The sequence below is a fragment of the Bos grunniens genome, chromosome 20, assembly GCF_055505025.1.
Source record: "Bos grunniens cultivar Pamir isolate PY7600 chromosome 20, Bosgru_T2T1.0, whole genome shotgun sequence".
Taxonomy (NCBI): domain Eukaryota; kingdom Metazoa; phylum Chordata; class Mammalia; order Artiodactyla; family Bovidae; genus Bos; species Bos grunniens.
In genome coordinates, this window is record NC_141184.1 from 39,253,700 (window position 1) to 39,325,788 (window position 72,089).

General features: G+C 38.0%; 1 protein-coding gene and 1 long non-coding RNA gene across 7 annotated transcripts; both read left to right on the plus strand.

Moving 5' to 3' along the window:
• Positions 1-2,900: 2,900 nt before the first annotated feature.
• Positions 2,901-16,138, plus strand: FBXO4 (F-box protein 4). 6 transcript variants are annotated; one of them, XM_086361576.1, is made up of 7 exons: positions 2,901-3,168; positions 4,715-4,950; positions 6,874-7,094; positions 11,061-11,136; positions 11,248-11,423; positions 15,172-15,347; positions 15,760-16,138. In XM_086361576.1, the coding sequence occupies exons 1-7, from the start codon at positions 3,019-3,021 to the stop codon at positions 15,847-15,849; spliced, it is 1,125 nt and encodes a 374-aa protein (XP_086217702.1). In that variant the 5' UTR covers positions 2,901-3,018; the 3' UTR covers positions 15,850-16,138. The 6 variants fall into 6 exon arrangements, 3 of the variants coding, with proteins under 3 accessions (XP_086217702.1, XP_086217701.1, XP_086217703.1); XM_086361575.1 differs by having other exon boundaries at positions 2,930-3,487; XR_015148690.1 differs by having other exon boundaries at positions 3,057-3,487; positions 6,874-7,282.
• A 38,125-nt stretch (positions 16,139-54,263) lies between these two features.
• On the plus strand, positions 54,264-55,798 carry LOC147350280 (uncharacterized). The gene is made up of 2 exons (XR_015148692.1): positions 54,264-54,398; positions 55,399-55,798. It is a non-coding gene; the product is annotated as an uncharacterized LOC147350280 (long non-coding RNA).
• The last annotated feature ends 16,291 nt before the right edge of the window (positions 55,799-72,089 follow it).

The following is a 72,089-nucleotide window of genomic DNA, read 5'->3' on the forward strand; positions in this document are numbered from 1 at the left end:
CACTAAATAATGTCCAAATACCATTTCCCATTAAAATGAAGTAGGGCTCCTTGGAGATAAAGCCAATTCCAGTCTTGGGGAGGGTATTCAAATGGGTTGATGAGGGATAATTTTTCTTTAATTACCTAATAAAAGGAATTATAAAATTGGAATAGCAACATTTTTCAACTGTAAACAAATAACATTATAACTGCTAAATCCTTTGAAGTGAGAAGTTTATGGAGCATTCAGTTACAAATGGGTCAGACTTTTGAAACCATTAATCAGTTTGATATCAGAAAAGAAGAATGACTTACTTTGAGGCTTCCCTGGGAAGTCATTTTGTAAGAGTTGAGAACCATCTTAGTACTTCATACTTAAACTGATTTATTCGTGTTATTCCTAGAGAGGTAAGAGAAGTGCCAATTAATTTATGGTTCTTTTTCTTGTCTGGAATCCCTTGCAGAACTAAGCCTGAAATTGGATTGGTTATTGGCTTCTAGCAATAGCATGCAAGATAAATGATGAAACTTAATATTCAGATCTCACAGAACCTCTGGGGCTTTATTGGATTTCTGTTATTTGACATTTAGATCCCCAGATAATTTACTTTTGAAGTGTAAATACAAGCTCGTAAGCACTGTGTCCATTATTAAGCATTATCGCACTCTGCTATGTAGAATATAAATACGGATATAGAGAGAGATAGAGATGAATATTATGTTAAACATATTATATATTTAATTATTTGTATAAATACACACAACTTATCTATGTTTCCTGTAGCTTGTCATGATCCTTACAGGCTTAAATGTTTTTGTGAAGTTGCTAATCCTCTTCTATTTTTGAAGGTTATTTAAAAAATGGGATTAATTTCCCACTCTTGGGCACATATCTGGACAAAACTATAATTCAAAAAATACATGTACCCCATGTTCATAGCAGCAGTATTCACACTAGCCATGACATGGAAGCAACTGAATGTCCATGGACAGATGAATGGAGAAAGATGTGGTATATACACATACAATGGAATATTACTGAATCATAAAAAAGAAAATAATGCCATTTGCAGCAACATGACTGGACATAGAGTAAACATAGTGAAGTCAGAGAAAGACAAATACCATATCACTTATGTGTGGAAACTAAAACATGACACAAGTGAACATATCTTCAAAAGGGACTCACAGAGATAGACCACAGACTAAACAGGTAGGAAGGGGAAGGGAGTGGGGGAGGGATGAAGGGGGAGTTCTGGCTTAGCAGAAGCAAACTATTATATATAGAATGGATAAACAACAAGATCCTACTGAATAGCACAGGGAACTATATTCAATAGCCTGTGTTAAACTGTAGCAGAAAAGAATATAAAAAAGTATCAGTTCAGTTCAGTTGCTCAGTCCTGTCGGACTCTTTGCGACCCCATGAATCGCAGCACGCCAGGTCTCCCTGTCCATCACCAGCTCCCGGAGTTCACTCAGACTTACGACCATCGAGTCAGTGATACCATCCAGCCATCTCATCCTCTGTCGTCCCCTTCTCCTCCTGCCCCCAATCCCTCCCAGCATCAGAGTCTTTTCCAGTGAGTCAACTCTTGGCATGAGGTGGCCAAAGTACTGGAGTTTCAGCCTTAGCATCATTCCCTCCAAAGAAATCCCAGGGCTGATCTCCTTCAGAATGGACTGGTTGGATCTCCTTGCAGTCCAAGGGACTCTCAAGAGTCTTCTCCAACACCACAGTTCAAAAGCATCAATTCTTCGGCGCTCAGCCTTCTTCACAGTCCAACTCTCACATCCATACATGACCACTGGAAAAACCATAGCCTTGACTAGACGGACCTTTGTTGGCAAAGTAATGTCTCTGCTTTTGAATATGCTATCTAGGTTGGTCATAACTTTCCTTCCAAGGAGTAAGCGTCTTTTAATTTCATGGCTGCAGTCACCATCTGCAGTGATTTTGTAGCCCCCCAAAATAAAGTCTGACGGTGTTTCCACTGTTTCCCCATCTATTTCCCATGAAGTGATGGGACCAGATGCCATGATCTTCGTTTTCTGAATGTTAAGCTTTAAGCCAACTTTTTCACTCTCCACTTTAGCTTTCATCAAGAGGCTTTTGAGTTCCTCTTCACTTTCTGCCATAAGAGTGGTGTCATCTGCATATCTGAGGTTATTGATATTTCTCCCAGCAATCTTGATTCCAGCTTGTGTTTCTTCCAGTCCAGCATTTCTCATGATGTACTCTGCATTTAAGTTAAATAAGCAGGGTGACAGTATACAGCCTTGATGTACTCCTTTCCCTGTTTGGAACCAGTCTGTTGTTCCATGTCCAGTTCTAACTGTTGCTTCCTGACCTGCATACAGATTTCTCAAGAGGCAGGTCAGGTGGTCTGGTATTTCCATCTCTTTCAGAATTTCCCACAGTTTATTGTATATACATATAACTGAATCACTTTGCTGCACACCAGAAATTAACACATTATAAATCAATACTTTAAAAAGTTTGCAACAAAAAAGGATTTTTTTATATGGGTGATTTGGGTAATACATGAGAATGTTTTAACAACTGAGATAAGAGAATGGTGGGCAGAGGCTGATTCTGAAATTTATAAATCTCCATAGTTGATTATTTTCACGAAGAGAATGGGTAGCTGCATGTCCTGGAAACTGCGGGTTGACAGTGAGTTAAACCAGGTTTCTGTTTCAGTTCAGTGGCTCAGCCCTGTCCGACTCTTTGTGATCCAATGGACTACTGTACACTAGGCTTCCCTGTCCATCACCAACTCCAGGAGCTTGGTCAAACTCATGTCCATCAGTTGGTGATGCCATCCAACCATCTCATCCTCTGTCTTCTCCTCCTGCCTTCACTCTTTCCCAGCATCAGGCATTAAGCACCAAATAGTGGAAGAGGGCCATCCATTGCATAAGAGTCGCCCAGACCCAGGCAAAGAGGAAAAGAAATGAGTTCCACACAGAGAGGGACGGCCTTGGGTGAAGTAACGCAGTTATAGAGGGGCAAAGGGCGAGAGCTCTTAAATCAATGGGTGAGGTCAGCGCGCCTGAGGTTGAGGCCTTAAATGAGGGGCGCAGTGATTTCTGGTGGGAGCTTCAAACTCCGCTGCAAACCACGCTCAATTGGGCCATCTCTCTCCCCGGCTCTGAAGGTTTCTTCGTCTGCGGTGGGACCGGGGTAGGAGGGCTGGGGGTTGGGGGGAACGCAGGGAGCGGGGCGGGGAGGAGGAAGGGAAGGGAAGGGGGAGGAGGCGGGGCGCGGCTGTGTCGCGTCACCGTGCGGCGCGTCCGGAGAGGCGTAGGCAGCCATGGCGGGAAGCGACCCTGGCAGCCGAGGGAGCTCTCCTCAGCCTCCTCACAGCGACTGGGGCCGCCTGGAGGCGGCCTTCCTCAGCGGCTGGAGGAACTTCTGGCAGTCGGTTGGCAAGGAGAGGGCGGCTCCGAGGGCCTCCGCAGAGGAGGTGGACGAGGAGGCCAGTTCTCTGACGCGGCTGCCGGTGAGCATCAGTCGCCGCCCGCGAGGAACCGAGGGAGGGGCGCTCGCTGGGGCGGCCTCTTGGGGGGCCGGGGAGAGGGTAGCCCGCTGGGCCCAGCCTATGTCTGGCCCGGTCCGTGCAGCTTTACGGGCACTGTCGCCACCTGTGGGGCAGCAGTTGAAAAGAGACGCCTTAGCGTTGACGCTTGGTGCCTGGCAGCCGGACCCAAGGTTGCTGCGAAACTCACCTGCAAGGAGCGCCCTGGTAACCTGCCAGGTCATCCTCAGGTTTTCTCCCCCCAAAACGAGTCTGGGGACTGGGACACCCTGAACATCCTGTTGAGGAAATGCTGAGACCATTCCAGACATTCTTGGAAACATGGACAGCATTCAACGTCTGTGTTCTCAGCATCTTTCATCCTAGGCTTCACGTATCAAAACACACTCTGAGGGTTTTGCGGCTGTTTTCTTACCGTGTATTTCAAGTAACAAAACCGACAAGTGAAATCAAATAACTAAGTTACAAGGGCCTCAAGTTACAGCAGGCCTTGAGAATTACACATCTCATTCCTTGTTAAACTGTTTAGGAAGATGGGAACACGGCGAGAGAAGAATATCTTAGAAATTAAAATTCTGTATCTTAGCTGGACTGTTGTTACTTCCCTCTGAGGTACATAAGAAATTGAAAACTGCAGGCTTAAATTTCATCCATGGTTCTCCTTGCAGAGATGACAGATTTTTACAGAAAAACACAGGTGACAGATATACTCTTTGATTTGATCTAATGATAAAATCAGAAGTTTGTTCACTTGAAAAGATTTTATTTTGAAGAATAAATTATTTCATTAAGTAATTTAATGCAAATAATGTGGTAGAATATTCATTAGGAGAAATTAAATAAACTGATTATTTTGTTTGAAAAATACCAGAACAATGGGTGGTTTTTCAGGAATGTTTCAGTGTGTCAAAATGAAGTGTTCATTATGATTCTGCCCTGAGGCAGGAAATTAACTTCAGCATGGTAAATTTCATTAGTAAAGATAATGACTGTTAAGTTGATCTTTTGCTATTTAGTATAAAAATTGTTAATTTTGTAATTTATTGTGATAGATTTAATTATTAAAACGATATTGTTCAGTTGACCTTTCCCAGTATAATTGTTAATTTGTAATTTATTTTTCAAAAAAACCTATCTGCCAAGGTAAATTATTCATCCCCTTTACCTACCTGCTGCTTCCCTCTGTTTCAGATTGATGTACAGCTATATATTTTGTCATTTCTTTCACCTCATGATCTATGTCAGTTGGGAAGTACAAGTCGTTATTGGAATGAAACTGTCCGAGATCCAATTCTGTGGAGATATTTTCTGTTGCGGGATCTTCCTTCTTGGTCTTCTGTTGACTGGAAGTCTCTTCCAGATCTAGAAATCTTAAAAAAGCCTATATCTGAGGTCACCAATGGTGCATTTTTTGACTACATGGCAGTGTAAGTATCTAGTTTTATGAATTAAAAAGAAGATATTAATTTGATTATAGCAAGTCAGTAGCCTAAGTTAGTCTTGGTCCTACAAATTTGTAGCATGAATTTTAGGTCTAAGGGTCCTTTTGTAAGAATTGGGGGTTAGGTTAAATAACATCATTCAGGACCTACTGTAAAGCCAAAAAAAAAAAAAATGTCTGTGACAGAAGATAGCACCTTAAAAAAAAAGAATATTTGTGCTTTAGGTGAGGATTGTTTTCCTGTGCTAGACTTAATACATATGGTTTTTTTTCCCCCCATAGTTTAAGTTATTTAGAATCCTTATTCCAATACAGATGCCATTACATCAAGTCTTGTGAGACTCGTTGACTAAAATGTGCATGTGTATAATTTTAACTAGTGATGGCTCAGTGGTTAAGAATCCTGCAGTGCGGGAGATGTGGGTTCAATTCCTGGGTCAGCAAGATGCCCTGGAGGAGAAAATGGCAACCCACTCCAGTATTCTTGCCTGGAAAATCCCATGGACAGAGAAGCCTGGAAGGCTATAGTCCACGGGTACTCAAAAGTCAGACATGACTTAGTGACTAAACAGCATAGCACTGTAGTCTCACTTGCTGGTTACTTCCACATTGTCCCACAGCCAGCCGAGACATCAGGTGTATCTGTGGTGCTGTGGAAGCATGTTTTCATAGGGATAGTAATAATCATAGTAATGAACATTTGTGATCTGACTCAATGGATATGAATCTGAGCAAACTCTGGGAGATAGTCAAGGACAGGGGAGCCTGGCGTGCTGCAGTCCATGGGGTTGGAGAGAAACGATTTAGTAGCAAACAACATGACCATTTGTGAGCATATAAATTATTTCTGATTCCTGTTATCTAGAGTTGATTGTTATTGCTCAAATAATGCAAATTTAAAAAACTGAAGTTCAGACTATAAGTGGCTTATATGACTAATTAAAGTGGTGAGGTTTGGCCAAATCTACCTAGCTGCAACGTTGACTTTTTTTTTTTTCCTTCTTAAATTACAAGATTCCTAAGTAAAGATGATTTTCTTATAAAGTTAGTGATTGTTTTAAAGGGCTTGATTTAAAGCCAGCTTGATTTAAAGGGCTTTAGGTTTTATTTAGATATGAGCAACTCTGTTTTAATTTTTGATGACATGTTGAATCACTTGTTTAGAAATTTATGGCTATTGAAAAAGCTGTTTCTTTCACATGATTCTTAGTTTGCTGGGTAACCTGTAATAAGTACTTATTGAACTGCTAGTGTTAATGGAAGTACTCTAAGAAATTCAGTTATATTGGTAGCTTTTAGTAATTTTTTTCTTTTTTACCTCTAAGGACATTTTTATGCTATCTATGTAGTTTAGTGCAGGGTTTCTCAGTCTTGGCACTATTGACATTTTGCACCGGGTGTTATGGGAACTGTCTTGTGTGTGCATTGTAGCATGTTTAATAGCATCCCAGGATCTGCTAGATGTTAGTAGCACTGCCCTACTCCCCCTGTAGTTGTAATAACAAAAATGTCTCCAGACATCAGCAGATATTCCCAGGGGGTGCAAAATCTCCCCAGGTTGAGAATCACTGCTCAATGTAATGAATTTTAACCATTAAAACACATGTTAGACCAAGTGTTTCATGAGAGAATCTAAATGAAAAAATAGAAAGTAACCACTTCCTGGAGAAGACTTCCTCAGTTACTTAACCACTACTACTACCATAGCACCTTGTGCTTTTTCTGTCATAGCACTTGACATATGTATTATTAATATAATAGTATCTGTCCTTCACTGCCCTCCGTGAGGATTAGGACGGTAACCATTGTATCCCTTTTGTCTAGCAAGTTTTCGATGCATTATATATTGTTGAGTGAATAAATGGCTAAGTATTTGTGTTAATTATCTAATTGTGACAATTTTATACAGCTATAAAATGTGCTGTCCACATACAAGAAGATCCTCAAAATCTAGCCGTCCTATGTATGGAGCTGTCACCTCATTTTTACACTCATTGATCATTCAGAATGAACCACGATTTGCCATGTTTGGACCAGGTTTGGAAGAACTAAATACATCTTTGGTGTTGAGTTTGATGTCTTCTGAGGAACTTTGCCCAACAGCTGGTTTGCCTCAGAGGCAGATTGATGGTAATTTTCATGTTAATGTACAATTCATAATAAGTCAAACACTTTGAGCTTGACTCTAGTAATTACATAGAAAAAAATTAGTTTTTTAAATTATTTAACTCTTTGATGTAATGAAATGTACTAATTTGATGGATGGGAGCCCTCACGTCTCTATGGACGGAAAGAATTAATTTACTTTTTTATAAGAGGTAAGCTTTCTCTTACTTAGTCTAAAATATGAGATTATGTGAAAGCAAATTGTATGTTGTTAAAATGTTGTACCATATTTTAAAAGAATGTTACAGTAAAAACCGTTCAGCATCTACTATATTCAAAGTATTTTGATATGTCTTGGAATTTCCAAAAAGAGCTAAATTGTCACCTTACCTTTATTTCTATGAAAAACAACAGGAACAACAACCATGTAGTTAATTTGGTAAGTAGGATTTATAATAAACATGTGTAATAGTGGTCTAGCTTCTGCTTTACTTTTTCATTTGTTGAGGGTACCTATTAGATACTAAAGATGCAGTGATTTAAAACAAACAACATCAAAAATCTCCTCTTTGCCCTGAAAGGTGGTTAGTCTAGGTGAGGGCAGAGACATGTATACAGATGATTAGAATATGGTGTAATGAGCTTCTTTGTAGAAAGTTAAGGGTCATAGAAGGCTCTGCATTGAACATGATGCCTTATATGAGTCATTTTGATAAGCAGGGGTAAGCCATCAAAAAAAGGGTAAAATATTCTAAGCAGTGAGAACTGCGTCTCTAAATTCTCAAAGTTTTGGGTGTGCATGACACACTTGAAGTAGCTCTGTGTGTCTAGAGTGGGGCCAAGTGAGAAGATGCTTATATGTCAGACTTAAGCATTATATTGAAGGATTTGAAGCAGAAAAGTAAGATGATCAAGATGGCATTTTAGATAGATCACTCTGGCTCCTGAGTGGAGAACTGATTAGAATGGGCTCCAAAGGCGTGAGTACCCATTAAGAAACCACTATAATATTGTGATAAAATATGAAGGACATGGAATTGACTCAATGTGTATCAGCAGTAATAAGAATAATTCCTAGTTTCTGGGTCTTATTTTCATATTGGATGATGGTGTCATTCTCTAGGTTAAAGAAACACAGGAGTAGGAAGATAAACTTTTTATACAAGCAGAGATCAGAGATGCCTGCTATAAGCTAGCCATTTGAATGTGAGTCCCATTAGACGAGACATCTCAGCCTTTTTTTTTAAGAGGTTTTTTTGTTTTTGTTTTTTAAACTGTTTTTGGCTGCACTGGGTCTTTGCTGCTGCATGTGGGCTTTTTCTAGTTGTGGCGAGCTGGGGCTACTCTTCATTACAGTGCTCAGTTTCTCATTTTGGTGGCTTCTCTTGTTGCAGAACATGGGCTTTAGGTATGCAGGCATCAATAGTTGCAGCATTCAAGCTCAGTCGTTGCGGCTTGCAGGCTCAGTAGTTATGGTGCACAGACTTAGTTGCTCTGCGACATGTGCGATCATTCCGGACCGTATCCCTTGCATTGGCAGATGGATTCTCAACCACTGGACCACCAGGGAAGTCTCTCTTGTCAGCTTTATTCTTAGTTGTATCTGTAGTGCTAGGCACATAGTAGACGTTCAATATGTATTTGATGAATAAATGAATGATTTTATGGAATACTTTATGCATTCATGTATCAAAAGAAAGACCTGGGCTAGAAGTGAAGATTTGGGAATCATATGAAGTCCATGTGAACTTGGAAGTTTCTGAAAATAAAGAAAATTGTGAGCCAGGTGATATAGTCTTCAGTGAATGTTTGGAGAAAGGGATTATCAAAAGTAGATTCATAAGTGACCAGGTTAAGGATGGGAAGATGGTATTAGAGCTAAATGGTGTGTGTGTCTCAAAGAGGTGGAGTTTTTTCAAGAGGGTTGGTGAGTAATGGTTTAAGACGTGGCGTTGAGAAGTAAAGAGAACACTTATCTCTGTACCCTGAGATGTGATAGAATAAGCAGTTTAGTTACTGGAAGCCCACTGCAAGAGAAGCAGCACCTAGGCACAGGCCAGTTTCTGGTCGGGTCATGAGGTGGAAGGATCCCATTTCAATTAGAGGTTGGGGAAATTGGCTGATTATGAAATAGCCATTTCATTCTGCAGAGTAATTGTGATTGTTTGAAATTGCCAGTCTAACTGCTTCAGATCCTGCAAGGTCAGGGAAGGGTAAAGGGATGAGTCATTGGCAAGGTGGGGCAAAACAGCATACAAATCTTATTGGACTGAGGTTAGATGCGTTGAGAAGGTAGTTTCTGGAAGTTAAACTGATGAAAACAAAGATCAGAGACATGGTGGTTGTTCAGTTACTCAGTTGTGTCCAATTCTTTGTGATCCCATGGACTATAGCATGCCAGGCTTCCTTCACCATCTGCTGGAGCTTGCTCAAAATGCATATCCATTGAGTCAGTGACACCATCCAACCATCTCGTCCTCTGTTGTCCCCTTCTCCTCCTGACTTCCATCTTTCCCAACATGGTAGAATGTTGTTATGATATCTTTGGGAAGTCCCCTGGTGGTGGAAGACTAGGGCCGCTTTACCTGAAATGCTTACAGACCCCGCTAGGATCTCTATATAATGTGTTGCCTGAAATGGTGATGTAAGATAGTATGGCATGGCTTCTTTAAATGTCTAGATTGGTTATAATGCAGGGATTAAGGATATGAAAGATGGAGTTGTTCTTGGGCTTCCCTGGTGGCTCAGATGGCAAAGAATCACCTGCAATGCAGGAGACCTGGGTTCAATCCCTGGGTCTGGAAGATCCCCTGGAGAAGGGCATGGCAACCCACTCAAGTATTCTTGCCTGGAGAATCCCCATGGACTGAGGAGCCTGGTGGGCTACAGTCCATGGGGTCGCAAAGAGTTGGACACGACTGAGCGACTAAGCACAACACAATGAGGTAAGTAGAGGCCATATTATGTTGAAGTTTTATTTATCTGAAGAGCAGCAGCTTTGAAGAGACATAATTAAAGACATTTTAAAGCAATCTCTCCAGCTGCTGTCAGAAGATTGGATAGTAGGGAACAGAAGTGGATTAGGAGCATAGTTAGAAATGATTACAGAAGTTCAAGTGAGAGATGATGATATCTAAATTAAAGCTGTGGGGTGGGAATGGAGAGGAGTAGACAGATCTAAAAGGATGTTTATTAATATATAGCAAAAAGACACAAAGCCAAAAAGGAGTAGAAGGATCTTTGCAGGAGGCAAGAGGAGAATCAACCCCTAAGTGTTAACACAAAGGAGGGAAGGAGTTAAGAAAGAAGGACAAATAATAGTGTTGAATGATTTAGATATAAAATATAATAAGAAGTAATATTTAGCACCTGTTACTTACCAGTTATGTATGTGATCTTATTTAATGCTTACAATAACCCTAAAAAATGTGTATTATTTCTGTATTTCAGTGTCAAAACCAAGGCTCACAGAAACATGAGTATATGTGACAAATTCTAGCTCAAATCTAATTCCAAATTTCAGTGTTTTCCGTATTTCTTCAATTTTCTAAGACACCATGAATTTAAAAATGCCTTTTCAGAGTGCAGGGGAAAAACCCATTTGGTTGAATGTATACATGGAGTGTGAGACTAATGAGAAACAAAAAAAAAGTGAAACTAAGTCAGACTTGAGGATAAGTAGAAGTAGTTGTTATTATGCAGCTGCTACTGATAGGTTGATAATAAAGTTAATAATGATAGTGATGATGGTAAAAAAAAAAAAAAAAGCAATGTTAAAGCCTAAGAGTTTTTTATTCTGTATCCATGATTTACTATTTTGTGAATGAAAATTGCATATAGCATCTTTTCTTTAACATAAACATTTTATTCCAAAGCTATATATAACTTGTCATAGTTTTTTGTTTGTTCTTTTTATACTAAGTAATTTTTGCATTGTCATCTTTTGCTATCTTTATTTTTTGTTTTGATAACTGTAATTTTCTCCTTTAGGTATTGGATCAGGAGTTAGTTTTCAGTTGAACAATCAACATAAATTCAACATCCTAATACTATATTCAACTACAAGGTAAGGCTACCTATTTAGCAGCCTACCTGAGACATCAGTAATAGAATATTTTAGAGGGGGTGAAGCCTGTTTAGTGTCTGTTTGTGTTTTATATTTACATTTTTCTTATAGAAAGGAAAGAGATAGAGCAAGAGAAGAACATACAAGTGCAGTTAACAAGATGTTCAGTGTACAAAATGAAGGGGACGATCAACAAGGGAGCCGGTACAGTGTAATTCCACAAATTCAGAAGGTGTGTGAAGTTGTTGATGGGTTCATCTATGTTGCAAATGCTGAAGCTCATAAAAGTAAGCATTATCTTATTTTCTTTTTAAAAGCGCTTTCTTTGCAGAGCAAATAAGAAAGTATTTTTATAGGCTTTATTGTGGCTTGTTAAGAATATCATGGCTAATTTTAATCAGTGTGATTCTGTTAATATTACTATCAATATTGGATTCTCCAACCTTGATGTGTGTTAGGATCACCTGTGGATCTTGTTAAAAACATGGCAGCCTGATTCCTATCCTGATGGATTATGACTCATAGATGTGGGTTGTGTCTTGGCTCTGTTTTTTTAAACAAACTTTACAGAATTCTGATGCACACTGAAGTTTGCTACTATAACTACATAGTATTTTTTTTGTTGTTTCATGCTTCTGTACTTTTAGTTATTGATATTTTGTTTGCTTTTGGCCTTATTCAAATAATTTATGCAGGTAAATGAAAAATTTTAGGTTATTTTAATCATCCAGATAGTAGAGTGTGAGTTAGTAGAGTTGGTGGAGTGTTCAGTAAAGTGGATTAGTTAAGAACACTCTCCATATATTCTGAATAATTGCCATTCACATTGATAAATAGCATGAAAATAGAATACTATTGGGCCATAAGCCAATATTGTAATTTCTTTCCCAAATCCATTGTGAACAAGGTAGGGCATAAATATGCACTATATTATTCTCACTTGGAAAAAGGTAGAAGCAGTCCACTTCTGAAAGAATTTACAGTTTATAGTGCACTGAAATTATAACAACAGAAGCCAAATGCAGCTCAACTACTGACTAATTGGACTTGTCTCACTGCATAAATGGCCTAACAGGAGAAGAAGCATACCCATTTGTAGAAGTAAATCCTTTTTACCTCAGTCTCTTCTGTTCTTCCACATAAAAATCTAGCATTAAATTAAAAAGTATGATACCAAAAAAAAAAAAAAAAAATGAAATGACCCGTTCTTAAGAGATAAAGCAGTCAATGGAACTACACCCAGAAATGGCCTCAATATTGGCACCCTCAGAAAAGGACATAAAAAGAACTATGATTAATATGTTGAAGAATCTAGTAAAAAAAAAAGTGACCAATATATGTGAACAAATAGAGATTTTCAGCGGAGGGAAAGAAGCTATGAAAAAGTAAAATGGGTGTGCTAAATACCAAAAATACAACAGGTGAATAATTCCTTCAATGGACATATCAACGAAGGAAACCTTTTGTGAATGTGAAGATAGATCAATTGCAATTACTCAAATTAAAGAGATGGGTTTCCCTGGTGGCTCAGTGGTCAAGAATCCGCCTGTCAATGCAGGAGACATGGGTTTGATCCCTATTCCAGGAAGATCCCACATGCTACAGAGTAACTGAACCTTTGTCATAGAGCCTGGGAATCACAACTACTGAGCCTGTGTGCTGCAGTTATTGAAGCCCATGCACCCTAGAGTCTGTGCTCTGCAGCAAGAGAAGGCACTGCAGTGATAAGCCTGTGCACTGCAATTAGAGAGTAGCCCCCACTTGCCACAACTAGAGAAAGCCCACATAGCAACGAAGACCCAGCACAGCCAGAAATTAATTAAAAAATAAAAAATTTTAAAAAGGAAAAAATTGGTAGTGGAGGGCAGAGCAAGAGCTGGGGAAAACCAATGAAGTGATCTAACTCAGGGTTGACATTTTCTTCAAGGTCTAGGTAGTACATATTTTAGGCATGTGAGCCATATAATCTCTTACAGTTACTCAGCTCTGATACTATAGTGCAAAAGTAGCCATAGACAGTTTGCGAATGAATGGGCTTGGCGGTTTTTACCAAAATAATTACTTATAAAAATATCTATAGTGTGTGGTATGTGGACCCCTGATTCAATTTATATGTGATTGGAGTCCCAAAATATGAAGAGAGTAAGAACAGGGAAAAAGAAATTTCTGAACAAATAATGACCAAAGCTATTTCAAAATTGCTGAAAGACAATAAACCACAGATCCAAGATTCTCAAAGAACTCCAGACGTGATAAATAAAAAATACAGATACATTGTAGCCAAACTGGTGAAAACAAAAGATAAAGAGAATATCTTGAAGGCAGCCAGGGCAAAACAAAACATACATATAGAGGACCAAAGATAAGGACGGAGACTTTCTGATAGAATTTTGCTGTAAGCTAGATAGTAGCAAAGGGAAATCTTTATAGTATTGCAAAGGGTGGGGTGGGGGGGATAAAATCCAGCAGAGATATCTTTCAAAATGAAGGCAAAATCAAGACATTTTTTGGACAAACAAAATCTGAGAAAGTTCAGTCAGCAAATTTTTATTACAATAAATATTAAAGGAAACTTCAGGGAAAATAGTATACCAGGTGGAAAACTACATTTACAGAAAGGAAGAAAAAGCCTTGGGATAGAAACAGTATAGCTATACATAAAATGTTTTTTTCTAAGTTTAATTTCTTTATCATTATTTAAAGGAAAACATGATATTTTTTAAAATAAAATATATTGTAACAATATTACACAGCATGGAAAGACAGAAATGGAAATGTTGTAAGGTTCTATATGTGAAGTTATATAATACTTTTTAAAGGTAGACTGTTGTAAGTTTAAAATATACTTTGTAAATCTTTGAGCAACCAACCACCAAAAAAGTATAACAGAGATATAATTAAATAAGCCAGTAGTGAAGATAAAATGTAATCATTAAAGAAGTCAGTTCAAAAGAGCACAGGAAAAGAGGGCAAAAGGAACAAAGAATAGATGGGACAAGTCAAAATTCAATAAATATGTGATAGACTTAAATGTACTGTGTTGATAATTACATTCAATGTTTGTTTTCTATTAATATGTAACAAATTACTGCCAACCTAGTGGCTTAAAAATGCATCTATTTATTAGCTCAGAGTTCTTTATGTCAGCAGTCTGAGTACAGTATGGCTGGGTTGTCAGCCAAGTGACTCACAGGCTGAAATTAGGGTGAGAGATGGGTTACGTCCCTTTCTGGAGGTTCTGGGGGAAAATCTGCTACCTAGCTCACTCAGATTATTGACTGAATTCAGCTTACTTTTGTAGATCTGAGGTCCCTGTTTCCTTTCTGGCTGTCAGCTAGGGGCTGCTCTCAGCTTCACAAGCCATCTTCATTTCTTGCCATGTGACCCCTCTGTCTTCAAATCCAGCAATGGAGGATCTCTGTGACTAGGAAGAATCTAATCTGTTTTAAGGGCTTACCTGACTAGACTAGGCTCACTGATTGTAGTCTCCCTTTCTTGAAGTCAGCTGTGTCTTGTAATATAGCCTAACCATGTTGGTGATATCCCATGTGTTCACAGATTCTTCCCACACTCAGAGGAGGGAATAGAAAAGAATTTGAGTTATTAGGGTTATTTTAGAATTCTGCCCGCCACCAAATGTCAATGACTTACACTCCACTGAAAGGCAAAGATTTTCGATTTCAATAAAAAAGCTAGACTCAATCATATGTTTAAATTTTAGAAACTCTGGCCTTTGAAAGAAAGGGTAGTGACGGCTACAGAATTTGTGAGAAGAAAATACTTTTATCAGAGTAGTTTTGCTTTTAAACCATAGAAACATGTAAGTGGTACTGTTTTGTTCTCTCTGATTTCATCTAAATCCTGATCCTTGCAAGGCTGATTAATGTAGTTTTATGAAAGATCAGTAAATGAACACAGCGATAGAGGGATAGATGCAGTTTGTTATGTTTGGATCCTGGTAATTTTTATAGTTTTCAATTTTGTATTATTATTTTTTAAATAATGAAAATTAAGAACTTTAACTACATTCCTTAGGACATGAATGGCAAGATGAATTTTCTCGTATTATGGCAATGACTGATCCAGCTTTTGGATCTTCCGGGAGACCAATGCTGGTTTTATCTTGTATTTCTCAAGCTAACGTAAAAAGAATGCCCTGTTTTTATTTGGCCCATGAGCTGCGCCTGAATCATCTAAACCACCCATGGATGGTAAGGTTCTATTTTCTCTAGTGAGAAAAATCTCATTTTATTTTTCACTCTGATTTCTAATTTATTTTATTTTTCTTTATTCTTTACTATTCATTCTTTTTGAAAGAATAGCATTCTAAAAGTCAGTTTTAATAGCTTAATCAGTGGGAGATATTTGATATCAAAGCTGAGTTCCAAAATAAGTAATAAACCTCATATTGATAGTAATTATAAGACAGAAGAGAAGATGGTATTTTTAATCTAAACTCTCTAGAAGACAAAACTTGGTTATTTACCCACAGTTTACTGGGATTTTTTTAGTCCTATTCATTTTTGAGTGTCCAGAAAAATGTCCCACATAATTATAAGTGTTTGTGCTTAGTTTCTTAGTAAGTTTCTTAGTAACAAATGGTCTCTTTTTATTTGCTTATAGGTCCAGGACACTGAGGCTGAAACTTTAACTGGTTTTTTGAATGGTATTCAGTGGATTCTTGAAGAAGTAGAATCTAAGCATGCAAGATGATCCTCCTCGTCAACCTTGGCAACTGAAAGCATTTGAAACTTGTTACTAAGGTCATGATGTGGATATTTGCTCAAGTCAGCTCATTCTGCCCTGCCTTTTTGCAGGTAGGCTTTATGTTGGACAGCTGTCACCACTCTAATTTTTATATAACTTTTACTTTTTACCTTAGATCAATTACAAGAAAAAAGTTTCAGTGGTAGCATTTGGCCCCAAAATGAACCTTTTAAGATTTTTTAATAACTTTCATATATATATATTTTAATATTAAATTCTGAAAAGAAAAAAAAAACAAGTTTGTGCCTCTCTCATTCTTCGTGATTTCTCTTCTGTTCAGTTCAAAGATTGCCATCGTGGGGAATAGCAACTTTGCTAAGCTTTAAATAGATTCTTTTCAAGGGTCCTTAACTGGTTATCAGAAAATAAGTTTTATCTATTTTTAATAAATATCCTGCTTAAAGATTTGAATATTCACTGAAATTTCATTTACTGGTATGGCCATACAACTTCTTTTTCTTTTCTGAAATAGTCGGAATTAACTTTTTGTCTTATTCAATACTAATTCAGTGAAAATAACTGGAAATTCTTGCTGTTTTCAAATAACCTGAAAGCTCATGAAGTGCTAAAGCCAGATTTTTTTCCTTGCTCATGAAGAAAATATTCCAGAGACATTCATGATCATATGACCTCCTACTCACTAATTGCTTCCACTTTGCAGAGGAAACAATCCTCCTATCTCAGTGGAATTGAGGGATTTAAAAATTACAGTTAAAAAGAGCATTATATTCTCAGTGGTGCTGCACCCAAGAAACAGCCTCCGTCCTACAAGTGGGTGCCATTCTGAAGAAAGGAGCTCTCACATCTTGGGTGCACTTACTCATCCCTTAACTTGAGCATTTGTAGTTGGGGGAAGAGTGAGAAATGCTGACATCCTGCTTTTCCTAGAAAGGAAGCCCTCTGACTTGGGGAGAGAGTGCTGTTTCCTTGACTGCCTTGATCTAGAATGGAGTTTCTGTCTTTCTGAGCTGGAGGAGGGATGTCTTGGTTCAAATCCCACATACTCTTACTGTTCTTACTGGGTTGTTGTTGTTTTTTTGTGTGTGCTGTGTACCCTTAGATTTTAATGATTTTTTAAAATTAATTTTCTCCAGTTTTTCTGGGGAACCATCACATGATATTCTTCATGCTATTATGCCAAAAATACATCCTCTCCACTTTTAATTATGTGTAGTTAGGTGGCTCAGATGGTAAAGAATCTGCCTGCAATGCAGGAGACCTGGATTCAATCCCTGTGTTGGGAAGATCCCCTAGAGGAGGGCATGGCAACCCACTCAGTTATTCTTGCGTGGAGAATCCCCATAGACAAAGGAGCCTGGCAGGCTACAGTCCATGGGTCGCAGAGAGTTGGGCATGACTGAGTGACTAAGCACATGTTACCTCATTCTTTGCTGATGTTGGTAATGTATTTTCTTTTTTTCTTCGTGATCAATCTGGCTAGAGTTTTATTGATTTTATTATTCTCAAAGAGCCAGCTTTTGGTCTTACTAATTTATTCTATATTCTGTTTCATTGATTTATGCTCTAATCTCTATTTTTCTGCTTTTTAAATTATAAAACTTCAATTTTTTTTTTATATTATTAAGGTACAAATTTAGGTCATTGTATGCTTGAGGCACAGTAGTAAAGAAACCTTCTGCCAGTGCAGGAGGTGCAAGAGACAGGTTCCATCCCTAGGTCGGGAAGACCCCCGGGAAAAGGAAATGATAACCCACTGAAGTGTTCTTGCCCAGAAAATTCCATAGAGGAGCCTGACGGGCTACAGTCCATGCGGTTGTGAAGAGTCAGACACTACTGAGTGACTGAGCACGCACATACACATGGGGTTGCAAAGAGTTGAAGATGACTGAGCAGTTCTTTGAGTATGCATGCATTGAAGTATTGCACTTACATATATTGTAAATTCCAGAAGACAGTGTTATCAATTTTTGATGAAACAGTCATATGTATTAAAAAAATTAAAAGAAGAAAAAAATTTTTAAATAATAAAAGTAATCTTTTATTCTTTTCAAGATATAGGCATACCTCATTTTATTGTACTTTGCTTTATTACATTTCATAGATAACTGTGTATTTTACAAATTGAAGTTTTGTGGCAACCCTGCACTGAACATGTCTATCAGCACCATTTTTCCAGCAACATTTGCTCACTTAATATCGCTGTCACATTTTGATAATTCTTACAATATTTCAAGCTTTTTCTTTTTACTGTATTTGTTATGGTGATCTATGATCAGTGGTCTTTGATGTTACCACTCTGACTTGCTGATAGCTCAGATGATGATCTGGAGAAGGCAGTGGCACCCGACTCCAGTACTCTTGGCCTGGAAAATCCCATGGACGGAGGAGCCTGGTGGGCTGCAGTCCATGGGGTCTCTAAGATTGGGCACGACTCAGCGACTTCACTTTCACTTTTCACTTTCATGCATTGGAGAATGAAATGGCAACCCACTCCAGTGTTCTTGCCTGGAGAATCCCAGGGACGGGGGAGCCTGGTGGGCTGCCGTCTCTGGAGTCGCACAGAGTTGGACACGACTGAAGCGACTTAGCAGCAGCAGCAGATGATGATCAGCATTTTTTAGCAGTTAAGTATTTGTTATGATATTTACATTTTATTTTTAAAATTAATTAATTTATTTTAATTGGAGGCTAATTACCTCACAATACTATGGTGTTTTTTTGCCATACATTGACATGAATCAGCCAGGGATGTACATGTGTCCCCTATCTCAAACTGCCCTCCCACCTCCCACTGCATCCCATCCCTCTGGGCCATCCCAGTGTACCAGCTTTGAGTACCCTGTTTCATGCATCAAACTTGGACTGGTGATCTCTTTCACATATGGTAATATATATGTTTCAATGCCATTCTCTCAAATCATCCCACCCTTACCTTCCCCCCCAGAGTCCAAAAGTCTGTTATTTATATCTGTGTCTCTTTTGCTGTCTAGCATATAGGGTTGTCATTACCATCTTTCTAAATTCCATATGCTAATGCTGTGCTAAGTCACTTCAGTCGTGTCCGACTCTGTGTGACCCCAGAGACGGCAGCCCACCGGGCTCCCCCGTCCCTGGGATTCTCCAGGCAAGAACACTGGAGTGGGTTGCCATTTCCTTCTCCAATGCATGAAAGTGAAAAGTGAAAGTGAAGTCGCTCAGTCGTGTCCGATTCTTCGCGACCCCATGGACTGCAGCCTACCAGGCTCCTCCGTCCATGGGATTCTCCAGGCAAGAGTACTGGAGTGGGGTACCACTGCCTTCTCCCAAATTCCATATATATGTGTTAATATACTGTATTGGTGTTTTTCTTTCTGACTTACTTCACTCTGTATAACAGGCTCCAGTTTCATCCACCTCTTTAGAACTGATTCAAATGTGTTCTTTTTAATATATGAGTAATAGTCCATTGTGTATATGTATCACAACTTTCTTCTCCATTCATCTGGCAATGGACATCTAGGTTGCTTCCATGTCCTAGCTATTGTAAACAGTGCTTCAGTGAACACTGGGGTACACATGTCTCTTTCAATTCTGGTTTCCTTGGTGTGTATGCCCAGCATTAAGATTGCTGGGTCATAAGGCAGTTCTATTTTCAGTTTTTTAAGGAACCTCCACACTGTTCTCCATAGTTGCTGTACTTGTTTGCATTCCCACCAACAGTAAGAGGGTTCCCTTTTTTCTGCATCCTCTCCAGCATTTATTGTTTCTGGACTTTTTGATAGCAGCCATTCTGATCAGTATGAGATGGTACCTCATCATGGTTTTGATTTGCCTTTCTCTGATAATGAGTGATGTTAAGCATCTTTTCATGTGTTTGTTAGCCATCTGTATGTCTTCTTTGGAGAAATGTCTGTTTAGTTCTTTGGCCCATTTTTTGATTGGGTCGTTTATTTTTCTGGTATTGAGCCACATGAGCTGTTTATATATTTTTGAGATTAATTCTTTGTCAGTTGCTTCATTTGCTATTATTTTCTCCCACTCTGAAGGCTGTCTTTTCACCTTGCTTATAGTTTCCTTTGTTGTGCAAAAGCTTTTAATTAGGTCCCATTTATTTTTTTTGCTTTTATTTGCATTACTCTGGGAGGTGGGTCTTGCTGTGAAGATCCTCTGGAAGAGATCTTGCTGTGGTTTATGTCAGAGAGAGTTTTGCCTATGTTTTTCTCTAGGAGTTATATAGTTTCTGGTCTTACATTTAGATCTTTAATCCATTTTGAGTTTATTTTTGTGTATGGTGTTAAAAAGTGTTCTAGTTTCATTCTTTTACAGGTGGTTGACCAGTTTTCGCAGCACCACCTGTTAGAGAGATTGTCTTTTCTCCATTGTATGTTTTTGCCTCCTTTGTCAAAGATAAGGTGTCCATAGGTTTGTGGACTTATCTCTGGGCTTTCTGTTTTGTCTACTGCTCTGTATTTCTGTCTTTTTGCCAATACCATACTGTCATATAGCTTTGTAGTGTAGTCTGAAGTCAGGCAGGTTGATTCCTCTAGTTCCATTCTTCTTTCTCAAAATTGCTTTGGCTTTTCGAGGTTTTTTTGTATTTCCATACAAATTGTGAAATTATTTGTTCTAGTTCTCTGAAAAATACTGTTGGTAGCTTGATAGGGATTGCATTGAATCTATAGATTGCCCTGGGTAATATACTCATTTTCACTATATTGATTCTTCTAATCCGTGAACATAGTATATTTCTCCATGTATTTGTGTCATCTTTGATTTCTTTCATCAGTGTTTTATAGTTTTCTATATATAGGTCTTTTGTTTCTTTAGGTAGATTTATTCCTAAGTATTTTATTCTTTTTGTCACAATGGTGAATGAGATTGTTTCCTTAATTTCTCTTTCTGTTTTCTCATTGTTAGTATATAGGAATGCAAGGGATTTCTGAATATTATTTTATATCCTGCAACTTTACTATATTCATTGATTAGCTCTAGTAATTTTCTGATGGTGTCTTTAGGGTTTTCTATGTAGAGAATCATGTCATGTGCAAACAATGAGAGTTTTACTTCTTTTCTAATCTGGATTCCTTTTATTTCTTTTTCTTCTCTAATTGCTGTGACTAAAACTTCCAAAACTATGTTGAATAGTAGTGGTGAGAGTGGGCACCCTTGTCTTGTTCCTGAGTTTAGGGGAAATGCTTTCAATTTTTCACCATTGAGGATAATGTTTGCTGTGGGTTTATCATATATGGCTTTTATTATGTTGAGGTATATTCCTTCTATGCCTGATTTCTGGAGAGTTTTTATAATAAATGGATGTTGAATTTTGTCCAAGGCTTTCTCTGCATCTATTGAGATAATCATATGGTTTTTATCCTTCAATTTGTTAATGTGGTGTATCACATTGATTGGTTTGCAAATATTGAAGAATCCTTGCATCCCTGTGATAAAGCCCACTTGCTCATGATGTATGATCTTTTCAATATGTTGTTGGATTCTGTTTACTAGAATTTTGTTGAGGATTTTTGCATCTGTGTTCATCGTGATGTTGGCTTGTAGTTTTCTTGTAGCATCTTTATCTGGTTTTGGTATTAGGATGATGCTGGCCTCATAGATGAGTTTGGGAGTTTACCTTCCTCTGCAACTTTCTGAAAGAGTTTGAGCAGGATAGGTGTTAGCTCTTCTCTAAAGTTTTGGTAGAATTCACCTGTGAAGCCATCTGGTCCTGGGCTTTTGTTTGTTGGAAGATTTTTTATTACATTTTCTATTTCTGTGCTTGGGATGGATCTGTTAAGATTTTCTGTTTCTTCCTGGTTCAGTTTTAGAAGGTTATGGTTTTCTAAGAATTCATCTGTTTCTTCCAAGTTATCCATTTTATTGGCATATAATTGCTGATAGTAGTCTCTTATGATGCTTTGTATTTCTGTGTGTCTGTTGTGATTTCTCCATTTTCATTTCTAATTTTGTTGATTTGATTCTTCTCCCTTTTTTTCTTGATAAGTCTGGCTAATGGTTTGTGTATTTTATTTATCTTCCCAAAGAACCAGCTTTTAGTTATGTTGATTTTTGCTATAGTCTCCTTTGTTTCTCTTTCATTTATTTCTGCCCTAATTTTAATGATTTCTTTCCTTCTACTAACCCTGGGGTTCTTCATTTCTTCTTTTTCCAGTTGCTTTAGGTGTAAAGTTAGGTTATTTATCTGATTTTTCTCTTGTTTCTTGAGGTAGGCTTGTATTGCTATGAACCTTCCCCTTAGCACTGCTTTTACTGAATCCCATAGGTTTTGGGTTGTCATGTTTTCATTTTCATTCATTTCTATGCATATTTTATTTCCTTTTTTATTTCTTTCATGATTTGTTGGTTATTCAGAAGCATGTTATTTAGCCTCCATATGTTTGTATTTTTAATAGTTTTTTTTCCTGTAGTTGACATCTAATCTTACCACATTGTGATCAGAAAAGATGCTTGAAATGATTTCAGTTTTTTTGAATTTACTAAGGCTATATTTATGGCCCAGAATGTGATCTATCCTGGAGAATGTTCTGTGTGCACTTGAGGAAAAGGTGAAATTCATTGTTATGGGGTGAAATGTCCTATTGATATCAATTAGGTCTAGCTGGTCCATTGTATCATTTAAAGTTTGTGTTCCCTTGCTAATTTTCTGTTTGGTTGATCTATCCATAGGTGTGAGTGGGATATTAAAGTCTCTCACTATTCTTGTTAATTTCCCCTTTCATACTTGTTAGCATTTGCCTTGTGTATTGAGGTGCTCCTATGTTGGGTGCATATATATTTATAATTGTTACAGCCTCTTCCTGGATTGATCCTTTGATATTATGTAGTATCCTTTGTCTCTTTTCATGGCCTTTATTTCAAAATCTATTTTATCTGATATGAATACCGCTACTCCTGCTTTCTTTTGGTCTCTATTTGCATAAAATATCTTTTTCCAGCCCTTCACTTTCAGTCCCTTGGTTTGAGGTGGGTCTCTTGTAAACAGCATATATAGGGGTCTTGTTTTTGTATCCATTCAGCTAGTCTTTATCTTTTGGTTGCTGTATTCAACCCATTTACATTTAAGGTAATTAATGATAGGTATGATCCTGTTGCCATTTACTTTATTATTTTGGGTTTGAATTTATAAACCTTTTCATGTTTCCTGTCTAGAGAAGATCCTTTAGCATTTGTTGAAGAGCTGGTTTGGAGGTGCTGAATTCTTTTGCTTGTCTGTAAAGCTTTTGCTTTCTCCTTTATATTTGAATGAAATCCTTCCTGGGTGTAGTAATCTGGGTTGTAGGTTTTTCTTTCATCACTTTAAGTATGTCCTGCCATCCCTTTCTAGCCTGAAGAGTTCTATTGAAAGATCAGCTGTTGTCCTTATGGGGATACCCTTGTGTGTTATTTGTTGCTTTTCCCTTGCTGCTTTTAATATTTGTTCTTTGTATTTGATCTTTGTTAATTTGATTAATGTGTGTCTTCGCCTTGGGTTTATCCTGTTTGGGACTCTCTGAGTTTCTTGGACTTTGTTGGCTATTTCCTTACCCATTTTAGGGAAGTTTTCAACTATTATCTCTTGAAGTATTTTCTCATGCACTTTCTTTTTTATTTCTTTTTCTGGGACTCCTATAGTTCAGATGTTGGGGCATTTAACATTGTCTCAGAGCTCTCTGAGGTTGTCCTCATTTCTTTTAATTCTTTTTTCCTCTCTGCTTCATTTATTTCTACCATTCTGTCTTCCATCTCACTTTTCCTGTCTTCTGCCTCAGTTATTCTACTGTTGTTTCCCTCCAGAGTGCTTTTGGTCTCAGTTATTGCATTATTCATTGTTGATTGACTCTTCTTTATTTATTCTAAGTCCTTGTTGAATGTTTCTTGCATCTTCTCAATCCTTGTCTCTAATCTATTTATCTGTAACTCCATTTTGTTTTCAAGATTTTGGATCATCTTTATTATCATTCTGAATTCTTTTTCAGGTAGACTCCCTATCTCCTACTCTTTTTGTTTGGTGGGCATTTATCATGTTCCTTTACCTGCTGAATATTTCTCTGCCTTTTCATTTTGTTTAGATTGCTGTGTTTGGGGGTGCCCTTTCTGTTGGCTGGAAGTTTGTGGTTCCTCTTTATTGTGGAGCCTGCTCCCTACGGATGGGGTTGGACTAGTGGCTTGTCAAGGTTTCCTGGTTAGGGGAGCTTGTGTCCATGTTCTGGTGGGTGGAGCTGGATCTCTTCTCTCTGGAGTGCAATGAAGTGTCCAGTAGTGAGTTCTGGGGTGTCTATGGTTTTGGTATGGCTTTGGGCAGCCTGTCTTTTAATGCTCAGGGCTGTGTTCCTGCTTTGCTGGTGAATTAGCCTGGTATGTCTTGTTATGGAACTTGTTGGCTCTTAGGTGGAGCTTGGTTTCAGTGTAGATATGGAGGCTTTTGGATGAGCTCTTGTCTATTAATGTTCCCTGGAATCAGGAGTTCTCTGATGTTCTCAAGTTTTGGAGTTAAGCCTCCTGCCTCTGGCTTTCAGTCTTAGTCTTAGAGTAGCCTCAAGACTTCTCCATCCATACAGCACAGATGATAAAACATCTAAGTTAATGGTGAAACAATTCTCCACAGCAAGGGACACCAAAAAGGTTCACAGAGTTACATGGAAGAGAAGAGGAGGAGGGAGATAGAGGTCACCAGGAGGAGAAGAGGGAGAGTCAAAGGGGAGAGAGCAATCTAGCCAGTAATCAATGCCCTATGTGCTTTCCACAGTCTGTAACACCCAGAGAGATTCACAGAGTTACTTAGAGAAGAGAAGAGGGAGGAGGGAGATAGAGGTAACCAAGAGGACAAGAGGGGGGAGTCAAAAAGGGAGAGACCAATCTAGCCAGTAATCAGTTCCCTAAGTGTTCTCCACAGCCTAGAATACCCAGAGAGATTCACAAAGTAGAGAAGAGAAGGGGAAGGGAGGAGATAGAGGTGGCCTGGGGGAGAAAAGGGAGTGTCAAAACGGGAGAGAGCAATCAAGTCAGTAATCGCACCCCTAAGTGAAAGTGGATACTGAAGATTAGATTCTTAAAGGTACATAACTGATAGCAAATACCAAAAAGCAAAGATTAAAAATCTAGTGTAGAGGCTAGACTCTCAAAAATACAATATTAAAAATACAAAACAAAATCACAAAAATTGTGAAAAATATATATGAAGTTTGCTTTAAAATTAGGGTCTTTTTTTGGCAAGGTAACAGGAGGTTATAAAAATGAAAATTAAAGGAGAAATGAACTTGAATTACAAAAATTAAAAAGTGATAATTGTAAAAATATATTTAGGAATGTCTCTGGAGCTGTTGTGGGCAGTGTGGGGTCAGTTCAGTTTCAGATAGTTCCTTGTTCCAGCTTGTACTTGTTCTCAAAGTCTGAAGGCCGCCTCCAATACTTAGTCAGTGTTAACTACAGGGTTTTAATCTATTGCACCTGTCACTTCCAGAGCGAGTCCCTATTCTTTGTTTATTTTGACTTCCTCTATTTGCAAGTCTCTTTGGTGTCTAATTTCTGCCCTGACACAAAGGGGTGAAGGTGGTCACTTATTTAGGCTCACTTGTTCAGTTGTGTCATGGGGAGGGAGGAACACTGCAAACAAATATCGCTGACGTGTATGGGGAGTGCTCGCAGTGTATGGACTGCATTGGCTTTGCCCCAGCTCACAGCGGCATGTGCTTTCCGGGTCTTCACTGCTCTGGCTCCAGGGTGCTCTGCAGGGCACTGTCCAAAGCAGGCCCTATGTTTCATGCACTTCCCAGGTCTAAGCCGCTCAGGTTCAGGTTCTCGGGTTCTCCTCAAGGGCACAGACTCGGTTGGGCGTGCATTTTGTGCCCTCCCGGGTCTGACCAGCTCAGGTGACCAGGTGCTTGGTGAGCACACTGTTCCAGGTGGGCCGTGTGTCTTAATCACCTCCCTGGTCCTGGCTGCTCGGCTTCCCAGGTGCACTGTGAGAGCACCATCTCAGGTGTGCCATATGTCTCTTTTGGGGAGCTGATCTCAGGCTGCGGCCCTCCTGGCAGATGTCAACCATCCAGGATCCTAGGAAGACACGATTAGCAACTGGGAGCCTGCTCACAGTTTGCTGGAGGATGCTGGTCTCTGGGGCCGAGATTAGAGCAGCCCCTTGCCTTCCGGCTCTGGCTGTTGCACACCTTCCTCTCTGCCTCCGGTGGTGGTAGGGAGGGGCCTGTATGCAGCCTGGTAGCTCTCCTTTGGTATTCACTCAATCCTTTTGTTCTGTGAATGAGCCAGGCTGTGAGTTAGAGCCTTTTGCAGGAAAGTTCTCTCTCTTTTTTTTTTCCCTTTCTGGCAATCTCACAGTTTGGGTTGCTATCTCACATTATCCCCTTCAGATTGTCCTCAGGGCATTCAGGCCCAGTCCTTACACTAAGGACCGATGACGCCACCCACACCTCCCTGTCCAGATCCCCCTCGCTGCTGGTGGATACCAGCCTCTGGGCTACTACTTTGCTGGCAGTTGCGGTTAGGTGCCTGTTCTGTGGGTTTTTTTTTTTTTTTTTCCTCCCAGTTATGTTGCCCTCTGAGATTTCAGAACTCCCCACAGACCCGCCTGTGAGAGGGTTTCCTACTGTTTGGAAACTTCTCTTTCACAACTCCCTCCTCAGGACGGATCTCCGTCCCTAATTTTTTTGTCTCTTTTTGTCTTCTATATTTTGTTCTACCTCCTTTCAAAGAGAATGGGCTACCTTTCTGAGTGCCTGGTGTTCTCTGCCAGCATACAGAAGTTGTTTTGTGGAAGTTGGTCAGCATTCAAATGATCTTTTGACGAATTTGTGGGGGAGAAAGTGGTCTCCCTGTCCTATTCCTCCACCATCTTGGAACTGCCCCCCTTACATTGTATTTTTAAACATAATACTGTTGCACACTTAATAGACTACATGAGTTTGTGCATGCTCAGTCACTCAGTCGTGTGCAACTCTTTGTGACCCCATGGACTGTAGCTTTCAAGGCTCCTCTGTCCATGGGATTTCCCAGGCAAGAATTCTGAAGTGGGTTTCCACTCCAGGGGATCTTCCCAACCAGGATCAAATGCATGTCTCTTGTGTCTCCTGCATTGGCAGGCGAATTCTTCACCACCACACCACCTGGGAAGCCTACAGTATACCGTGAACATAACTTTGTATGTATTGTGTTAGCCAAAAAAATCATTCGTTTTTTCTGTAGGCTGACTCTAGTAGTGCTTAGTTGCCTTTAATTTCATTCAAAGCAATTTTGTTAGATTGTATTGTAACAGTTCTCATATCAGCATGCATTAAAAAACTTACCAGCATTGGTGAATTTTTGTGTAGCCATTTTAATGTTGAAGATGGAAGATAAAAACCTCATTTTTGGCATGTTATGCTGTATTATTTAAAGAATGGTAAAAACATAACTGAAAGCAAAGATTTGTCCCGTGTATTTAGAAGGTGCTGACCCTGATCAAACATGTCAAAAGTGGTTTGCAAAGTTTCATGCTGGAGATTTCTCTCTGGATGATGTTCAGACCAGCTGAAGTTGATAGTGATCAAATCAAGACATAATTGACAACAATCAATGTTATACCATGCAAGAGTTAGCTGACATTCTCAAAATATCCAAATCAAGCATTGAAAATCATTTGCACCAGCTTGATTATGTTAATTGCTTTGATGTTTGGGTTCCATGTAAGTCAATTGAAAAACTTCTTGACTATATTTCCACATGCAATTCTCTACTGAATGTGACAAAAGCCTTCCATTTTTAGAACAAATTGTTATGGGTGATGAAAACTGTATACTGTACCATAATGTGGAATGGAAGAGATTGTGCTTGAACAATCACTAACCACACCAAACGCCAATCTTCATCCAGAAAAGGTGAGGCTATGTATATTGTGGGATTGGAAGGGAGTACTCTATTAGCATCTTCTGGAAAACCAAATGATTAATTCCAACAAGTAGTGCTCCTAGTACTACTAGGAAAACAATAGAATGGGAAAGACTAGAGATCTCTTCAAGAAAATTAGAGATACCAAGGGAACATTTCATGCAAAGATGGACTCAATAAAGGAGAGAAATGATATGGACCTAACAGAAAGAGAAGATATTAAGAAGAGGTGGCAAGATTACACAGAACAATTGTATAAAAAAGATCTTCACAACCCAGATAATCACGATGGTGTGATCATTCACCTACAGCCAGACATCCTGGAATACAATGTAAAGTGGGCCTTAGGAAGTATCACTATGAACAAACCTAATAGAGGTGATGGAATTCCAGTTGAGCTATTTCAAATCCTAAAAGATGATGCTGTGAAAGTGTTGCACTCAATATGCCAGCATATTTGGGTTAGGGTTAGGGAAAACTCAGCAGTGGCTACAGGACTGGAAAAGGTCAGTTTTCATTCCAGTCCCTAAGAAAGGCAATGCCAAATAATGTTTAAACTACTGCACAATTCCACTCATCTCACATGCTACTAAAGTAATGCTCAAAATTCTCCAAGCCAGGCTTCAACAGTATGTAAACTGTGAGCTTCCAGATGTTCAAGCTGGATTTAGAAAAAGTAAAGGAACCAGAGATGAAATCGCCAGCATCCGTTGGATCATCAAAAAAGCAAGAGCGTTCCAGAAAAACATCTATTTCTGCTTTATTGACTATGCCAAAGCCTTTGACTGTGTGGATCACAATAAACTGTGGAAAATTCTGAAAGAGATGGGAATACCAGGCCACCTGACCTGTCTATTGAGAAATTTGTATGCAGGTCAGGAAGCAACAGTTAGAACTGGACATGGAACAACAGACTGGTCCAAATCGGGAAAGGAGTACGTCAAGGCTGTATATTGTCACCCTGCTTATTTAACGTCTATACAGAGTACATCATGAGAAATGCTGGGCTAGAAGCACAAGCTGGAATCAAGATTGCCCGGAGAAATATCAATAACCTCAGATATGCAGATGACAGCACGCTTATGGCAGAAAGTGAAGAAAAACTAAAGAGCCTCTTGATGAGGATGAAAGAGGAGAGTGAAAAAGCTGGCTTACTGTTCATCATTCCGAAAACGAAGATCATGGCATCTGGTCCCATCACTTCATGGCAAATAGGTGGGGAAACAGTAGAAACAATGGCAGACTTTATTTTTGGGGGCTCCAAAAATCACTGCACATGGTGACTGCAGGCATGAAATTAAAAGATGCTTGCTCCTTTGACCAACCTAGACAGCATATTAAAAAGCAGAGACATTACTTTGTCAACAAAGGTCCATCTCGTCAAGGCTATGGTTTTTCCAGTAGTCATGTATGGATATGAGAGTTGGACTATAAAGAAATCTGAGCGCCAAAGAATTGATGCTTTTGAACCATGGTGTTGAAGAAGACTTTTGAGAGTCCCTTGGAGCACAAGGAGATCCAACCAGTCCATTCCAAAGGAGATCAGTCCTGAGTGTTCATTGGAGGGACTGATGATAAAGCTGAAGCTCCAATACTTTGGCCACCTGATGTGAAGAGCTGACTCATTTGAAAAGACCCTGATGCTGGGAAAGATTGAGGGCGGGAGGAGAAGGGGATGACAGAAGATGAGATAGTTGGAAGGCATCACCAACTCAATGGACATGAGTTTGGGTAAACTTTGGGACTTGGTGATGGTCTGGGAGGCCTGGCGTGCTGTAGCCCATGCGGTCACAGAGAGTCGGACACAACTGAGTGACTGAACTGACTGAGTGCTCCCAGTTAGACCAACTGAAAGCAGTACTTGACAAAAAGTGTCAAGAGTGAGTCAACAGAAAATGCATTATCTTCCATCAGGGTTATGCACAACTGCATGTTTCTTTGATGAATAGGCAAAAACTGTTACAGCTTAGTTGAGATGTTCTGATTCATCCTCTGTATTCATCAAACATTGTAACTTTGGATTTTGATTTATTTCAGTCTTTATAAAATTATCTTAATAGAAAAAGTTTCAGTTTCCTGGAAGACTGTAAAAGGCACCAGGAAGAGTTCTTGGCTCAAAATGATAAAAAGTTTTGGAAGACACAATTATGAAGTTGCCTGAAGAATGGCAAAAGGGAGTGGAACAAAAGGTGAAACTGTTATTCAGTAAAGTTCTTGGTGCAAATGAAAAATGTGTCTTTTATGTTTATTTAAAAACCAAAGAAACTTTTTGGCCAATCCATTATTTGGGAACTGAACAATTTGTGTGACTCTATTGTGATAATTTGCTGTATTGCACTGGTATGCCAATACCAGTACTGGTATGCCAAGGTATGCCAATATATATAAAATCATTGGTTGACAATTTTATTCTCTCAGCCCTTCAAGATGTTCTTTTTTTCTCTTCTACACTCTAATTTCCAATAAGTCATTCACTAATTGCATCTTCAGTCCTTTGAATATAATTTTTTTTTTTTTACTGCTTTCAAGTTTACTTTTTATCTTTGTTTTCAACACTTTTGTTATAGTGCATCCAGGTATGGTGTCTTTATATTTATCCAACTTGGAGGTTGTTAATGAACATATTGAATATAGAAATTCATCTCATTAACCAAGTTAGGAAATTTGGGGTCATTATTTCTTCAAATATATTTTCTTCTCCTTTCTCTCTTCTTTTCTTCCCTTTTAGGTCTCCATTGTGTAACACCATAAAATATGTTCTTATTTAACCTATCCCTGACTCTTTGCTCATTTTTTTTTTCAATCTTTGTTCTGTAATTTGGGCAGTTGCAATTGATTAATGTCCCTCAAACTCCTCTTTTGTCTCTATCCTCTTGTTAAATAAACCCCAAGAATTTTTCAATTAGATGTCATGTTCTACAATTTCCTTTTTTTTAAGTTTATTTTTCTTAGATTTTTTTCATTGAGAGGATACGTTCCTTTACATCACTGAGAATGATTGTGATGGCTACTTTAAAATCCTTGTCTGTTAATTTCAAAATCTGAAAGAATGGATTTCAGTTGATATTCTCTTATTAAGGAAAAGAGTGTCATTCTCATTTTTCTTTATTATATTGAAGAATTTTTTATTGTATCCTGAAAAATAAATATACTAAGTTGTGGAGACTCTGAAATCTGTTATTTTTCTCCAATAGTTCATGTTGTTTTCATTTGAACAGTTAACATGTTTAGATATAAATTGCAGGTTCTATCCAGTTTGGGCAATAGCTGTACTCTCAGTTCATATCTTTGTTTAAGTGAGCAGCATAAGTGGTTTTGAACACAAGATTCAGACAAAGATATAGACAGAGAATTAGGGGATTCCCTTCCTAGATTTTTCTTTTCTAAGATTTCCCCTTGTCTCTCTAATGACTGCAATTGGTCTGCGTTGGTAGGCTCATTCCTCATGCCCCAGAGGCTGTGATTATTCTACCAGTTCCCCATGCTACAATGTATATATACCAATACCTACCCACAATCTACAAGTTAAAAAAAAAGTGGGAAATCACTCTGTCAAACTTCCCAGAGAGTGTATATTTTCTACCAAAATTTGCCTGCTTCTCTTGACTGTTTAGTTGTATCAGGTAACTGCTTTTTTATATTATATTCTCTGTGGAAGAGTTAGCCCAGTAGTAAATTGTTGGGCCAAAAATCATTTTGACACTATAGCTATGTCACTTTATATTATTTTTTAGTAGTTGCTCTTTTGTTGTTCAGTCGCTAAGTTGTGTCTGACTCTCTGGGACCCCATGGGCAGCAGGCTCCTCTGTCCTCCACTATCTCCTGGAGTTTGCTCAAATTCATGTCCATTGAGTTGGTGATGCTATCTAATCATCTCATCCTCTGCTACCCTCTTCTCCTTTTGCCTTTAGTCTTTCCCAATATCAGGGTCTTTTTCAGTGAGGCAGCTCTTCGCGTCAGGTGGCCAAAGTATTAGAACTTCAACATCTGTCCTTCCAATGAATGTTCAAGATTGCTCTAGGAATTATAATATACATTTGGAAATAGACTCTTGGGTTGACATTTTTCTTTCAGCACTTTAAAGATATAATTAATTACCTTTGGCTTCCATTGTTTTTGATAAGTGTCAGCCATCTATGCTATTTTTGTTCCCTGAATTGATTGAGTTATACTTCCCTGGCTACTTTAACTTTCTCTCTCTCTCTTTTTTTTTTGAAGACACTTATTTATTTTATTTTTTCACTGTAGTGAGTCTTTGTTACAGTGCATGGGCTTTCTCTAGTTGCAGTGAATGGAGGCTACTCTTTGTTGTGGTGCGCATGCTTCTCATTGCAGTGGCTTCTCTAGTGCAGCACAGGCTGTAGGTGCGAGGGCTTCAGTCGTTGCAGCACATGGGCTCAGTAGTTGCGGTTCTCAGGCTGTAGAGCTGGGCTCAGTAGTGGTAGGGCACAGGCTTCGTTGCTCCATGGCACATGTGATCTTCCTGGACCACATGGATCACTGGACCACCAAGGAAGCCCTAATTTTTTTTTTTTTTTAATTTTTAATTTTCAGTGGTTTGATCTGTCTCAGTGTGATTTCTTAGTTTTGAACTAAAGAACTGAACCTCTTGGATCTCTGGCTGACCATCAGTTTTGTAAAATCTTTAGCCAATATATTTAAATATTTCCTTTGTCCAGTTCTTTCTCTTTACAGCTTCTGGAACTCCCAGTTACAAATATATTAGATCATTTGACATTTTGTCCCACAGGTCTCTGATAATATTATTTTTTATTATTTATTTATTTGCCACACCATGCAGCTTATTTTTTTTTCTGTTCTACATAGTTTCTTATATATAATTCATTTTTTAAAAATTGAGTCATACTTTTTAATTCTAAAATTTTCATTCTCTTAGAGCTTCTCTTTTTCTGCTAAAATTACCTTTTCATTCATTCTTTCTTTTCTACTACATTCTTTAACATATTTAAATACTTATTTTAAAAATCATTTTAAATTAATTTCATCATCTAGGTCATTTGGGAGCCTCTCTATTCACTATACTTTCTCTTGACTTGGGGCCACATTTTTCCTTTTTCATTATATATTTCCTATTTAAAAAAAATTATATGCAGAGAATTTTTCCTTAAGAGAATAGTAGATTGTGAAATAGGTAATACTTTTTATTTTGTCTTTTGTTTTTTAGGCAATTTCATTCATCCTTCCTATTTTCATCAGTCAGGCTTGGTTGACTTGGAGCTAGACCATGTCTTTATTTAACTTAACTCTTTTGCAAATCAGATCATATCTTTCCATTGATGCCAATCCCCAATACGTTATGCTACCACCAAAGAACTGGTCTCATTGATACCATCTAGAAAGGGATTGGGTTGCCTGTATAGTCAGTTTCAGTTCATCTCTAGATGTAATTCTAGCAGTCTTGAAACCTAAGCACTGAATAAAAATGTAAGAGATTTTTCTGCCTTCTTTGTCTCTTGCTAAAATTCCTGCAGGGATGACTTGGGAGGTTCAACGAGTTGTCTTCACATCTGGAGTTCTTTCATCTGTTCAATACAATATGTTGTGCTAGTCATTTTGTCATTAAAGACTTCAGTGGTATTTTTCTCATCTCAGCAAAATCTTGCTTTCTATGATGGGGCTGCTATTCCATCCAAAGATACCCAAAATAGGCAATTGGTTCCATAAAAGCAGTGTAGCTCTTTGATCACTGAAATGGCCTGATTCTCTTTGGAATTTAGTTTATTCAGATTTCTTTTATATACTATTCTTTGATGACTTAAAGTATGATTTTCATTTTATCCTGTATTTTATTATTGCAATAATAATCTTTTGTGACCTTCTACATTCTATCTGAAAACAACTGTTAGTGGTTTTTACACTGTCTTTTAAACACCTTATCACCTACGATGTCCTAGATTACAATGTTCATTTGTTAAAACATTTTTTGTGTTATGTCCATGTATTATCTGAACTATACTAACTTACTATTATTATATATTGTGAGAAGTTCTCACATAGTCTCATTTCCTCATGATTTTCATCATTATCTCATTTATACTATACAGTATGATGACATTTTACTATTTTTTGGTGGAATTTTGTTTACCTTTGTATTCTTTGATCCTTGGAATAAGTCCTAAGCAAATTTGTGTAACATATGAGATCTTATTCTTGATACCAATCTCATCAAATTAAATTTCCTGTATTTAAAAATTTCTAGTTGCTTATTTTTCTACATACTGTATAAGAAGTTGTTAAAGGTGGTATAACTAAATTATCATGTGTGAGGACCCTAAAATCAGATTGGTACAGATTCAAATCTTAACTGTATTACTTCATGATCTTGGGCAAGAGCCTGAGTTTCCCTAATTTAAAATGAAGATAACAGTAGTATCTACCTTATAAGGATCTTAAAAGTTTTAAATAAATTAAACATTCCTTTGCCAAATTACTATTTTAACTAAAATTTATGTTTTACAGCTAATAGTTTGTATCTCTTAAACCCCTCTTAAGGTCCTATCCTTATTACACCCCTCCCCCTTTCCTGTCCTCATTGGTAACCCTAATTTGTTCTCTGTATCTGTGCATCTGCTTCTTTTAAAAATGCACGATACTGGATGCTTGGGGCTAGTGCACTGGGACGACCCAGAGGGATGGTATGGGGAGGGAGGAGGGAGGAGGGTTCAGGATGGGGAACACATGTATTCCTGTGGCGGATTCATTTTGATATTTGGCAAAACTAATACAATTATGTAAAGTTTAAAAATAAAATTAGAAAAAAAAATGATATACTTTTAAGTCAGAAATCTAGATGAATAATTCACTAATAAAGTAGAAGGTAGTAACTGGTAATAAATCATTTGTTACCTTGTATAGACTTGGCACCCCATTCCAGTACTCTTGCCTGGAAAATCCCATGGATGGAGGAGCCTGGTGGGCTGCAGTCCATGGGGTCACTAAGAGTCGGACACGACTGAGCGACTTCACTTTCACTTTTCACTTTCATGCATTGGAGAAGGAAATGGCAACCCACTCCAGTGTTCTTGCCTGGAGAATCCCAGGGATGGGGACGCCTGGTGGGCTGCCGTCTATGGGGTTGCTCAGAGTCGGACATGACTGAAGCGACTTAGCAGCAGCAGCAGCATAGACTTATTACTTTAACCTAATTTTTGAGGTTGTTTTTATGAACATTATTATGTTCAAGAACCATTTGAATTTTTTCTTCTTTGAGCTTTCTGTTTATGCCTTTTGCGATTTTTCTATTCAGTTGTTCTTTTTTGCACCTCAAAATTTAAAGGCCTTTGTGTATCAGGGAGACTAATCTTGTCTATGGTGTATGTTGAAAAAGTATTTTTTCCCAATTTATCAATTTGTCTTCTGACTTAACAGACAGTATTTTGAATGTGTAAAGCTTTTTAAAATGTAGTCTAATTTATTAATACTTTCTTTGCCGTTGTTCAGTTGCTAAGTCATGACTGATTCTTTACCACCCCATGGACTGTAGCACCCCAGGCTCCCCTGTCCCTCACTATATCCCGGAGTTTGCTCAGATTCATGTCCACTGAGTCAGTGATGGTATCTAAACATCTTATCCTCTGTTTCCCCCTTCTCCTTTTGCTTTCAGTCTTTCACAATATCAGGGTCTTTTCCAGTGAGGCGGCTCTTTGCATCAGGTGGCCAAGGTATTGGAGCTTCAGCTTCAGCCTCAGTCCTTCCAATGAATATTCAGGACTGGTTTCTTTTAGGATTGACTGGTTTGGTCTCCTCCTTGCTGTCCAAGGGACTCTCACGAGTCTTCTCCAGCACCACAATTCAAAAGCATCAGTTCTTCAGCACTCAGCCTTCTTCATGGTCCAACTCTCATATCCATATATGACTACTGAAAAAACCATAGCTTTGACTATACAGACCTTTGTCGGCCAAGTGATGCCTCTGGATTTTAATAATGTATATTGAAGAGTGTTCTGCCTATGTTTTCTTCTAAAAGCTTTATGGTTTCTGGTCTTACATTTATGTCTTTAATCCATGTTGGGTTTATTTTTGTATATGGCATTAGAGAATGTTCAGTTCCATTCTTTTACATATAGCTGTCCAATTTTCCCTGCACCACTTATTGACAAGATTGTCTTTTCCCCATTGTATATTCTTGCCTCATTTATCACGGATTAATTGAACACAGGTGTACGTGTTTATTTGTGGGCTCTCTGTTCTATTCCATTGATTTATGTGTCTTTTTTTGTGCCAGCAACAAATGCTGTTTTGATTACTGTAGCTTCATAACGTAGCCTGAAGACAAGGAGTGTGATTCCTCCAGCTCCATTCTTTCTCAAGTTTGCTTTGGCTGTTTGGGGTCTTAATGTTTGCATCAGTTCAGTTCAGTTGCTCAGTTGTGTCCAACTCTTTGTGATCCCATGGACTGCAGCATGCCAGGCTTCCCTATCCATCAACCAACTCCTTGAGCTTTCCCAAACTCATGTCTATCTAGTTGGTGATGCCATTGGTATTTCCATACAAATTTAAAAATTATTTGTTCTAGTTTCTTGAAAAATGCCATTGTATTTTGAAAAATCCCAGAATGTACTTTGATAGGAATTGCATTGAATTTGTATATTACCTTGAGTAGTATAGTCATTTTAACAATATTAATTCTTCCAATTAAGAACACAGTATATCTTTCTGTGTGTCTTTGATTTCTTTCACCAGAGTCTTATAGTCTTATAGATTTTTGAATACCTCATTTACTCTAGGTAGGTTTATTCCTGGGTGTTTTATAGTTTTAGATGTGATGATGAATGGGATTATTTCTCTTTCTGGTAGTTTGTTGTTATTGTATGGAAATGCAGCAGATTTTCTCTGTGTTAATTTTGTACCTGCAATTTACTGAATTCATTGATGAGCTCTAGTAGTTTTTTGGTAGCATCTTTAGGATTTTCTATCTTGTTTCAAGTCATCTGCAAATGACAGTTTTAGTTCCTTCTTTTCAAATAGGATTCTTTTTTTTTTTTTTTTGGTCTGATTGCTGTGGCTAGGACTTCCAATACTCTGTTGAATAAAAGTGGCAAGACTGGACATCCTTGTCTTGTACCTGATCTTAGAGGGAATGCTTTCAGCTTTTCCCTCTTGGGTTTGATGTTAGTTATGGGTTTGTCACCTACAGTCTTTATTATGTATTCCTTCTGTTCCCACTCTCTGGAGAGTTTCTATCAAAAATGAATGTTGAATTTTTAAAAAAACTTTTTATGCATCTATTGGGATGATCATATGATTTTTATTTTTCAGTTTGTTGATATATGGTGTATCACATTGACTGCAGATACTGAAAATTTGAAACTCTAGTTTCCTATTTTTGTGATGTCTTTGTGTATTTCTTTCATGATGTACTCTGCATATGAGTGAAATAAGCAGGGTGACAATATACAGCCTTGACGTACTCCTTTTCCTATTTGGCACCAGTCTGTTGTTCCATGTCCAGTTCTAACTGTTGCTTCCTGACCTGCATACAGGTTTCTCAAGAGGCAGGTCAGGTGTTCTGGTATTCCCATCTCTTGAAGAATTTTCCACAGTTTATTGTGATCCACACAGTCAAAGGCTTTGGCATAGTCAATAAAGCAGAAATAGATATTTTTCTGGAACTCTCTTGCTTTTTCCATGATCCAGCTGATGTTGGCAATTTGATCTCTGGTTCCTCTGCCTTTTCTAAAAGCAGCCTGAACATCTGGAAGTTCACAGTTCATGTATTGCTAAAGCCTGGCTTGGAGAATTTTGAGCATTACTTTACTAGCGCATGCTGCTGCTGCTGCTTCTAATTCGCTTCAGTCCTGTCCGACTCTGTGCAACTCCGTAGACAGCAGCCCACCAGGCTCCTCTATCCCTGGGATTCTCCAGGCAAGAACACTGGAGTGGGTTGAGATGAGTGCAATTGTGCGGTAGTTTGAACATTCTTTGGCATTGCCTTTCTTTGGGATTGAAATGAAAACTGACCTTTTCCAGTCCTGTGACCACTGCTGAGTTTTCCAAACACACTGGCATATTGAGTGCAGCACTTTTACAGCATCATCTTTTAGGATTTGAAATAGCTCAACTGGAATTCCATCACCTTCACTAGCTTTGTTCATAGTGATGATTCCTAAGGCCACTTGACTTCGAGTTCCAGGATGGCTGGCTCTAGGTGAGTGACCATACCATCGTGATTATCTGGGTCGTGAAGCTCCTTTTTGTACAGTTCTTCTGTGCATTCTTGCCACCTCTTCTTAATATCTTCTGCTTCTATTAGGTCCATACCATTCTGTCCTTTATTGAGCCCATCTTTACATGAAATGTTCCCTTGGTATCTCTGATTTTCTTGAAGAAATCGCTAGTCTTTCCCATCATGAGAAACACTGGTCTGGATGAAGCACAAGCTGGAATTAAGATTGCTGGAAGAAATATCAATAACCTCATATATGCAGATGACACCACCCTTATGGCAGAAAATGAAGAAGAACTAAAGAGCTGCTTGATGAAAGTGAAAGAGGAGAGTGAAAAAGTTGGCTTAAAGCTCAACATTCAGAAAACTAAGATCATGGCATCCGGTCCTATCACTTCATGGCAAATAGATGGGGAAACAGTGGAAACAGTGGCTTACTTTATTTTTGGGGGCTCCAAAAGCACTGCAGATAGTGACTGCAACCATGAAATAAAAAGACATTTACTCCTTGGAAGGAAAGTTATGACCAACCGAGACAGCATATTAAAAAACAAAGATATTACTTTGTCAACAAAGGTCCATCTCGTCAAGGCTATGGTTTTTCCAGTAGTCATGAATGGATGTGAGAGTTGGACTGTAATGAAAGCTGAGCACTGAAGAATTGATGCTTTTGAACTATGGTGTTGGAGAAGACTCTTGAGAGTCCCTTGGACTGCCAGGAGATCCAACCAGTCCATCCTTAAGGAGATCAGCCCTGAGTGTTCATTGGAAGGACTGATGTTGAAGCTGAAACTCAATATTTTGGCCACCTAATGCAAAGAGCTGACTCATTTGAAAATATCCTGATGCTGGAAAAGATTGAGGGCAGGAGGAGAAGGGGACAACAGAAGATGAGATGGTTGGATGGCATCACCAACTCAATGGACATGAGTTTGGGTAAACTGTGGGAGATGGTGATGGACAGGGAGGCCGGGCATGTTGCAGTTCATGGGGTCGCAAAGGGTCGGACTCAACTGGGTGACTGAACTAAACTGTATATTTCTTTTTCTTTTATTTTGATATGTTCTTAAATATTGTTAATATTATATGTCATATGAAAATATTTTGTATTTCGTATGTTGTATATTTTTATGGTTGTCTTTTTACAAGTACTTGAATGCCTATTTTCTTAGATTTCTCTTTTAGTGACCCTTTTTACCTCTTTCTGTATTTCATTTTCAGTATGTTATTTGCTTTGATTTTTGATTATGGCCCTCTTTATAGTCCCAATGTGTGCTGTTCTTCCTTGGTCATCGTACAAGGTATGATGAATTTATCTTCATTTTTTCCCCTGTGTTGCTAACTTTCATTTTACATCTTCTTATTTTTATGTTCATTTCTATTTTAACTTTTAAATATATTCTTTAAGTTTTTTTTTCACATAAATGCTCGTTTAAAGGTATTTAATTTTGATTGGCATGTTTTGTTTTCATTTTTCTTTGTTTTGTATTTGTTTCGGGGTAATCGTTTTCATCATCTGAAATGTTTTGATTTTCACTGTTTTTATTTTCTATACAATACTTTTAATATAGATATTGTCTTCTATCTTTTGTTAATTTTAGGAATGGCTTACATTTTTCTAGGCCAGCATTAACAGTTGTGTGTAGAAAAGGAGGAGTTTGGTAGTGTATTAAATTTCTTAGCTCATGAGTGTCCTCTTCTGTTGTTAATGATGAAATTCAGGTTCTTTGATTAATGTATACATTCTGTGAGTGTCATGAGAGGATAATGAAGTCTTCTGAAATTTGTTTTATTTTTGTGTAGAAGAGATATTTTTTATTGCTTATTTCCTTCTTTCCCCTCACCCTCAAACTCATATAAATCCTTCTCCCTAAAGTTATTCCCTTTCCAATTCTTTTCCACTCTTCGAGAAGGGGTACAACTCCCACTTCTGATTGCAAGCATTTTCAAGGCTTTCCCCCCTGATTCCCCATAACCAGAACTCTGAACATCTGAATATCAAACTTATTCTCAGCATTTATGCCCAAAGGGTAGGACTCTACTTCTTTTGGAAAATATCAATATTCCATACCTTAAATGCTTATTTGCTGCTTTAATGTGGGCTCCAGTAGTGCCTCTAATGTTTATTTCCCTAGTTATTTATAAATTGAAGTCTTTTTCTGTTTTATTCATGCTGTAGACATGAGTTATCAGTGGTTTTACTTATTCTTTCAGATCTGTATGATATTCAGAAGGTGTATGGAGATTCTAATTTAGGTGACCCCATTTATCCTATGGTAGTCTAAAATCAAATCACTTTATTTTTGAACAAATGTAATTGTTAGGCAAGTCTTCTTTCCTTGAACTGCAATTTCCTCCTTATAGTTTTTATCTATCAATTCTAGTTGTGTCTTCTGAAACAAGAAAGAATAAATCAAATATACAGCCCATAAAACCTTCTTTTCTCTGGAATAATTACCCTTTGATCCTTCAACCACTCTTCAGGTGGTAAAACTTCAAGTCACCCCTCCCTGCATCTGATCACTGTCTTTATCAAAGATATTAACTTCTCCAGTTCATAGTTTCCTATACTGTATTTACCAGCATAACTTGAAAACACTGTTGCTACTGGAAGATGCTAACAGTAGCAATTGAAAAGTTCACTCTTAGAACAGTAACTTTCTTTCATGCAAATATAATTATTTATGTAAAGAAATAAAGGAAAATTGAAAATGGGAAAAAGCATGTTTTTATATTTTGCTTTCAACAAAAGACAATCATCAGTTGACTGATCTACAAACACAGCAAGTATTTGTTTTAACTAGAAGAACAGTTCACATGTCTAAATGTTTCTAACCAAATGTACCAAATAAAAAGTAGAATAGCCTGAATGAATATGAATATTTGTGAATCTTTTAACTAGGAGTCTAAAGCTGCAAACTTAGTGCTAATGAAATAAAAGAGTACTGCTTTGCTTGTTCTCATTTTATGTAGCACTGGCAGTTACACTTTTTAGGTAATGATGCAAGCAGATCCTAGGTTGCTGAAAGTTTCAACACATTGCACAGTATACTTAGAGGGTTCAGATAGGAAGATGATAGGAAAATGTGGGGAAATTGGATGGGGCAAGTGGGAGTTGAAAAAGAAACATGAGCATAGGATTTTCTTACCAACTTTGGGGGTGGCTCTTGTTGAAAATGGAAGTATATGAAGTTAAATGAGGCATTTTCTCTATGTGACTTCCCTACCTCCACTTTCAATGTGATTTCATACCTCTATTAAAGGGCAGAGAAATAAATCTGAAGATTTGGATTCAGAAAGAAGTATCAGTTTAAGTCTAGAGGATATGGGAACTTTGCACCGGGAGTACTAGTTTTCTAGTTCAGAAGTGTTCAACTTCTGTTCAGCTTTGACACATGAAGGATGATGTTCCCATGCATTACACAAGGCATTTGCATTATCTAGACTTGCCCTCTGTAATTCTATCTCCCTTTCTCTTTGGAAATATTGGGAGGCAAGTGAAATAAAGTGACTTTAATATGGGATTAAACTTGAATCTTATCAAATTTATTTTAAAGTAAGTCTTCCTAAAAGATGATGCTGTTAAAGTGCTACACTTAATATGCCAGCAAATTTGGAAAACTCAGCAGTGGCCACAGTACTGGAAAAGATCAGTTTTCATTCCAATCCCAAAGAAAGGCAATGCCAAAGAATGTTCAAACTACTGCACAATTGCACTCATCTCACATGCTAGCAAAGTAATGCTCAAAATTCTCCAAGCTAGGCTTCATCAGTACGTGAACCGAGAACCTCCAGATGTTCAAGCTGGATTTAGAAAAGGCAGAGGAACCAGAGATCAAATTGCCAACATCCATTGGGTCACAGAAAAATCAAGAGAGTTCCAGAAAAACATATACTTCTGTTTTATTGACTAAGCTAAAGCCTTTGACTGTGTGGATCACAACAAACTGTGGAAAATTCTTAAAGAGATGGGAATACCAAACCACCTTACCTGTCTCCTGAGAAACTTGTATGTAGGTCAAGAAGCAACAGAAGTGGACATGGAACAATGGACTGGTTCCAAATTGGGAAAAGAGTACATCAAGGCTGCATATTGTCACCCTGCTTATTTAACTTATATGCAGAGTGTATCATGTGAAATGACAGGCTGGATGAAGCCCAAGCTGGAATCAAGATTGCTGGGAGAGACATCAATAATATCAGATAGGCAGATGACATCACACTTATGGCAGAAAGTGAAGAAGAACTAAAGAGCAACTTGATGAAGGTGAAAGAGGAGAGTGAAAAAGCTGGCTTAAAATTCAACATTCAAAAAATGAAAATCATGGCATCTGGTCCCATGACTTCATGGCAAATAGATGGGGAAACAATGAAAACAGTGAGAGACTTTATTTTCTTGGGCTCCAAAATCACTGCCGATTGTGACTGCAGCCATGAAATTAAAAGACACTTGCTCCTTGGAAGAAAAGCTATGACCAACCTAGACAGCATATTAGAAAGCAGAAATGTTACTTTGCCAACAAAGGTCCATATCGTCAAAGCTATGATTTTTCCAGTAGTCATGTATGGATGTGAGAGTTGGATCATAAAGAAGGCTGAGTGCCAAAGAACTGATGCTTTTGAACTGTGGTGTTGGAGAAGACTCTTGAGAGTCCCTCGGATTGCAAGGAGATCCAACCAGTCATTCCTAAAGGAAGTCAGTCCTGAATATTCATTGAAAGGACTGATGCTGAAGCTGAAGCTCCAATTCTTTGGCCACCTGATGCAAAGAGCCAACTCACTAGAAAAGACCCTGATGCTGGGAAAGATTGAAGGTGGGAGGAGAAGGGGACAGCAGACGATGAGAAGGTTGGATGGCATCACCAACTGGATGGACATTGATCAAGCTCTGGGAGTTGGTGATGGACAGGGAAGCCTAGCGTGCTGCAGTCCATGGAGTCACAGAGAGTCAGACACAACAGTGACTGAACTGAAATGAAATCATCATCATGGTTATAAATAGCTTGATATATAATAGTCTCAGTCCAACATGACTGAGTGACTGGACAAAAACATGATAGTCTCCAAATATTCTACTAATCAGGCTCTCTCAGACATAATAGAACAGAAGGGCTCACAGACCAAATCAAGATAATTTAATCATGTTGTTAGTTGAATCAATTGAAAGCATACAACAAGGAGCAAAGGGAAAGAAGTGAGGTAGGTTAATATACTCAGGGTAGTGTTCAAGCAGGATGAAGTTACTATGCCACCTGAATCCTGTGTTACACATGTTCCTACGTCCTCTTTCTATCCCTCTCCCCACTCCTCCCTTACCTTCTCTTCTTTCCTCTCCCTCCTTCTTCACTCTCCACCTCTCTCTCTCTCTCCTTCTCCTCTCTCATATATGAATTCCAAATTATGTAATTAAGGCCATATAAACACTCTCCTTAAAGCAGAAACCTCTGAGCAAAGCACTGAATCATATAATTATGATGCATCATCCACATCTAGCCAATCTCTCTATTCTGAATTTTCAGTAAAAGGATTTAGTTATTTGAACACCAGCTGTTGCTCTGTTCTCAATATTGCATATAATAGAAGCATTTGTAAACTACTCATGTTGTCTTTTTCTATGTACTTAGGAAGACAGGATGTTAATTTTTATTTTAATTACTTCATAATCATTGATTGCAACAAACAGTTTGTCTGAAATCTGAGGAACATGCAAAAGAGAGACATCAGGGGCTAATCAATTAAATTCTTAAATTACATTTTGGAATGAAAACTAAAGCATAGACACTAATGGTATAAAATTTATCTCAGATCATTATTTCTTCAAGAAAATTGGAGATACCAGGGGAAAATTTCATGCAAAGATGGTCATGATAAAGGACAAAAATAGTGAGAACCTAACAGAAGTAGAAGAGATTAAGAAAGGTGGCAAGAATACACAGAAGAACTATACAAAAAATTCTTAATGACACAGATAACCAGAATGGTGTAGTTACTCACCTAGACAGACATCCTAGAGTGTGAAGTCAAGTGGGCCTTAGGAAGCCTTACTATGAACAAAGCTAGTGAAGGTAATGGAATTCCAGCTGAGCTATTTTGAATCCTAAAAGGTGATGCTGTGAAAGTGCTGCACTTAATATGCCAGCAAATTTGGAAAACTCAGCAGTGGCCACAGGACTGGAAAAGGTCAGTTTACATTCCAATCCCAAAGAAAGGCAATGCCAAAAATGTTCTAACAACCATTAAATTGCCCTCATTTCACCTGCTAACAAGGTAATGATCAAAATCCTTCAGGCTAGGCTTCAAGAGTACATGAACTGAGTACTTCCAGATGTACAAGTTGAATTTAGAAAAGAGAAAAGGCAGAAGAACTGGAGATTAAATTGCCAACATCCACTGGATCATAGAAAAAGCAAGAAAATTTAAAAAAAAATCTACTTCTGCTTCATTGACTACACTAAAGGCTTTGACTGTGTCAGTCAGAATAAACTGCAAAATTTTTAGAGATAGGAATACCAGACCACCTTCTGCCTCCTGAGAAACCTGTTTGCAGGTCAAGAAGCAACAGTTAGAGCTAGACATGGAACAACAGACTGGTTCCATATTGGGAAAGGAGTAGGTCAAGGTTGTATGTTGTCACCTGCTTATTTCATTTTTATGCAGAATATATCATGCAACATGCTGGGCTGTATGAATCTCAAGCTGGAATCAAGATTGCTGGGAGAAATGCCAGCAACTTCAAATATGCAGATACCACTCTAATGGCAGAAAACAAAGAGGAACTGAAGAGCCTCTTGATGAAGGTAAAAGAGAAGAGTGAAAAAGCTGGCTTAAAACTCAACATTCAAAAAACTAAGATCGCTTCTGGTCCCATCACTTCATGGCAAATGGATGGGTAAAATGTGGAAATAGTGGCAGATTTTATTTTCTTGGGCTCCAAAATCACTGCATGCGGTGGCTGCAATCACAAAATTAAAAGACACTTGCTCCTTGGATGAAAAGCTATGACAAACCTAGACAGTGTATTAAAAGGCAGAGACATCACTTTTCTGACAAAGATCCATACAGTCAAAGCTATGATTTTTCCAGTAGTCATATATAGATGTGAGAGTTGGACCATAAAGGAGACTAAGCTCAAAGAATTGGTGCTTTCAAATAATGGTGCTAGGGAAGACTCTTGAGAGTACTTTGGACAGCAAGGAGATCATACCTGTCAATCCTAAAGGAATCAACACTGAATATTCATTGGGAGAACTGATGCTGAAGCTGAAACTCCATGACTTTGGCCACCTGCTACAAAGAGCTGCCTCACTGAAAAAGACCCTGATGCTGGGAAAGATTGAGGGCAAGAGGAGAAGGGGGTGACAGAGGGTGAGATAATTGGATGGCATCACTCATGACTCAGTGAACATGAATTTGAACCAACTCTGGGAGATAGTGGAGGACGGGAGCCTGGTGTGCTGCAGTTCATGGGATCACAAAGAGTTGGACACGACTTAGCAACTGAACAACATGATAAAATGGACAAATGTGTGGTGTGAGTTGTATGTGTTTATGTTTCTTCACTTCTAGAGAAATTCCAGAGTAAATTGACTAAGCTACATTACCTAGATAAAGCAGAGTTTGCAAATTTGCAAAGTTTTTGACAACTAAAAGGGTTTTTATACATCCTATGTTACTCCCTCTGTGGAGCAGAAAGTGATCATAGGGAATACTGTTTTGTTTTGTTTTTTTTCTGCACTGGGTCTTCGTTGTGGCAGGTGGGCTTTCTCTAGTTATGGTGCAGGCTTCTTGTTGCAGAATATGGGCCATAGAGTGCACAGATTCAGTAGTTGCATCACATGGACTTCTCTAGTTGTGGTGCAAGGACTTAGTTGCTCCATGTCATATGTGATCTTAGTTCCCAGACCAGGGATTGAACCCTCATTGCATGCATTGGAATATGGATTTTCAATCATTGGACCACCAGGGAAGACCCTATGTTGTATCTAAATTTGATATTGTACAACACCTAGAGGATCCTACTTGGGTGAATCTGAAAGGAAAAAACCAGCATTTCAGTGATAATATATAGATTTAAACTGGTTTTAAAAAGCATGATACAGGAATTTCTAATCAAGATAGTAGATTCAGAGAAACAAAGTTTATATTCCTGAATAAACAACAAGAAACTGAATAAAATATATGAAAAAGTTTTTGAAGGTGTTGAACATTAAGCAATAAAGGGTAGTGATTCCATTCACTATTTGAATAGATGAGATGACCTAAATTGTCCAGCTTATTACCCGCAGATTTCCCAAGCCACAAGGGAGAAAGAGTCCAGATAAAGTGTAGTGGTCTTCCTAAATTGAGAAGATGAAGCTAGGAATCTGGGTACACCAAGAACTGAGAGTTCATAGGGAAGAATATAACAGGAAAAAGCTGTTCAGAGACAGGGAAAGAGCTCTCTGGGGATCTGCAAATCCTGTGTGTCTTTGGTTGACTACTGGTCACTGCATGAAGGTGAGAAAACTGCTTGATGTAGAAGGGATTAGAGGAAGTAATACTCAGTATTTACAGAGGGTGCCAGCCAAATGGAAAACTTCATAATTTATGGGATTTGGATAGAGGACTCAGAAGTGTTTTGCCCCAGCAGTAGCAGAATCATTCCTAAATTAAATGCTGCTCTTTCCTTCTAACAGTGCTTATAAACTAGACCTGGATGGCTCAAACTGTTCCTAAATAATAACATCACAGAATAAAGCTCAAGAATATTTAAAAGAATTCAAAAATACACAGCATCCAACAAGACCAAATCAATAATGTCCAATCAAAATTATCAGTATGCACAGAGCAAGGTATATGATCCATAAGGAGAAAAATAATCAAAACCAATCTAAATGGGACACAGAAGATAGAATTAGTAAACAAGAACAGTAAACAATTGCTATATTTCTAAGTTTAAGAATCTGGAGTAAATATTGCACATGTTAAGTAAAGACAGAAAGTGTTAAAAAGACCCTCAAGTTAGACTTCCAGGGATGAAAACTGCAAATGAAAAACATACTATTGGGATTAATGACGAATTAGACACTTTAGACACTGGGGAAGAAATTATTATGGAACTTGAAGACATAGTAATGAAACTATACAAATGACGAACATAAGAATGACTGAAAAAAAAAAAAAACAAACCCAGCATTAGTGAGTATTTAATAGTACAGATGTGCCAGAGATTTGATGAATCCTCTTAGCTTTTGCCTGCTTTCAAATGGCTCTATTTTGACTTCATGTTAAAAGGACATTTTTACTGGATACAAAATTATAGATTAACTTTTTTTTACATATCAGTACTTTAAAGATGCTATTTAATTGCTTAACTTTCATTGTGTTTTCTGATAAAAAATCAGCTGTCATTCTCATCATTGTTCATTGTCTGTAATAATATCTTTTTTCATTTCAAGATTTTATCTTTATGCTTTTGATTTCAGCAGTACAACTATGATATTCCTAGGTGTAATTTTTTTTTAAATTTACTGTTCTTGGGTTTCACTGAACTTCTTAGGTCTATGGGTTGAAGTCTTTTCTCAGTTTTGGAAAATTGTTGGTCATTATCTTTTCCAATATTTCTTCTGCTCTGTTCCTTTTTCTTGTTTTGGGTCTCCAGTTACATAAATGATAGCCCATTAGATTTTGTTTCACAGTTATTGAATGTTTTGATCCCTTCCTCTTTAATTTTTTTCACTTTATATTTGAGTTTGACTAATTTCTCTTGTCTTCAAATGCACAGATTCTTTGATGTGTTCAGAATGTGAATGAGGCCATCACAATAATTCCTCATCTTATATTTTATTTTTTTATTTTTAGGATTACCATATGGCTCCTTTTTGTAGTTTTCATCTACATAGGGAACAAATTCCCCATCTGTTCACCATGCTATTCATCTTTTCCATGCAATTCCTTAATATATTTAATCATTGTTATTTTATTTTTGATTAATTAATTTTAATTAGAAGATAATTACTTTACAATATTATGATGGGTTTTTGCCATACATGAGCATGAATTGGCCATAGGTATACATGTGTCCCCCCCATCCTGAACCTCTCTCCCCACCCTATCCCTCTAGATTGTCCCAGAGCACTGGCTTTGGGTGCCCTGCTTTATGCATCAAACTTGCACTGACCATCTATTTTATATATGGTAATGTATATATTTCAGTGTTATTCTCTAAAGTCCCTCTGGTAATTCTAACACTTAGACCATGTTTGGACCAGATGTTAATGAACTGTTTGTTCTCTTGAGTGTGAGTCACATGTTTTTTTTCCTTTTTTCATGTCACAGTTTTTTAAATATTTGGATATTGACAATAGAACAATAGAAACTCAAATAAATAATATTTATACCCAGAGAAGGGCACATTCATTCTGTCAAGCCAGTAACATGAAGAATTGAGTTAATCTCATTTAAGATTTAGTTGGATCTGGGCTTAGCTGTTTCTTTAGTTAGGTTTATCTTTACCACAGGCTTCAGATAATTAGTGCAAGGGATCAGAATTTTCATTTCAGTCAGACAAGGGACCTGAGTACCTGGAGGATTTGTTTCCATTCTCCTGCTTTGCTCGCAGCCTTCCTGGGACCCTGCTTGTCTACATCTCAGAGGAATGTCTCTAGGTTCTCTGGCTTCTCTCCCAGCCAAAAATCAGTCATTGTTTTGTACCCAGGGAAGAAGGAAAGTTATGACCAACCTAGACAGCATATTAAAAAGCAGAGACATTACTTTGCCAACAAAGGTCCATCTAGTCAAGGCTATGGTTTTTCCAGTGGTCATGTATGGATGTGAGAGTTGGACTCTAAAGAAAGATGAGGGCAGAATAATTGATGCTTTTGAACTGTGGTGTTGGAGAAGACTCTTGAGAGTTCCTTGGACTGCAAGGAGATCAAGCCAGTCAATCCTAAGGGAAATCAGTCCTGAAAATTCATTGGAAGGACTGATGCTGAAGCTGAAGCTGAAGCTCCAATACTTTGGCCACCTGATGTGAAGAGCTGACTCATTGGAAAATACACTGATGCTGGGAAAGATTGAGGGCAGGAGGAGAAGAGGACGACGGAGGATGAGATGGCTGGATGGCATCATCGACTCAATGGACATGAGTTTGGGTGGACTCTGGGAGTTGGTGATGGACAGGGAGGCCTGGCGTGCTGCGGTTCATGGGGTCGCAAAGAGTCAGACACGACTGAGCGACTGAACTGACTGACCTAAAGATTTCAGTTCAGTTTTTCCTATGCTGCCTTCAGACTTCAAGAACCCTTCTATGCTTACACCTCAGGAAGAATCCCTTTCAGCTTCCCTGCCCCTCCCTCAGTCATAGATTATCACTGCTCTTACTCTGTGTACAACCGGGAGAATTTAAGGTCCTTGGTAGGGCAGCTCTCTCTCAGTATTTCTGCACCTCTTCACCAAAGTTAGGTGCCTGGTGCCTTGTATCTGTAAAGCCTGAGTGCTCAAAAGTTTCTTTTAACATTTCTACTCCAGCCCCAACATTTTTCATGACTACTCTGTGAAGTATTGGTAGGTGGGTGTACTCTGTGTTCTAAAGATTCTAAACTATCATATCAGCTCGCACTTAGACTACAAAAAATTCTTAAAATTTCAGTAGTTTTCTTCTTAAGTTTCCCCAGTTATCTTCTTATCTTTCTTCTTGCTCTGATGGCTTTGTGCTTTTCTACTGCTTCAGCAAGAATGAAAGAAACTGTTGCATTGCTTCCCTCCAAAGAGAGGTTTGTGACTTTCTGGATTTTAATTCATGAGATATTTTTCTCCATCATTAGCTCTCTTGACAGATTTATAATAAACCATGATTTCATGGGTTATCTGGCTTGTACTATTGTTAGGGTAGAAAGGACATTTTTCTTGCAACTTTCTATATTCTAGGCAGAAACTGACATCTGACAGTTTACATATAAATGATTGTTTAACCTTTCAACATATATATGTTTTGGAATTGATTTGTTAGAATCATTCATCATATTCTTTCAAATACCCTGGGTGGTGGAAAATCTTTAGTTCCAAAAATCATATCTGCTCTAAAATAAGAATAGCAATCAAAATTAAGTTTCTAAGTAATGCTGCTGATGAAATTTAGCAGTATTATTAGCAAAAATGTAAAATAATTAGGCTGATTTCCTTATATTTCTTTTAAACATCTTTTGAAGAAAATTTTATATAAACAGTTCAAAACTGGTTTTGAGTGATGACAGCATCATTAAAATAAGAAAACTCTTTCTTATGTTTAATTATGTGATAGCAATTTAAACCAAATAGTTAGGAAGATGCAATTTTAAAATCCATTTTCATTGCTCATGAGCTATCACCTCACACTATCAGAATGATCATCATCAAAGTCTACAATCAAGAAATCCTGGAAAGGGTGTGGAAAAAAGGGAATCCTTCTACACTATTGGTCGGAGTGTAAACTGGTGCAGCCACTGGGGAGAACAGTATGGAGTTTCCTTAAGAAACTAAAAAGAGCCATCAGATGATCCAGCAATCCCATTCCAGGGCATGTATTTGGAGAAAAACACGTTTTGAGAGGATACTTGCTCCCCAGTGTTCACTGCAGCACTGTTTACAATAGCCAAGATATGAAGGCAATCTAAATGTCCATCAACAGACGAATGGATAAATAAGATTTGGTACTAATACACAATAGACTGTTAGTTATTAAAAATATTGAAATAATGCCATTAGCAGTAACAGGAATGGACCTGGAGATTATCATACTTAACTAAGTGAAGTAAGTCAAACAAAGACAAATATCATATGATATCACTTATGCAGAACCAAAAAAAAATTATACAAATGAGCTTATTTACAAAACAGAAACAGACTCATAGACTTAGAAAATGAATTTATGGTTGCCAGGGAGGAAGAATGAAGGGGGAGGGATAGATTGGGTGTTTGGGATTGACATGTATACACGGCTATATTTAAATTAGATAGCCAACAAGATCCTCCTGTATGGTGCAGGGAACTCTGCTCAGGATTCTGTAATAACCTAAATGGAAAAAGAATTTGGAAAGAATAGATATATGTATGTGTATAACTGAATCACTTTGCCGTACATCTGATACTAACACAACATTGTTAAATATACTCCACTATAAAATAGAAAAAATTTAAGATGATTTTAAGTGCTCATATACCTGCTTCAAATACCTGCTTTTAAAATTCTTTAAAATATTTGATTTTAGTTCTTCTTAATAATGCAATGCAATCGATAATACATATTTTTCCATTTTATGATTTTCTTTGTAAATGCAAAAATAGATTTTTTTTCTTAGTTTAATTGAAAATATGTCATAGCCATCTTTACCTTATTTACAACTGCTTTAATTTCATATGAAGCATTTTCGGAGGAAGATAAATACATTTCATTCACAAAAACGAAAGTCGGAAACTTAAAAAAATTGAGAAGCACAGAAAAGTGGGACCAGACGTGACACAACTCTCCCGGCAGAGGGCAGCACTCAATGGGAAATCAAATGTCACAGGAGAACGCTTCTGAACTTTTGCATTATGTACCAGAGCCTGGTCAAAGCATCAAGAAACATTATTTTAACATTTATTTTAAATATCGAGAAACATTATTTTAACTGAATTTTAAAGAGTCATAAAATGACTACACTTTCTTTAGAGGCTTAATATTTTGGCTAGGTATTTACTTACGGGTGTTTTTTTCTGTCAATACCATAGTTTCAGTTCAGTTCAGTCTCTCAGTCGTGTCCGACTCTTTGCGACCCCATGAATCGCAGCACGCCAGGCCTCCCTGTCCATCACCAGCTCCCGGAGTTCACTCAGACTCACGTCCATCGAGTCAGTGATGCCATCCAGCCATCTCATCCTTTGTCGTCCCCTTATCTTGCCCCCAATCCCTCCCAGCAATCAGGGTCTTTTCCAATGAGTCAACTCTTCGCATGAGGTGGCCAAAGTACTGGAGTTTCAGCTTTAGCATCATTCCTTCCAAAGAAATCCCAGGGCTGATCTCCTTCAGAATGGACTGGTTGGGTCTCCTTCCAGTCCAAGGGACTCTCAACAGTCTTCTCCAACACCACAGTTTAAAAGCATCAATTCTTTGGCACTCAGCTTTCTTCACAGTCCAACTCTCACATCCATACGTGACCACAGGAAAAACCATAGCCTTGACTAGATGGACCTTTGTTGGCAAAGTAATGTCTCTGCTTTTCAATATGCTATCTAGGTTGGTCATAACTTTCCTTCCAAGGAGTAAGCGTCTTTTAATTTCATGGCTGCAGTCACCATCTGCAGTGATTTTGTAGCCCAAAAAAATAAAGTCTGACACTGTTTCCACTGTTTCCCCATCTATTTCCCATGAAGTGATGGGACCAGATACCATGATCTTCGTTTTCTGAATATAAGCCAACTTTTTCACTCTCCTCTTTCACCTTCATCAAGAGGCTTTTTAGTTCCTCTTCACTTTCTGCCATAAGGGTGGTGTCATCTGTATATCTGAGGTTATTGATATTTCTCCCGGCAATCTTGATTCCAGCTTGTGCTTCTTCCAGCCCAGCGTTTCTCATGATGTACTCTGCATATAAGTTAAATAAGCAGGGTGACAATATACAGCCTTGACGTACTCCTTTTCCTATTTGGAATCACTCTGTTGTTCCATGTCCAGTTCTAACTGTTGCTTCCTGACCTGCATATAGGTTTCTCAAAAGGCAGGTCAGGTGGTCTGGTATTCCCATCTCTTTCAGAATTTTTCACAGTTTATTGTGATCCACACAGTCAAAGGTTTTGGCATAGTCAATAAAGCAGAAATAGATGTTTTTCTGGAATTCTCTTGCTTTTTCCATAGTTTAAGCACATATAATAATTTATTGTATTGTATATTTACTTATTACTGCTTTCTGTGTAAGATATAATTTCTTCTAATTATTGAAAATGACTTATTTTGAATTTCATTGGTATACTCATGTCTTGACAATTGCAGTATTTATTAAATGCAGTATTCTTATATTTTATGAATGTCGATTATGTCTGCATGAGACATCATTTTCTTTTATCCTCTAGACTGGTTTTTAAGCCTTTTATTTATATGGAAGTTTTTTTTTTCCATTTAGTGTTGTTTTTGTCATTTTCTAAGTGCAAGTTCCTTTGCAAATGCTTTTGTCTTGGCTTATTTTGGTTGTCCTTATTTTATCTTCTGCAGTTCAGTTACACGTGTATCGACACATGGTCAGATACAGAAAGCAAAGGTTGGTGCCTGCCAGCAGTATCCTGCAATTGTATATCCTGTATAATGCCTAACTTTTCCCATTCATCCCTTACTCTTTTCTTATTATGAAATATATATACTTACAGAAAAGTTCATAAAATATACATGTACTGTCAAATGAATACTTAAAAAAGAAATACTGGTATAACCCAAGTCAAAAAATAGAACTTTGGCAGCATCCAAGAACACCCACTTTGTTCATGGCTTCTCCCTGATTATAATTCTGTCCCGCACCCTGGAAGTGTACACTCTTCTGGCTTTGTGATAATCATACCTTTGTTTTCTTTTATGCTTTTAAACCTATATGTGCATCTATAAACATTGGTGTGGTTTAGCCTGCTTTGAACTTAATATGAATAATAAGACTCATACTTTTGAACTTATTTTTATCTTTCTTCTTTTGTTCAATATTGTGTTTGCAAGATCATCCATACTATACCATTTGGCTGTATAATTTTCTTAGTAACTTATTGTTCCATTGTATACATATTTCAGAACTCATTCATACTATTGTAAGTAGAGTTTAAGGTGTTTACAGGTTTTTTGTTGCCATAAATATTCTTACAAATGTATGCTAGTGTATATATTTACATATTTTTAGGGTGGTATTAGCATACTTTAACATTTCCCTGGTGAAATACCTCTTGGACTTTGATATCCAAACTTCAGAATATAGATGTCTTTGCAATATACTTGTCAGCTGATTTATACTTAAAAAATTGTATTTATGTCTCACAAACTCAATACTACATTTTAAACAAAACAGTATACATGTGGGAGGGGAAATCTGGGTTATATCCAGATAGAATTGTTAAGTATTAATGTTTTGAAAGGTGCAGCTAGAATCACCAAAGGGCATGTGTGATGGTTAATTTTATGTGTCAACTTGACTGAAAGGGTTGCTCAGATATTTGGTTAAACATGATTCTGGATGTATCTTTGAAAGAGTTTCTGGATGAGATTAAGATTTGAATAGAAAGAGTAAGTTAAATAGAGGCCCGTTTCTAATGTAAGTGAGCCTCATCCATTTCATTGAAGGCTTGAATAGAACAAAAGGCTGAATAAAGGAGAATTTTCTCTCTCTGCCTATCTTCTAGCTAGAATATTGATCTCCTGCTTTTAGACTTGGACTTGGATAGGAACTACACCATTGGGTTTCCTGTGTCTTCACCAGATTTCTGGGTTCAACTGCAGATCTTGGAACTTCTCATTCTCCATAATCACGTGAGCCAATCCCTTATAATAAATTATATATGGTATATTACATCAATTGGATATCATAAATCTATATAGCTGTATCTATATCTGCAATTGGCTCTCCTTCTCTGGAGAAGCCAGACTAATACAGCATGTTGATGCATACAATGAAACTGTTTGAAGTAACCACATTAGTCATTTAATGAAAACTTTATTCATTTTGTATCTTAACATGACAGCTTGCTACATATATACATATATATAGACATTTTACTCTGACTTATGTTTTAGGAAATTAGTTGAGGTTTTAGATCAATACAAAAACATTATAATTTTCCTTATTTAAAATATTGAGAAATGGATTCAATTAGCATATTTTTAATCAAATGGGGAATTTTGAATATAGCGTATTAGAAGAGACAAAAGGTACTGAAATAGAAAGTAAAGATTATTTACTTAAAAAGTAGTTTGACAAAGAGTATGTACAATACGATTTTATATTGATGTGACACTACAAAGGTGTGTATATTGTGTGTGTGTGTCTGGAAATATAGACATTAAGATAAGTAGTAGTGATGGTCTCTGGTGGTGAAGGATTGATTTAATTATACTTTTCTACAATGTTCATGTGCTGCTTTTGTAATAATTTTTAATCAAGTTATACTTAACACACAATGATATATTAGTTTCAGGTATACAAAATAATGATTCATTATTTTTATACATTATGAAATAATCACCACAGTAAGTTTGGTTGCCATCCGTAACTACACATGATAATAATTTCTTAAATATTAGGTAATAAATTAGATAGTAAAAAGTCAGTCCTGTAATAGATTAGTTTTTTTTTTAACTGATTAATTTTAATGGAGCATAATTCCTGGTAAAAATTGAGATATAAAAGACAGCTAAATATTTTCTGCCTAATAATAATTCTAATTCTATGCATGACTAGCATCTTATATGCTAGATAATCTTCCTGGAAATAACAACTACCTTGATAATTATTAAAAACACCACTCCATAGGCTCGTAGCTTCCTTAGTGGCTCAGACGGTAAAGAATCTGCCTGCAATGTGGGAGACCTGGGTTTGATCCCTGGACTGGGAAAATCCCCTGGAGAAAGGAATGGCTACCCACTCCAGTATTCTGGCCTGGAGAATTCCATGAACGGAGGAGTCTGGCAGGGGCTGCAAAGAGTCGGACAGGACTGAGCAACTTTAACTTTCTTCCACTTTCACTTTATAGATCATAAGTCACCTAGTGTCTTCCCTCCTGATTATGTGCACTTTAATGTGGGTCTTAAAATAGGTAGAACATGTCTTCCTCTATTCTTCTAGCACTTTATATTTGAAGTTCCATCATTTTCAACCCTGTTGTGTCATATTTAGTTTATTAAAGAAGAAATAAATTGATTAAAATAAATTATGAGGAGTTTGCAGATAGCTGTCTGTAGTTATATACAGAGTATTATACTCGCATTTACTTCATTTACATATATGTATTTTTTAAATGCACCTCTTCTTTCTCCCTGTGACTCTTGAAAGCTTGGATTATAATCTGTCAGTTTTAGTACATTTTTATTCTACATGAGAAATTCTTTTATTGATTGATGCGATCATAAAACAATGATCAATGCATTTTAGTGCATTACAATGATTTTAGTGCATAAGTGAACACAAAAGTGAATAAGTAAGGTTCTTTGTCCTCAAGGAGATCCCAATTCAGAAAAGAGAGGAAGAAGAAATGTGCTAAATAGATCTATGAACAAAATAATTTCCAAACCAATAGAATTTCACTTATTTTATTCAGCAAATATTTATAAGTATTTATTAGGCTCCAGGTTCTATGCTAGAAACTAGGCTTCAGAAAGAAAATATATTGTTTCTCCCTTTGAGTTAGCAATAGTCTAGGATAGTAGACTAATAAAGAGATAAACAGACTAACTACGATCAGTATGATTAGTAGCACTTAATCAGTGGTTCTCAAATAGGGAATATTTTGCTTCCCAGAGGACAGTTGGCAATATCTGCAGACATCTTTGATTGTCACATTTGGCATGTGTATGCTGCTGGCATCTGGTACTAAAATAAAGATACTACTAAATATCCTATGATGAAGAGAACAGCCCTGCACAACAGTTATTAGGTCAACAACATCAATAGCAATGCTCTTGATAAACGTTACACTAATCATTGAGTGTTTTTGGTTTATGTAAGAGAAGTGTCTAATCCAGTAAAGATAAGTAGGGGAGAAGGGATGGAATGTTTTTATAGAGTCTGGAGCTGAAGTTTGAAAGACAAGTGGAGGTCACCAGGCAGAGGGTGTCAGCAAGGTAAGTGAAGAGTGCCATGGGAACATACAAGAAGGAAAGTCTAATTTAGGAGAATGATGAGGAGTGGGCATGTATAGACAACTGTCAAAGAAGGCTTCTTGGGGATATTTGATGGTTTAGTCACTAAGTCGTTTCTGACTCTTGCGACCCCATGGACTGTAGCCTGCCAGGCTCCTCTGTTCATGGGATTCTCCAGCCAAGAATACTGGAGTAGGTTGCCATTTCCTTCTCTAGGGGATGTTTGAGTCATGTTTAAAAGAATGACTAGGTGAGGACATAGGCATATGGGGGATGGTGTTGGAAAAGTTCTCAAATTTCAGTTTCAGATTGAAGTTTATAATTCTGCCAAGTGTCATCTTGAGAAGTGGTGCATTTAAGTCCTGTAAAATAACAAAAAATTGCATATGCCAATAATAACTTATTTGTACCATAAGGGGATCATCATGTTTTAGAGATTACATCATATTTAAGAAAGTAATAGAACTTGGTTGCAATGAATATATAAGAATATTTATTGCAGGTTTAATTTCCAAATATTTGGGAATTTTCCAGATATATCTATTTTATTGATTTCTAGTTTAATTCTATTATGAGCTAAAGACATTGATCTCTATCCTTATAAATTTGGATGTTTGTTTTATGGCTAAGAATACTATTTATCTTGCTGAATGTTCCATATACACTTGAAAGAAACAGTTATTCATCAAGAGGGAAGGGACATGCATATGTTGGGCTTCCCGGTGGCTCAGACGGACCTATGGCTGATTCATGTTGATGTTTGGCAGAAACCAACACAATTCTGTAAAGCAATGATCCTTCAATTAAAAAATAAAAAGTTGAAAGAAAAGAAAAGAAAGAAATGCTTATTCAAATGTTAGATTGAGCATTCCATAAATGTAAAAAATATGACATTATAGTGATAGATTGGTCAATAGTGTTGCTTCTCTCTTACATCTTTACTAATTTCTTGTCTTTGTTCTAGCAATTACTGAGAGAGGAAGTGTCAAACTGTTAATTGTGGGTTTATCTATTTCTCTTTTTAGCACTATTAATTTTTGTTTTATATATTTTGAGATTTTGTTAATAGGGATCTACACGTTTAGAATTCCTAAGTATTCTTGGAGAATTGATCATTTATTATTATCTAATTTTTCTCTTAAATATTGATAATATTCCTTGTTCTGATGTAACTGTATGATATTATTATAGCCACCCAAGCTTTCTTGTGTTGGTGTTGCATGGTATATCTTTTCCCATCATTTTACTTTTAATCTAACTATGTTTTTGTATTAAGGAGATTTCCTATAAATAGCATATCATTTAAAAAATTCCAATCTGACAGTCTCTGTTTTTAATTGGCACATTTAGATCATTCACATTTTGTCACTATTGATATGGTTGGATCAAACTCTCTGGTTACTCAAACATTTTCCTTATGATTCCATTTTATTTTCACTATTAATTTACTGTCTATACTTCTTAAAAAACTTTAGTACTTTCCCTAGAGATTATGATGTATTTCTTCAGCTAATCAGTCTGCCTTTAAAACATTCTGCTTCATGTGTAGAGTTTTTTTTTTCCTTATATACCACTGACTTCAAAAGAGTATACAGTCATGCTTACCACTAAATTACATTATTAAAAATTCTGAAATCTATATTCCTTAGTCTATGTCTAGCAAATGTTCAATAACTGCCTATCAGGAAGAAAAAGTCCTGATTTATAGTGTTTGATAATTTCTGTGATATAACGTCTCCAACCATGGCCTGTTGCTAGCTACTATTGTGCTATCACTAAATGTAGATTTAGAAAGAAAGGAGACAATCACTGCACTGAGCCAGTACAAGCTGGCTCTAGTACGTGATTTTGAGTCCATAAGCTCCCCTGGTATTGCTAAGACATGTCCTTGGTTCTTGGTTACTATTCATATTTATTGGGCCTAAAGCTTTCAATTCTCAGACCTACAAATTTAACTTTCAATATCTAAGAAGTCTGCAATTACCTTTCATCCTCTTGCAGGTTTATCTTCTCGTAATGTTAAAGACTTCAGGTTCATTAAAAATGATCTATCCCTTCCAAAGAATTTCTTTCTACCTTCAAAAAAAACCTACCAGTGTCTCCCATATACCTATTTCTATTAACCGTGTCTGAAATCAATCTAAAGACAAAACAAAACAAGTAGATGCATCAGGCCATTCTGTAGTTGAAAGTTATTTGTGACGGTTACCCAGGAGTTGGCTGCACTAGCATTGGAGCTTATAGCAGATTTAATTTGGAAAGGATGTGGGAGGGTTAGAGAGCAGGTTTGCATGTTTTCTTCCCAAGAGAATGTGATTCATTGGATTGATATATGTTAGCCCAAAGGTCTGCGTTTTGAAGACCTAAAATGACTGCCTTGGTGTTCACTCATAGTCAGCTACTAACTCTCCCAGTGTGAATCAAGTGGTGACTCTGGCCTAACAAGATGAGATCTTATTTACAATGGAACTGGGGAAATGGAACAACTGTTGAATATTTGGAACCTCCTGGGAGAGTCTGCTGCAAGACAGCCTTAAAAGTGTTTCATTTCCAATGTCTTTATAGAAGAGAGAATCTGAGTCACTTATACTACTACTACTAAGTTGCTTCAGTCGTGTCCGACTCTGTGCGACCCCGTAGACAGCAGCCCACTAGGCTCCTCTGTCCCTGGGATTCTCCAGGCAAGAACACTGGAGTGGGTTGCCATTTCCTTCTCCAATGCATGAAAGTGAAAAGTGAAAGTGAAGTCGCTCAGTCATGCCTGGTTCTTAGCAACCCCATGGACTGCAGCGCACCAGGCTCCCCCGTCCATGGGATTTTCCAGGCAAGAGTACTGGAGTGGGGTGCCATTGCCTCATAGTAAATGTTTAAATAAAGATTTTGGGGGAGGGGGTGGGTATGTGCTGAAGAGAAAAATTATAGAAGCTCAACATATTTGAGAACTCAAATGCTAAGAGACTGGGAAAGGTCATCACAGACTATTAGTATATATTCAAGAAAACATTTTGAATAATAGTGAAGTTCACTACAAAAACAATTAGATTAATATTTCTTGTGTTGTTGTTTCTTCACATTCCAGGATGAAAACGGTAAAAAAGGGTTGAAGAGTCTTAAATCTCATTTCTCATTTCTTACTCCTTTTTTTAAAATTTTTGCATAACAATCATCACCAATATATCAACTTTCTTCTAAAGGAGGAAGTTGGAACATAAAACACATCTTTATGATAAATAAAAGCATGTAGACAGGAGTTGTAAATCATTTAAATTTTCTTTGGTATAGTGATTCCAAAACATTACTTAGTGAACTATTATTGGTATTAATCACCTTTATAGCCAAGAAATTCAGATTTTTCTCCAAATGTATGGTTTTCCTTTTCTGTGAATTAAAGAATATTTACATAAATTTGTCCTAATAATAACATTTTAAATACATAAGAACCATTTTGTTAGACTATGGCTACTTCTGCTTTTTTTGTTTGTTTGTTTTTTAAAACCATGTATTTTTTCTACAATAAGAGGAATAAATACTCATTATTTTAAAAATTGGAAAATATAGATGATACTTATAAATAAAACAGAAAAATCAACCATAACATGAACATGCAGAGAAAAACCTATTAATATTCATAGAATTTCATCTATATACTTTTATGACATATTTTTAAAATTTGGAATTATACTGTATGAGTTCAGTTCAGATGCTCAGTCATGTCCGACTAGTTGCGACCCCATGGACTGCAGCACCAGCCCTTCTAGTCGATTACCAACTCCGAGATCTTGCTCAAATTCATGTCCATCGACCCATGATGCCATAAAACCATCTCATCCTTTGTTGTCCCCTGCTCCTCCTGCCTTCAGTCTTTCCCAGCATCAGGGTCTTTTCCAATGAATCAGCTCTTCGCATCAGGTGGCCAAAGTATTGGCGCTTCAGCTTCAGCATCAGTCCTTCCAATGAATATTCAGGACTGATTTCCCTTAGGATTGACTGGCTTGATCTCCTTGCAGTCCAAGGGACTCTCAAGTGTCTTCTCCAACACCACAGTTCAAAAGCATCAATTCTTCTGCACTCAGCTTTCTTTATAATCCAACTCTCATACCCTTACATGACTACTGGAAAAACCATAGCTTTGACTAGATGGACCTTTGTTGGTAAAATAATGTCTCTGCTTTTTAATATGCTATCTAGGTTGGTCATAACTTTCCTTCCAAGGAACAAGCATCTTTTAATTTCATGGCTGTAGTCACCATCTGCAGTGATTTTGGAGCCCAAGAAAATAAAGTTTGTCACTGTTTCCACTGTTTCCCCATCTATTTGCCATGAAGTGATGGGAATAGATGCCATGATCTTCATTTTTTGAAAGTTGAGTTTTAAGCCAGCTTTTTCACTCTCCTCTTTCACTTTCATCAAGAGGCTCTTTAGTTCCTCTTCACTTTCTGCCATAAGGGTGGTGTCATCTGCATATCTGAGGTTATTGATATTTCTCCTGGCAATCTTGATTCCAGCTTGTGTTCACCCAGTCCAGCATTTCATAAGATGTACTCTTCATAGAAGTTAAATAAGCAGGGTGGCAATATATGGCTTTGACATACTCCTTTCCCAATTTGGAACCAGTACATTGTTCCATTTCCAGTTTTAACTGTTGCTTCTTGAAATGCATATAGATTTGTCAGGAGGCAGGTAAGGCAGTCTATATTCCCATTTTTTAAAGAATTTTCCACAGTTTGTTGTGATCTCACAGTCAAAGGCTTTGGCATAGTGAATAAAGCAGAAGTAGATGTTTTTCTGGAACTCTCTTGCTTTTTTGAAGATCCAATTGAATTGGCAATTTGATCTCTGGTTCCTCTGCCTTTTCTAAATCCAGCTTGAACATCTGGAATTTCATGGTTCACGTAGTGTTGAAGCCTCACTTGGAGAATTTTGAACATTACTTTGCTAGTGTGTGAGATGAGTGCAATTGTGTGGTAGTTTGAACATTCTTTGGCATTGCCTTTCTTAGGGATGGGAATGAAAACTGACCTTTTCCAGGCCTGTGGCCACTGCTGAGTTTTCCAAATTTGCTGGCATATTGAGTGCAGCACGTTCAGAGCATCATCTTTTAGGGTTTGAAATAGCTCAACTGGAATTCCATCACCTCCATTAGCTTTATCCATAGTGATGCTTCCTAAGACCCACTTGATTTTGCATTCCAGGATGTCTGGCTCTAGGTGAGTGATCATCGTGGTTATCTGGGTCATGAAGATCTTTTTTGTATAGTTCTTCTGTATATTCTTGTCACCTCTTCTTAATAATATATTATGCTTCTGTTAGGCCCATAGCATTTCTGTCCTTTATTGTGCTCATCTTTGCATGAAATGTTCCCTTGGTATCTTTGATTTTCTTGAAGAGATCTCTAATCTTTCTTTTTTTAAAAAATTATTTTATTTTATTTTTATTTTTAAACTTTACATAATTGTATTAGTTTTGCCAAATATCAAAATGAATCCGCCACAGGTATACATGTGTTCCCCATCCTGAACCCTCCTCCCTCCTCCCTCCCCATACCATCCCTCTGGGTCGTCCCAGTGCTCTAGCCCCAAGCATCCAGTATCGTGCATTGAACCTGGACTGGCATCTCATTTCATACATGATATTTTACATGTTTCAATGCCATTCTCCCAAATCTTCCCACCCTCTCCCTCTCCCACAGAGTCCATAAGACTGTTCTATACATCAGTGTCTCTTTTGCTGTCTCGTACACAGGGTTATTGTTACCATCTTTCTAAATTCCATATATATGCGTTAGTATACTGTATTGGTGTTTTTCCTTCTGGCTTACTTCACTCTGTATAATAGGCTCCAGTTTCATCCACCTCATTAGAACTGATTCAAATGTATTCTTTTTAATGTCTGAGTAATACTCCATTGTGTATATGTACCATAGCTTTCTTATCCATTCATCTGCTGATGGGCATCTAGGTTGCTTCCACGTCCTGGCTATTATAAACAGTGCTGCGATGAACATTGGGGTACACATGTCTCTTTCCCTTCTGGTTTCCTCAGTGTGTATGCCCAGCAGTGGGATTGCTGGATCATAAGGCAGTTCTCTTTCCAGTTTTTTAAGGAATCTCCACACTGTTCTCCATAGTGGCTGTACTAGTTTGCATTCCCACCAACAGTGTAAGAGGGTTCCCTTTTCTCCACACCCTCTCCAGCATTTATTATTTGTAGACTTTTGGATTGCAGCCATTCTGACTGGTGTGAAATGGTACCTCATAGTGGTCTTGATTTGCATTTCTCTGATAATGAGTGATGTTGAGCATCTTTTCATGTGTTTGTTAGCCATCTGTATGTCTTCTTTGGAGAAATGTCTATTTAGTTCTTTGGCCCATTTTTTGATTGGGTCATTTATTTTTCTGGAGTTGAGCTGTAGGAGTTCCTTGTATATTTTTGAGATTAGTTGTTTGTCAGTTGCTTCATTTGCTATTATTTTCTCCCATTCTGAAGGCTGTCTTTTCACCTTGCTAATAGTTTCCTTTGATGTGCAGAAGCTTTTAAGGTTAATTAGGTCCCATTTGTTTATTTTTGCTTTTATTTCCAATATTCTGGGAGGTGGGTCATAGAGGATCCTGCTGTGATGTATGTCAGAGAGTGTTTTGCCTATGTTCTCCTCTAGGAGTTTTATAGTTTCTGGTCTTACGTTTAGATCTTTAATCCATTTTGAGTTTATTTTTGTGTATGGTGTTAGAAAGTGTTCTAGTTTCATTCTTTTACAAGTGGTTGACCAGATTTCCCAGCACCACTTGTTAATCCATTGTATATTCTTGCCTCCTTTGTCAAAGATAAGGTGTCCATATGTGCATGGATTTATCTCTGGGCTTTCTATTTTGTTCCATTGATCTATATTTCTGTCTTTGTGCCAGTACCATACTGTCTTGATAACTGTGGCTTTGTAGTAGAGCCTGAAGTCAGGTAGGTTGATTCCTCCAGTTCCAGTCTTCTTTCTCAAGATTGCTTTGGCTATTCGAGGTTTTTTGTATTTCCATACAAATTGTGAAATTATTTGTTCTAGCTCTGTGAAGAATACTGTTGGTAGCTTGATAGGGATTGCATTGAATCTATAAATTGCTTTGGGTAGTATACTCATTTTCACTATATTGATTCTTCCAATCCATGAACATGGTATATTTCTCCATCTATTAGTGTCCTCTTTGAGATCTCTAATCTTTCCCATTCTGTTGTTTTCCTTTATTTCTTTGCATTGATCACTGAGGAAGACTTTCTTATCTCTTTGTGCTATTCTTTGGAACTCTGCATTCAGATGGGTATATCTTTCCTTTTTTCCTTTGCCCCTCACTTCTCTTCTTTTCTCAAATGTTTGTGAGGCCTCTGCTTTGCATTTCTTTTTGGGGGGATGGTCTTGATCACTGCCTCCTGTACAATGTCAGGAACCTCCATCCATAGTTCTTCAGGCACTCTGTACATCAGATCTAATCCCTTGAATCTATTTGTCACTTCTACTGTATAATCGTAAGGGATTTGATTTAGGTCATACCTGAATGGTCTAGTGGTTTTCCCTACTTTCTTCAATTTAAGTCTGAATTTGGCAATAAGGAGTTTATGGTCTGAGCCACAGTCAGCTCTAAGTCTTATTTTTGCTGACTGTATAGAGTTTCTCCAACTTTGGCGGCAAAGAATATAATCAATCTGCTTTTGGTATTAACCATCTGGTGATGTCCATGTGTAGAGTCTTTTCATATGTTGTTGGAAGTGGGTATTTGCTATGACCAGTGCATTTTCTTGGCAAAACTCTGTTAGCATTTGTCCTGCTTCATTTTGTACTCAAAGGCCTGTTACTCCAAGTATCTCCTGTCTTCCTATTTTTGCATTCCAGTCCCCTATGATGAAAAGGAAATCTTTTTTGGGTGTTAGTTCTAGAAGGTCTTGTAGGTCATCATAGAATTTTCAACTTCAGCTTCTTTGGCATTAGTGGATGGGGTATAGACTTGGATTACTGTGATATTGAGTGGTTTGCCTTGGAAATGAACAGAGATCATCGACAAGAGAATGTTCAATTCCACCAAAAAAAGCTACTCCACCTCCAAGGGCAAAGGAGAAGCCCCAACAAGACAGTAGGAGGGGTGAAATCACGTTTAGAGTCAAACCCCATACCAGCCAGAGATGCTCAAAGGGCTTAAACAAAACCTTGCATGCACCAGGACCCAGAAACTCCACAGAGACTGAGCCACACCTGCCTTTGAGTGTTTGAGTGTCTCCTGTGGAGGCATGGATCAGCAGTAGCCTGCCACAGGGACAGGCTCTCTGGTTGCAGCAGACCTTGGACACACAGTGTGTTGCGTAAGCCCTCTTGGAGGAGGTCACCATTAGCCTCACCATAAAGCCACTGAACAGATGACCCACAAACTGCAGAGCAATTATACTAAATAAATTCTTGCACTGTTAGGAAAGTTCTAGGACACACAACAGATTTCCCAACTTGAGGATCCAGCAAAGGGACTAAGAACCCCCAGGGAATTTGACTTTGGAGGCCAGTGGGCTTTGATTACAAAACTTCCACAGGACTGGGGAAACAGACTCTTGGAGGGCACAAACAAAACCTTGGCACACCAGGAGCCAGGAGAAAGGAGCAGTGTCCCACAAGAAACTGAATCAGACTTGCTTGTTATGTCTGGCAGAGGTATGGGTCGACAGTGGCCTGTTGCAGCATTTGGGACACTGAATACAAAAGTGGCGGCTTAAGCCCTTTTGAAGGAGCCCCCATTACCATCATTACCCCTACCATAGTTTGGCCTCAGGCCAAAACACAGTCCTGCCCATCAACAGAAAATTGGATCAAAGATTTACTGAGTGTGGCCCTGCCCATCAGAACAAGACCCAGTTCCCCCACAGTCAGTCTATCCAATCAGGAAACTTCTCCACAAGCCTCTTATCCTTATCCATCAGAGGGCAGACAGAATGAAAACCACAGCCACAGAAAACTAACCAAACTGATCACATGAACCACAGCCTTGTCTAACTCAATGAAACTATGAGCCATGCCATGTAGGGCCACCCAAGATGGACAGGTCATAATGGAGAGTTCTGACAAAATGTGGTCCACTGGAGAAGGGAATGGCAAACCACTTCAGCATTATTGCCTTGAGAACCCCATGAACAGTATGAAAAGGCAAAAAGATATGACACTGAAAATGGACTCCCTAGGTTGGTAGGTGCCCAATACACTACTGGAGAAGAGTGGAGAAATAACTCCAGAAAGGATGAAGAGATGGAGCCAAAGCAAAAACACCCAGTTGTGGATGTGACTGGTGATGGAAGTAAAGTCCAATGCTGTAAAGAGCATATTGCATAGGAACCTGGTATGTTAGGTCCATGAATCAAGGTAAATGGAAGTGATCAAACAGGATATGGCAAGAGTGAATATCAACATTTTAGGAATCAGTGAACTAAAATGTACTGCATTGGGTGAATTTAACTCAGATGACCATTATATCTACTACTGTGGGCAAGAATCCTGTAGAAGAAATGGAGTAACCCTCACAGTCAACAGAAGGGTCCGAAATGCAGTCTCTAAAGTGACAGAATGATCTCTATTCATTTCCAAGGCAAACCATCATACTGTACAGTTTCAAATACAAATATTTCCACCAAGAATATATGAGAGCATTTTCCTGTTCTATATTTCATTTGCTAAATCATATTGAATGCTTCTGGCTTCCCAGTGGCTCAGCAGGTAAGGAATCTGTCTGCAATGCTATGTGCGTTTGATCCCTGAGTTCCTGGTAAGATACTCTGGAGTAGGAAATGGCAGCCTACTCCAGTATTATTGCTGGGAAAATCTCATGGACAGAGGAGCCTGGCAGGCTACAGTCCATATAGTCACTGAGAGTCAGACAGAACTGAGCACACATGAGCATGCATCTTTTACTAAATAAAAAGAAAAGTGTGAGCATTTGTCTCAAGTTTTTCAATTATTTCCTTGAAAACTTTCAGTTCAGTTGCTCAGTTGTGTCAGACTCTTTGTGACCCCATGGACTGCAGCATGCCAGGCTTCCCTGTCCATCACCAACTCCTGGAGCCTACACAAACTCATGTCAATCACATCAGTGATGCCATCCAACCATCTCATCCTCTGTCATCCCTTCTCCTCCCGCCTTCAATCTTTCCCAGCATCAGGGTCTTTTCAAATGAATCAGCTCTTCACACCAGGTGGCCAAAGTATTGAAGTTTCGGCTTCAACATCAGTCCTTCCAATGAATATTCAGGACTGATTTCCTTTAGGATGGACTGGTTTGATCTCCTTGCAGTCCAAGGGACTCTCAAGAGTCTTCTCCAACACCACAGTTCAAAAGCATCAATTCTTTGGTGCTCAGATTTCTTTATAGTCCATCCATTCATGACTACTGGAAAAATCATAGCTTTGACTAGATGGACCTTTGTTGGAAAAGTAATGTCTCTGTTTTTTAATATGATGTCTAGTTTGGTCATAGCTTTTCTTCCAAGGAGCAAGTGTCTTTTAATTTCATGGCTGTAGTCACCATCTGCAGTGATTTTGGAGCCCCCCAAAAGATAAAATCTGTCACTGTTTCCATTGTTTCCCCATCTATTTGCCATGAAGTGATGGGACCAAATGCCATGGTCTTAGTTTTCTGAATGTTGAGTTTTAAGCTGACTTTCTCACTCTCCTCTTTCACTTTCATCAAGAGGCTCTTTAGTTCTTCTTCACTTTCTGCCATAAGGGTGGTGTTATCTGCATATCTGAGATTATTGTTATTTCTCCCGGCAATCTTGATTCCAGCTTGTGCTTCATCCAGCCTGGTATTTTGCATGATGTCTTCTGCATATAAGCTAAATAAGCAGGGTGACAATATACAGCCTTGATGTACGCCTTTCTCAATTTGGAACCAGTCTGTTGTTCCATGTCCAGTTCTAACTATTGCTTCTTGATCTGAATATAGATTTCTCAGGAGGTAGGTCAGATGGTCTGGTATTCCCATCTCTTGAAGAATTTTCCACAGTTTGTTATGATCCAACAGTCAAAGGCTTTGGTGTAATCGATAAAGCAGAAGTATGTTTTTCTGGAACTGTCTTATTTTTTGATGATCCAACAGATGTTGGCAATTTGATTCCTGGTTCCTCTGCCTTTTCTAAATTCAGCTTGAACATCTGGATGTTCTGGTTCACGTAGTGTTGAAGCCTGGCTTGGAGAATTTTGAGCATTACTTTACTAGCGTGTGAGATGAGTGCAATTGGGCAATAGTTTGAACATTCTTTGGCATCGCCTTTCTTTGGGATTGGAATGAATCCTGTGGCCACTGGTGAGTTTTCCAAATTTGCTGGCATATTGAGTACAGCACTTTCACAGCATCATCTTTCAGGATTTGAAATAGCTCAACTGGAATTCCATCACCTCCATTAGCTTTTTGTAGTGATACTTCCTAAGACCCACTTGACTTTGCATTCCAGAATGGCTCTAGGTGAGTGATCACACCATCGTGGTTATCTAGGTCATGAAGATCTTTTTTGTATAGTTCTTCTATATATTCTTGCCACCTCTTCTTAATATCTTTGGCTTCTGTTAGGTCCATAACATTTCTGTCCTCTATTGTGTCCATCTTTGCATGAAATGTTCCCTGGGTATCTCTGATTTTCTTGAAGAGATCTCTAGTCTTTCCCATTCTATTGTTTTCCTTTATTTCTTTGTATTGATCACTGAGGAAGACTTTCTTATCTCTCCATGCTATTCTTTGAAACTCTTTGGTATTCAAATGGGTGTATTTTCCCTTTCCTCCTTTGCCTTTCACTTCTATTCTTTTCTTAGCTATTTGTAAGGCCTCTTTAGACAACCATTTTGCCTTTTTACATTTCTTTTTCTTGGGGATGGTCTTGATCACTGCCTCCTGTACAATGTCAGGAACCTCCATCCATAGTTCTTCAGGCACTCTGTATATCAGATCTAATCCTTTGAATCTACTTGTCACTTCCACTGTATAATCATAAGGGATTTGATTTAGGTCATACCTGAATGGTCTAGTGGTTTTCCCTACATTCTTCAATTTAAGTCTGAATTTGGCAATAAGGAGTTTATGATCTGACCACAAGTAAGCTCCCAGTCTTGTTTTTGTTGACTATATAGAGCATCTCCATCTTTGGCTGCAAAGAATATTCAATCTGATTTTGGTATTGACCATCTGGTGGTGTCCATGTGTAGAGTCATGTTTTGTTGGAAGAGAGTATTTGGTATGACCAGTGCATTTTCTTGCCAAAACTCTGTTACCCTTTGACCTGCTTTATCTGGTACTCCAAGGCCAAATATCCCTGTTACTCCAGGTGTCTCTTGACTTCCTACTTTTGCATTACAGTCACCTATAATGAAAAGGACATCTTTTTTGGGTGTTAGTTCTAGAAGGTCTTGTAAGTCTTCATAGAACTGTTCAACTTCAGCTTCTTTGGCATTAGTGATTGGGGTATAGACTTAGATTACTGTGATATTGAATGGTTTGCCTTGGAAACTAACAGAGATCATTCTGTCGTTTTTGAGATGGCATCCAAGTATTGCATTTCAGACTCTTGTTGACTATGATGGCTACTCCATTTCTTCAAGGGATTCTGACCCACAATAGTAGATATAATGGTCATCTGAGTTAAATTCACCCAGTGCAGTACATTTTAGTTCACTGATTCCTAAAATGTCGATGTTCACTCTTGCCATATCCTGTTTGATCACTTCCAATTTACCTTGATTCATGGACCTAACGTGCCAGGTTCCTATGCAATATTGCTCTTTATAGCATTAGACTTTACTTCCATCACCAGTTACATCCACAACTGGGCATAGTTTTTGCTTTGGCTCCATCTCTTCATCCTTTCTGGAGTTATTCCTCCACTCTTCTCCGGTAGCATTTGGGCACCTACCAACCTAGGGAGTCCATTTTCAGTGTCATATCTTTTTGCCTTTTTATACTGTTCTTGGGGTTCTCAAGGCAAAAATTCTGAAGTGGTTTGCCATTGCTTTTTCCAGTGGACCACATTTTGTCAGAACTCTCCAACATGACCCATCTGTCTTGGGTGGCCCTACACAGATTGGCTCATAGTTTCATTGAGTTAGACAAGGCTGTGATCCATGTGATCAGTTTGTTTAGTTTTCTGTGATTGTGGTTTTCATTCTGTCTGCCTTATAATGGATAAGGATAAGAGGCTTATGGAAGTTTGAAAACTTAACCACTAGCCATATATGAGACTGCTCATATGCCAATGACATCTTCACTTGGCTTAGTGATTTAAAATTGTATTTATTCGATGAAAAGTAAGTGAAAACATTAGTTGTTCAGTCCTGTCTGACTCTTTGTGACCTCATGGACTGTAGCCTACCAAGCTCCTCTGTCCTTGAAATTTATTCAGTAGGTACCTCCCAATTTTACTGATGATTCAATTTAATTCAATGTCTTTGATTAATAACAAGTTTAAAATTTCTTTTATATTTTTATATAAATTGTATTACTTCTGTGAATGATCAGTTCTTTTGCTCATTTCTTTTGGGTTACTAGTGGGTTTTGTAATAATTTTTATGCTTTTTACAAAAGTAATTCATTTTTTATATTATTTATGCCAAATGTTACTCTAATTTTAAAATTAGTTTTTTTTCTGATATGTCATATAGTCAAATTTATTGATTTTGCAGTTATGTATTTTATTTATTTATTTTTAGTTTTTAAATTTAATTTTATTTTTTAACATTTATATTGAAGTAAGGACTTTCCTAATAGCTCAGCTGGTAATGAAGATGCCTAAAATGCAGGAGACCCCAGTTCGATTCCTGGGTTAGGAAGATCTGCTGGAAAACAGATTGGCTACCCACTCCAGTCTTGGGTTTCCCTTGTGGCTCAGCAGGTAAAGAATCTGCCTGCAATGTGAGAGACCTGAGTTAGATCCCTGGGTTGGGAAGATGCCCTGGCAAAGGGAAAGGCTACCCACTCCAGTATTCTGGCCTGGAGAATTCCATGGACTGTATAGTCCATGGGATCATAAAGAGTCAGACACAACTGAGTGACTTTCACTTTCAATTCATGGCTGATTAACAATGTTGTGATAGTTTCAGGTGAACAATAAAGGGACTCAGATACATATATCCATTCTGATTCTCACAGTATAGAGCATATTGTGTATTTTCCATAGAACATGAATTAACTTAAGTAAATATGTAATTAATATTTTCTAATGCTTGATTTTGTCTACTAAATTTGCCAAAATCCAAAAATGGAGATGGTATAGACTCTAATGCTACCATTTCAGTGAATTTCTTCAATGTATTATAATTTTCATATTTGATATTAAAACTATCTAGTACTGAAGGGCTGCCCAGGTGGTGCAGTGGTAAAGAATCCACCTGCCAATGCAGGAGGATGGTAAAGAGTCTGCCTGCAATGCGGGAGATTGGGTTCGATCTCTGGTTTGGGAAGATCTCCTGGAGCAGGGAATGGCAAGCCACTCCAGTATTCTTGCCTGGAAAATCCCATAGATGGAGGAGCCTAGCGGGCTACAGTTCATGGGGGTCACAAAGAGTCAGACACAACTGAGAGACAAAAGAAAGATTGCAAGAAAGCAAACAGAGATGCAAGAGACACAAGTTCGTTCCCTGGGTTGGGACTATCCCCTTGAGAAGGAAAAGGCAATCCAGTCCAGTATTCTTGCCTAGAAACTTCCACGGACAGATGAGCCTGGCAGGCTAAAGTCCATGCGGTCGCGAAGAGTTGAATATGACTGGGCAACTGAGCATATACACACATCTAGTACTGAAAGTCTCTTAATGATAGCCATCGTCTTATGAATTGAAATGCTTATCATTATAATTTAATCCTCTAATATAATTTATGTATCATGATTTTTCTTTGTCCAGTTTTATTATTACCTCTTTTTCATTTTTTAAATTTGCCTTTTTCTACATATCTTGGCCCATAATTTTTTTTTTTACATATTTGTACCATTTTGTTTAATTTCTTTCAGTTCAGTTCAGTCACTCAGTCGTGAACTACTCTTTGCGAAACCATGAATCGCAGCACGCCAGGCCTCCCTGTCCATCACTAACTCCCGGAGTTCACTCAAACTCACGTCCATCGAGTCAGTGATGCCATCCAGCCATCTCATCCTCTGTCGTCCCCTTCTCCTCCTGCCCCCAATCCCTCCCAGCATCAGGGTCTTTTCCAATGAGTCAACTCTTCACATCAAGTGGCCAATGTACTGGAGTTTCAGCTTTAGCGTCAGTGCTTCCAATGACCACCCAGGACTGATCTCCTTTAGGATGGACTGGTTGGATCTCCTTGCAGTCCAAGGGACTCTCAAGAGTCTTCTCCAATACCACAGTTCAAAAGC

Coding starts and splice junctions, on each gene's coding strand:
- FBXO4 (XM_086361575.1), top strand. CDS start 3,299: ATGGCGGGAAGCGACCCTGGCAGCCGAGGGAGCTCTCCTCAGCCTCCT. Junction 4,951..6,873: donor TTTTTTGACTACATGGCAGT/GTAAGTATCTAG, acceptor AATTTTATACAG/CTATAAAATGTGCTGTCCAC. Junction 15,348..15,759: donor ATCTAAACCACCCATGGATG/GTAAGGTTCTAT, acceptor ATTTGCTTATAG/GTCCAGGACACTGAGGCTGA.